The sequence below is a fragment of the Phacochoerus africanus genome, chromosome 2 (genome assembly GCF_016906955.1).
Source record: "Phacochoerus africanus isolate WHEZ1 chromosome 2, ROS_Pafr_v1, whole genome shotgun sequence".
In the NCBI taxonomy this organism is placed as follows: Eukaryota; Metazoa; Chordata; class Mammalia; order Artiodactyla; family Suidae; genus Phacochoerus; species Phacochoerus africanus.
This window is the reverse complement of record NC_062545.1, coordinates 79,342,172-79,414,260: the sequence shown is the minus strand read 5'-3', so window position 1 is coordinate 79,414,260 and position 72,089 is coordinate 79,342,172.

Sequence of the window (72,089 nt, the reverse complement as noted above, 5' to 3'; positions counted from 1 at the left end):
GCCCTTTACATGTGCACATAATGAGACCCAGGAGGGTAAATTGCCTTGTCTTGGCCATGGGTTCCGGTGGCTGCAAAGCCAGAGCATGGGCCCAGGTCCTTAATGCTTTGTCCATTGTTTCAAGGCCCTTAGTTCCCAGTCTGGTTCATGTATACTGACTTCACAAAGAAAAAAAAAACCCCAAAAAACAGAAGTTCAAATGAGATGATCACACCTGAGGAGAGGAGCGAACGTTAGTGACTGATACTTAGTTTCCACCCAGGAACTGATCATTTGCCTTAAAATTCTGCAACTGCTTTGAGATTTAGATGGCTTAACTTTATGCTTCATAGCTTAATTTTTTCTTTTTCTTTTCTTTTTTTTTTTTTTTTATGGTCATACCTGTGGCATTGGGAGTTTTGCAGGCTAGGGGTGAATTGGACCTGCAGCTTCTAGCCTACACCACAGCCACAGCAACACAGGATCTGAGCCATATCTGCAATCTACACCGCAGTTCACAGCAATGCAAGATCCTTAACCCACTGATTGAGGCTAGGGGTTGGACCCACATCCTCATTGATACTAGTTGTGTTCTTAACCTGCAGAGCCACAATAGGAACTCCTATCAGACTTAATTATTGACTAAAATATATTTAGAAATCCTTAGATGAAATGTGCTGCATAAAATGAAAGTACTCTGATTATAGCATAGCTGCTTGGAGCTGTGTATGTGTTTGGTTAGAATGTGTCTCACCAGGTTGGCCAGAGGCCAGGTTATTTGGGGAGATTATGCAGACCTGTTGCAATAGCAGGACCAGAGGGAGGGCAGTTCTGACATTCTTAGAGCAAGCCCCAAGGGAACCCCAACCCAAACCTCTCCTCCTATTACCTGTAAGGTTTTTTTGTTTTTCGTGGGTTTTTTTTTGGCTTTTATTAAATGTCTTTATATTTTAAGGTTATAACAACTTACCTGGTCACAGCATCTTGTAGTTAACAAAATGTTCATATAGGTTATCCCTTTTGAGAGTCTTAAAAGCTTTGAGGTAGGCAGGTGTGTATTGCCATCCTTTTTGCACATATAAGCACAGACAATTATAAGAAACTCACTGTCAGAAGATGACATTCCTTACCTGATCAGGGCTGCTTCCTCAACTGAGTTTTAGCCCTGAGCAGAGGTAATGCTGATGTCATCCCTCCCAATGTGCACCTGGGCCTCACTGCTGAGTGGGAGGTTGGCAGCTCTAAGAGGGATTCAGGTTATCCCGGTCACAAGTGCCAAGAAGAGAAATCGGTCCTTTTGGTTTTATCACCATGTGTCATTAGGTTTTATGGAAGAATTACCTCATTCTTCTGGGCCTCAGGTCCATGGCTTACTTCAGCTAGATGACTCTGTGCACCAGAGCAGAGGCAGATAGGCACTAGGGGCAGCTTCCCAGGGCTGCTGTGGATAGTTGTACAGGCTGTATATTGCACAACTCTAGGGGCCCCATTAAAGTTAACAATGTGTCAGATATTCACATTTATTATGATACTGTTCCTATCGTTTGAAGGAAAGTGTTGAGGAAAATGTGTTTTTATAATTAGTTAATTAATTAATTAATGCTTTTTAGGATCACACCTGCCACACATGGAAGTTCCCAGACTAGTGGTTAAATCAGAGCTGCAGCTGCTGGCCACAGCAATGCAGGATCCTAACCGTGTCTGTGACCTACACCATAGCTCACAGCAATGCTGGGTCTTTCACCCACTGAAAAAGGCCAGGGATCGAACCTTCATCTTCATGGATACTAGTTGCATTTGTTTCCACTGAGCCACAAGAGGAACTCTGGTATTTTTGTAATTTAGACAAAAGTTTAAGGCAAGTAGGGCCTTGAATTATGACAAATTTATTGAAAAAGATGAGAATTAAGCCAAAAAGAAGGGTTATTGGAATTCTCTATTTCATGATCAATTCATTTAGAAGGCAGTGAATGACAATACAGGCCAGTTTATATTTAAGGGCAAAAAGACAATCAGTAAGTTCTGCATATTACATGTATCCCATCAGATAACACTGTGAATACAGAAATTTCAGGCACCAGGCCTAATTTTCAAAGCAATTTAGAAGTAATTGTAAAATAAATCTACATAGCTTCAGGTATCAAGCAATTTAGGAAAAGAGTAATTTTTCCCTACCTGTATTTCACAAGTATCTGAGAGACTGAGTTCTTTTCTAAAAAAAAAAAAAAGCTGTTTTTTCATGTTCTTTTTCCATTATGATTTATTATAGGATACTGAATATAGTTCACACTATACAGAAAGACCTTGATGTTTATCCATTCTATATTTGATAGTTTGTACCTGCTAATGCCAAATTCCCAACCTACCCTTCCCTACTCTGCCTCCCCTTTGGCAACCAGAAGTCTCTACGTCTGTGAATCTGTTTCTGTTTTATAGATAAGTTCATCTGTGTCATATTTTAGATTCCACATATAAGTGATATCATATGGTATTTGTCTTTCTCTTTCTGACTTACTTTACTTAGTATGATAATATCTTACTCCATGTTCCTGCAAATGGCATTATTTTATTCTTTTTAATGGCTGAGTAATATTCCATTATATATAAAATCTTTATATATATTTATCATATCTTCTTAATCAATTCATCCATTTTTTTGGCCTTTTTTTTTTTTTTAGGGCTGCACCCACAGCTTACACAGCTTCCCAGGGTAGGGGGCAAATTGAAGCTGTAGCCAATGGCCTATGCCACAGCCACAGCAACACTGGATCTGGGGTGCATCTATGACCTACACCAAAGCTCACCACAATGCCAGATCCTTAACCAACTGAGTGAGGCCAGGGATTGAACCTGTGTCCTCATGGATCCTAGTCAGATTCATTTCTGCTGAGCCACAACGGGAACTCCTCCATTCATCTGTTGATGGACACTTAGGTTTTTTCCATGTCTTGGCTATTGGAATAGTGCTGCTATAAACATAGGATGCATGTACATTTTTGAATTATTGTTTTCTCTGGATATATACCCAGGAGTGGAATTGCTAGATAATATGGTAATTCTATTTTTAGTTTTTTGAGGAACCTCCATTATGTTCTTTATAGTAGCTGCACAAATTTATGTTCCCTCCAACAGTATAGAAGGGTTCTCTTTTGAGAGGCCTACTTCTAAAGATTCTGGGTCATTGGGAGAACTTCCCCAAAGGATATTTCCATTTTTTCCCAGCTCTATAATCTCATTGAGTGACCACTCTCATATTCAATACTTCTTCAATTTATTCAAAAATGAATCTATTCATAAAGGAGTAATGGTCTAAAATATTTTAGTTAGCTTGGATGGGATTTGATTGAACTGTAGCTTGAATAATAGGAGTTTGAATTCAAAATTGAGTGCAAATTATAAATCAGTAAACCAAGAAGAGCCCAAAGTTACCAAGAATGAGAATATCAAAATAGATAAAACAATGAGTTTTGCATGTTGAATGCAACAATAAATAAATGCAGCAAAGGAGCAGCTATCATGAATTTTCTCCAAAATTCTATAAAATTTTCCAATTATATTTCCAATCAATTCCTTATATCACATGGAAAAGATTGCAGATATTCCTTAAAGAACTGAAATAGCTTTCATTTTTCATAACCACATTAAGAAAAAACTAATTTCTGGCTTTATTTGCTCAATAAAACCTCTTGGTGATGCCCAGCAATGCAAACCTACTATCTTTTATTTTCCTTTTCAGTCTTGACATTGTTCTAATACCACTGACCACCTTCTCATTTTGGCTGCTCTTGACTTCAAAGTTCCTGTGCTTTTTTTTTTTTTTTTGGCCATCCTCACACTTTTCTCCTTGGGTTCATGCTTTCCTAGAATCTTCTAATTCCCCATCTTGTATTCTATCTATATGCATGTATTTTTTTGCATTTACTTCCTAAACATGTTTATCTGTGTTGACATTTCTCCATGTTTCTTTCTTGAACTCTTTTTGCATCCCTATGGTGTTGGTCATATCACTGTATTGTTTTGCTTGACTGGCCAACAATCAGTTTATCATCTGCCATGTATTTTTTCTCCTCAGATGTTTCTGAAGTCTGCTCCTGGTACCTTTTCATTCCACAGTCACAGAGCCTCCAGCTTGCTGCCTCTAGCATCCTCCTTGCCAATTTCCTCGTCTTTCATCCATCCTCATCTGAACGCTGCATTCACACAAAAAATATTATTTTCTTTATTTTATGTGACCTCTTTTATAGTAATTTCCAGTAACATGTCACATCAAATTTAAAGATCATTTGAAGAGAATATGGTCTTTCCATTGCCCTCTTCCTTCTAATGTTGTTGCCCTCTTGCCCTCTGCAATGAATTGAATGTTCTGGTTCACCCAGGATAGTTCTGGGTTATGCCTGCTGCTCCAGAGTAATTATTAATTGTGCCCTCTTATTTTCAAAAGTGTTCTATTTGTGTATTAAATTACAGGGTCATCCTATCTATATGAGACTATGGTCATGACCGTGCCTGCAACACAAATCTACTTTGCAGTTCTCTGTATTTGAGTTGCCATCATGTTTGTCAGTAATGACACACACAATTTTATTTATTTATTTGTTTATTATTCAATGAATTTATCACATCTGTAGTTGCATAATGATGATAACAATCGAATTTCACAGGATTTCCATCCCACAACCCAAGCACATCCCCTCACCTCCCGAAATGTCTCCTTTCGAAACCATAAATTTTTCAAAGTCTGTAAGTCAGTTTCTCTTCTGCAAAGAAGTTCAGTCTGCCCTTTTTTCAGATTCCACATGTCAGTGATAGCATTTGATGTTGGTGTCTCATTATATGGCTGACTTCACTTAGCCTGATAATTTCTAGGTCCATCCATGTTGCTAAAAATGCCGGTATTTCATTCATTTTAATGGCTGAGTAATATTCCATTGTGTACATGTACCACTTCTTCTGGATCCACTCCTCTGTCAATGGGCATTCAGGTTGTTTCCATGTCTTGGCTACTGCAAATAGTGCTTCAATGAACATTGGAGTTCATGTGTCTTTGCGAGTCATGGTTTTCTCTGGATAGATGCCCAGGAGTGGGCTTGCTGGGTCAAATGGTAGTTCTATTTTTAGTTTTCTGAGGAATCTGCATAGTGTTTTCCACAGTGGTTGCACCAATTTACAATCCCACCAACAGTGCAAGAGGGTTCCTTTTTCTCCACACCCTCTCCAGAACTTACTGTTTGTAGACTTTTTGAGGATGGCCATTCTGGCTAGTATAAAGTGGTACCTGATAGTGGTTGATTTGCATTTCTCTAATAATGAGTAATGTTGAGCATCTTTTCATGTGGTTTTTGGCTATCTGTATGTCTTCTTTGGAGAATTGTCTGTTTTGATCTTCTGCCCATTTTTTGATGGGGTTGTTTGTTTTTTGGTATGGAGCTGCAGAAGGTATTTATAAATTTTGGAGATGAATCCCTTGTCCGTCGCTTCATTTGCAAAGATTTTCTCCCATTCTGTGGGTTGTCTTTTCGTTTTGTTTAGGGTTTCCCTTGCTGTGCAGAAATTTTTAATTAAGTCCCTTTTGTTTATTTCTCTTTTTATTGTCATTATTCTAGGAAGTGGACCGGAGAAGATGTTGCTGTCATTTATGTCAGAGAGTGTTTAGCCTATGTTTTCCTCTAAGAGGTTTATAGTGTCTGGTCTTATAGCTAGGTCTTTAATCCATTTAGAGTTTATTTTTGTGTATGGTGTTAGGGACTGTTCTAGGTCCATTCTTCTCCATGTGGCTGTCCAGTTTTCCCAGCACCACTTATTGAACAAGCTGTCCTTTCTTCATTGTATATTCTTGCCTCCTTTGTCATAGATGAGTTGGCTGTAGGTGTGTGGGTTTAATTCTGGGCTTTCTATCCTGATCCACTGATCTATCCTTCTGTCTTTGTGCCAATACCATATGGTTTTGATGACTGTAGCTTTGTAGTATAGTCTAAAATCAGGGAGCCTGATGCCTCCAGCTCCATTTTTCTTTTTCAGGATGTCTTTGGCTATTCTGGGTCTTTTGTGCTTCCAAACAACCTTTAAAATATTTTGTTTGAGTTCTGTGAAAAATGTCCTTGGTAATTTGATAGGGATTGCATTGAATCTGTAGATTGCCTTGGTAATATAGTCATTTTGCTGATACTGATTCTTCCAATCCAAGAGCATGATATGTCTTTCCATCTGTTTGTGTCATCTTTGATTTCTTTCATCAGCATCTTGTAGTTTTCAGAGTACAGGTCTTTTGTCTCTTTAGGTAGGTCTACTCCTAGGTATTTTATTCTTTTGGATGCGATGGTAAATGGGATTGCTTCCCTAATTTCTCTTTCTGATCTTTCATTGTTAGTATATATAAATACCATTGATTTCTGTGTATTAATTTTGTATCCTGTGACTTTGCCAAATTCATGGATGAGCTCTAACAGTTTTCTGATAGAGTCTTTAGGATTCTCTAGGTATAGTATCATGTCATCTGCAAATAGTGATAGTTTTACTTCTTCCTTTCCAATTTGCATTCCTTTTAATTCTTTTACATCTTTGATTGCCATGCCTAGGACTTCCAAATCTATGTTGAAAAGTCATGGTGAGAGTGAACATCCTTGTTCCTGATCTCAACAGGAATTCTTTTAGCTTTTCCCTGTTGAGAATGATGTTAGTTCTGGGTTTGGCAAATACGGCCTCTATTATTTTGAGATAGGTTTTCTCTATGCCCACTTTCTAAAGGGTATTTATCAGAAATCGTTGTTGGATTCTGTCAAAGGCTTTTTCTGCATCTTTTGAGAGGATCATGTGGTTTTTATACTTCAGTTTGTTAATGTGGTGTATCACACTGATGGAGTTGTGGAAATTGAAGAACCCTGGCATCTCTGGGATAAATCCCACTTGATCCTGATGTACAATCTTTGTAATTTATTGTTCGATGTGGTTTGCTAGTATTTTGTTGAGGATTTTTGTATCTATGTTCATCAGTGAAATTGGCGTATAGTTTTCTTTTTTTGTGGTATCTTTGTCTGGTTTTGGTATCAGGGTTATGGTGGCCTCATAGAATGAGTTTGGGAGTATCGCTTCCTCTGCATTTTTTTGAAATAATTTCATAAGGATAGGTGTTATCTCTTATCTAAATATTTGATGGAATTTGCCTGTGAGAGTTCCCATTATGGCTCAGTGGTTAATGAATCCAACTAGGAACTGTGAGGTTGCAGGTTCAATCCCTGCCCTTGCTCAGTGGGTGAAAGATCCGGAGTTGCCGTGAGCTGTTGTGTAGGTCGCAGATGCAGCTTGGATCCCTCATTGCTGTGGCTCTGGCGTTGGCTGTCAGCTACAGCGCCATTTAGACCCCTATCCTGGGAACCTGCATATGCTGCCAGAAGTGGCCCTAGAAAAGGCAAAAAAAAAAAAAGACAAAAAAGACAAAAAAAAAAGATTTCGCCTGTGAAGCCATCTGGTCCTGGACTTTTGTTTGTTGGAGGTTTTTTAATCACAGTTTCAATTTCAGTTCTTGTGATTGGTCCATTCATCTTTTCTATTTCATCTTGTTTCAGTCTTGGAAGATTGTACTTTTCTAAGAATATGTCCATTTCTTCTAGGTTTTCCATTTTATTGGTGTATAGTTGCATATAGTAGTCTCTTATGGTCCTTTGTATTTCTGTGATGTCCGTTGTTACCTCTCCCTTTTCATTTCAAATTTTATTGATTTGAGTTCTCTTTTTTTCTTGATAAGTCTGGCTAGGGGTTTATCAATTTTGTTGATTTTTTTTCAAAGAACCAGCTTTTATTTTCATTGATCTTTTCTATGGTTTTCTTTATGTCTATTTCATTGACTTCTGCTCTGATCTTTATGATTTCTTTCCTTCTACTAACTTTAGGTCTTGTCTGTTCTGCTCTCTCGAGCTGCTTTAGATGTAAAGTTAGCTTGTTTATTTGAGCTTTTTCTTGTTTCCTGAGGTAGGTTTGTATTGTTATAAACTTTCCTGTTAGAAAGGCTTTTGCTGCATCCCATAGGTTTTGGAGTGTCATGTCTTTGTTATCCTTTGCTTCTAGGTATTTTTTAATTTCCTCTTTGATTTTTTCAGTGATCCATTGGTTGTTTAGTAGCATGTTGTTTAGTCTCCACGTGTGTGTGTTTTTTGCAGGTTTTTTCTTGGTGTTGATTTCCAGTTGTATAGTTTGTGGTTAGAAGAGATGCTTGACATGATTTCAATTTTCTTAAAGTTACAAGGTTTGATTTGTAGCCCAGGATGTGATCAATCTTAGAGAATGTTCCATGTGTATTTGAGAAGAATGTGTCTTCTGTTGCTTTGGATGGAATGTGCTATAAGTCTATTAAGTCAGTCTGGATTAATGCTTCATTCAGGGCCTGTGTTTCCTTACTGATTTTCTGTCTGGATAATCTGTCCATTGCTGTAAGTGGGGTGTTAAAGTCCCCCACTATGATTGAGTTATTGTTGATTTGTCCTTTTAAGGTTGTTAGCAGTTGCCTTATATATTGTGGTGAACCTATGTTGGATGTGTAGATATTTAAAATTGTTATATCTTCTTCTTGGATTGATCCTTTGATCATTATGTAGTGCCCTTCTTTGTCCCTTAAAATATTCTTCATTTTAAAGTCTATTTTCTCTGTTATGAGTATTGCTACTCCAGCTTTCTTTTGATCCCCGTTTGGATGGAATATTTTCTTCCATCCTCTCACTTTCAATTTGCATGTGTCCCTAGAAGTAAAGTGGCTCTTTTGCAGACAGCCTGTGTATGCATCTTGTTTTTGTATCCATTCAGCCAGTCTGTGTCTTTTGGTTGGGGCGTTTAGTCCATTAACATTTAAGATAATTATTGATATATATTTCTTTTTTTTTGTCTTTTGTCTTTTTTGTTGTTGTTTTTGTTGTTGCTACTTCTTGGGCCGCTCCGGCGACATATGGAGGTTCCCAGGCTAGGGGTTGAATTAGAGCTGTAGCCACCGGCCTACGCCAGAGCCACAGCAACGTGGGGTCCGAGCCGCGTCTGTAACCTACACCACAGCTCACGGCAACGCCGGATCGTTAACTCACTGAGCAAGGGCAGGGACCGAACCAGCAACCTCATGGTTCCTAGTCGATTCATTAACCACTGCGCCACGACGGGAACTCCCTGATATATATTTCTTATTGCCATTTTATTAATTGCTTTGGATTTGTTTTTGTTGCTCTTTTTTCTTCCCTTCTCTTGTTCTCTCCACTTCTGGTTTGATGACTATCTTTAGTGTTGTATTTGAGTTGATTTTTCTTTGTGTATCAATTGTAGATTTTTGGTTTGCAGTTGTTCTGAAGTTTGATGTAACAGTCTATACGTATATGAGATTGTTTTAAGTTGTTGTTCTCTTAATTGCAAGTTCATCTCCAGTGTCCTGCATTTGTATCCACCTCTTCTCATGATTTCTGATTTTGGTGGCATAATTGCCCATGGATGATTTTGTATCTTTACTGTATTTATACCTTTACCGGTGAGCCTTGTCATTTGTGGAATTTTTGTTTCCTGTTGCTGTCTTTTCTTTTCTGCCTATAGAAGTTCCTTTAGTATTTGTTGTAAGGCTGGTTTAGTGTTGCTGAATTCTCTCAGCTTTTGCTTATCTGTGAAGGTTTTGATTTCTCCTTCAAATCTGAATGAGAGCCTTTCTGGGTAAAGTAATCTTGGTTGAAGTTTTTTTCCTTTCATCACGTTAAGTATATCATGCCACTTCCTTCTGGCCTGCAGAGTTTCCGCTGAAAATCTGTCAATAGCCTTATCAGGGTTACCTTGTATATTATTTGTTTCTTTTCCCTAGCTGCTTTCAGTGTTTTCTCTTTGTCTTTAATTTTGGTCAGTTTGATTCATGTGTGTTTTGGTGTATTCCTCCTTGGGTTTATTTTATATGGTACTCGTTGTGCTTCCTGGATTTGATGAGTGGTTCCTTTCCCATGTTAGGTAAGTTTTCGGCTATTATCTCTTGGAATATTTTTTCTGTCCCCTTCTCTCTCTCTTCTCCTTCTGGCACCCCTATAATATGGATGTTGATGCATTTAATGTTGTCCCAGTGTTCTCTGAGAATGTCTTCATTTCTTTTCAATCTTTTTTGTCTTTTCTGTTCCACATCAGTGATTTCCACTAGTCTGTCCTCCACCTTGCTTATTCATTCTTCTGCCTCCTGTGTTCTGCTGTTAGTGGCTTCTACTGAATTTTTTATTTCAGTTATTTTATTTTGCATCTCTTGTTTATGTTTTATATCTTGTATCTCTTTGCTCAGTGTTTCCTGTAAGTTATCCATCTTTGCCTCCAGTTTATTTCCAATGTCTTGTATCATCTTCAGCATCAACAATCTAAAGTCTTTTTCATGGAGGCTGAGAATCTCCTGATCACTTAGCTGATTTTCTGGGTTTTTTTCTTTCTCCCTCATCTGAGTTATAGTTCTCTGTCTTTTCATTTGTATAGGTTTTTGGTGTGGTGACCTTTTTACAGATAATAGAATTGTAGCCTCTCCTACTTCTGGTGTCTGCCCCCCTTGTGGCTGAAGTTGTTACGGGGGCTTGGTGTAGGCTTCCTGATGGGAGGGACTGATGCCTGCCCACTGGTATGTGGAGTTGATTCTAATCCCTCTGGTGTGTGGGTCTTTGTCTCTGGATGGGATTAGAGGCAGCTGTGTGCCTGAGGGGTCTTTAGGTAGCGTGTTTACTGAGGGGAGGGGGCTGTGATCCCAACTGGATAGTTATTTTCCCTGGGACTTCTCAGTGCTGATGGGTGGGGCCAGATTTTCTGAAAATGGCCACCTCCAGAGAAAAGCTTGTTGCTGAATATTCCCAAGAGCTTTGCTTCCAATGATCTTCCCTCACAACAAGCCACATTCACCCCTGTTTTCCCAGGATGTCCTCCAAGAACTGCAGTCATGTTTGACCCAGATTCCTATGGAGATTTTGCTTTGCCCTTCCCAGTGCATGTGAAAATCTGTGTGCACCTTTTAAGAATGGGGTCCCTGTTTCCCCCAGTCCTCTGGAGCTCCTGTGCACAAGTCCCACCTGCCTTCAATGCCAGATGCTCCAGGGACTCTTTCTCCCAGTGCCAGATCCCCACACATGGGAGTTTGATGTGGGGCTAAGAACTCACACTCCTGTAGGTGAGTCTCTGTGAACCAGTAAGTTTCCAGTCTGTGGGACTTCCCACCTGGGAGTTATGGGCTTGCTTATATCATGTAATTGCCCCTCCTACCTCTTGATGTGGCCTCCTCTTTGTCTTCTGGAGTAGGATATCTTTTTTAAAGTTTCCAGTCCATTTGGTTGTAGATTGCTCAGCCTTTAGTTTTGAATTTTGTTTTTTTTAGGAGAGGAGTTGAGCTCCAGTCCTTCTATTCTGCCATATTAATCCCATCCTGGAACAAAAACCAGTGTCTGGACTCACTAAGGTTCAGGTTCTTCATGCCCCCATGCAGAAGGAATTCAGAGAGAGACAAAGTGATAGGCAAGTGATGTATTTATTAAGATAGGACATCTCTTACAAGAGGTCAGGCAGGGCAAGTGCAGATGCTCTGCCCGGAGGATCTGGTTGGCTCCAGTTTTATCATCCAAGGGGAGTGGGGGTCGGAAAAGACCACCTCTTCCTTTCTGGGAATACTCCCACCATTTTTTTTGTGTGTGAAATTTTTTATCATGTTCTCCTTATCATGACTCATGTCTATCAAACTGTGCTCAAGATCACATGTAAATTTTATTCACTCTTCTAGTCACCAAATTCTCTCAAGAAATCCTAATATATTTCATCTCCTATAGTCAAATTCATTAAGGCTGCACTCCGCAGAATAGTTCTCCATTCTCTTATTAATGTGGTCATATAGAACCAGGATCCTTTTTTTTTGGTACCACCTAATAGTATAAATATTTAGGAGCCATTTTTGATCCAAGTCTTAATTTCTAATGTTACTTGGTATATTTCTGTATGAAAAAGTAAAGATTATCATACCATTTCATTACTATAATATAGAACTGAGCTCTTTTTTTTCCACTTCCTATAGAAAAGAGTTCTGTACCTTTGATAGTTAAATAGTATTCTGGCTATAAAGATTTATTTATTTATTTACTTATTTTGTCTTTTTGCCATTTCTTGGGCTGCTCCCGTGGCATATGGAGGTTCCCAGGCTAGGGGTCTAATTGGATATGTAGCCGCTGGCCTATGCCAGAGCCACAGCAATGCCAGATCTGAGCCTCATCTGCAACCTATACCACAGCTCATGGCAACACTGGATCCTTAACCCACTGAGCAAGGCCAGGGATCGATCCTGCAACCTCATGGTTCCTAGTCAGATTCATTAACCACTGAGCCATGACGGGAACTTCCCAGCTATAAAGATTTAAAAACAATTGTGGAGTTCCCATTGTGGCTCAGTGGGTTAAGAACCTGACTAGTATCCATGAGGATGCAGATTCTAACCCTGGCCTCACTCAGTGGGTTAAGGATCTGGAGTTGCTGCAAGAGGCAGAATAGATGGAGTAGGTCCAAGATGTGGTTGGATCCCACGTTGCTGTGGCTATAGTGTAGGCCAGGGGGCTGCAGCTTTGATTTGACCCCTAGCTTGGGAACTTCCATATGCTGCAGGTGCAGACCTAAAAAGAAAAAAAGATAAAAAACAATTGTATTTTTGCAATTTCTAATAAATAAAGGATGTTTAAGTTTTTCTTTATAAAGTTTGTCTCTGACTTAATGTGATTCTACTTTATGACAATGTGAACATGATTCACATTCAGTAGAAACCATACTTGGAATTGTGAATTCTGATCACTTCCTGGGCTACTTCTATGAAGATAGATACCCTCTTGTAATGCTAGGTCTCAACCATACCCATGTCTCCCATCAGCCACAGATCATGAGGTAAACAATCCACATACTTACTCCCGTTCTGTGCTTCTACAGCCATTTTGTCTTTGATTTTCTGTACAGTATTCAATCCATCACATGAGTTTTCAACGCTTTATTATAAAATAGGCTTAGTGTTAGATGATTTTTGTACAACCATAGGCTAATTAATATAAGTGTTCTGAGCACGTTTACGGTGGCTGAGGCTGAGCTGTGATGTTCAGTGAATTAGATGTATTAAATGCATTTTTGACTTATACTTTCAGTATATGATGGATTTATCAGGATCTAATCCCTTCAAAAGACAAGGAATCTTTGTTCAAAATGTAAGAAATTTTAGCACCTTGAATGTTTGCACCATTGGTTGAAGGTCAAACAAAATCTGAATATGTTTTGCTTCCCTCTGGGGTTCCTGCCTTTAAAAACCAGCAAGGTTGCCAAATATTCAGTGAGGATCATACAGATTTATCATTATCTACAAAGTGTTTCAGTGGTATTCAGGACAAATGTTAGTCAGCTTTAGGGAGGGACAAATGACTGAAATCAACGATTTCTGTCTCTTTTCTTATTTCTAAAGGAATTCTGTTTGGCCTTATCAGAGTTGCTGAAAGAAAACAGCTGAGGATTGAGCACAGTGGACTAATTTCCCCACAACCTCCAATAAGCAGTAGTTGGTGAAAAGGAATGTAAACATTCTTATGCTAAAAGGAGTTCAAAAAGAAGCCCTAAATCCTTGAAATTAATAAACCAGTAAACCAAAACATAAAACTTGCACAACTCTTCGCATGGCTGATAAGAAAGAAAAGAATTTCAGATTTTTTTTTGAAGAAAGGAACAACACAACAGTAGGTTAAAGACAAAAACAATATTACCTACTATCCATTAGAAAAAAACATCGAAGCCACCAAATAAGAGAAAGTAAACATGAGCTTCTATTGACCGAGGGCCTTTAAGAGCCATGATTCAAGCTGTTGACTTCCTTTACTTCCTGATCCCTTGCCCAGTTTTAAACCTTTCACCTTTCTCTATTCACCAGGGCATTTCCGAAAGCTGCATTTCCTGAGTTACTTATTCCTTACATGCTGCAGCTATGATTACATGTTTTTCAGTTGTTAGCACTGCACAGAACTCTTAGCATTCCATCTCTGTTTTTGTTTGTTTTAATAAAGTTATCCTTCATTTTACTAAGATAATACTACTTATTAGCCATCATTATTAGGTGCTTCATGTTGTTTTCTGGAAGTTATGATGGATATACATTGCCCACTCATATTTTTCCATTATGGTTTCCTGGCAACTATGGGCATTAATTTAAGTGAGTGTTTTCCAGGGCTGAGGGGTGCAATTTAAGGTTGTGGAATAGAACAGTGATTCTTATATTGTGCTGTGGATCAAAATCATGTAGATAACTTAAAAAAATCTTAATATCTGGGTCATATCACTTACCAATGAAATCACAAGTTTCTGGGTGAAGGAGCCTGGGATCTGGCTTATTGTTGTTTAATCTATATTCATGAGGGATTTGGGTCTGTAGTTTTATTTTCTTATAATGTCTTTCTTTTTATAAAAAATGCTTTATTGGGTATGATTAACATACAGTAAATTTTGACATATGTATCCACCTGTGAAACCATCACCACAATCAAGATAATAAATATATACATATGATTCTCCATGCCCCTTTGTAAACTCTTCCTCCACCTTTCTCATCATTCCAGGAAACCACCAGTCTGTTTTCTGTCACTATAGATTAGTCTGCATTTTCTGTAATTCCACAGAAATAGAATCATACAGTACATACTCTCTTTGGTTTGGCTTGTTTTACAGAGAGAGGTTTGCATGCTTCTATGACTCATTTTCTTTCTTTCTTTTATATTGCTAAGTCATATTCCATTGTTTGAGAAAACCATACATTTGCTTATCAGCTTATTTATTGACTGACATCTGAACTGTAGCTATCACAAATAAAATTGCTGTGACTCTTCATGTACAAGTCTTTGCATAGGTGTAGACTTTCATTTTTTTCCTGCATAAATATTTAAGAGTAAAATTGTTGGATCATGTGATAAGTGGATGTTTAAGTTTTAAGAATCTGAAAAACTGTTATCCAAAGTGGCTATATCATTTTACATTTTTATCAGCAGTATAAGATTTCTAGTTGTCAACTTGATATAGTCACTCTTAAAATTTTTAGTCATTTCTAATAGATCTGTGGTGATGTCCCATTGTGGTTTTAATTTGTACTTACCTAAAGACCAATGATGTTGAATATATTTTCAAGTACTTATCTGCTAATCATATATATTCTTTGGTGGAATGTCTGTTCAACTTTTAAAAACTGGATCATTTTTCCTTTTGTTATTGAGTAGTAAGCATTTTAAGATATTACAGATAAAAAATCACTCTGAGAACTTGACTTTTCATTTTCTTATCAGTATCGTTTGAAGAGCAAAATTTTTAATTTTTATGAAGTCCAATTTGTTAACTTTCTATTTTGTGGTTTATCCCTTTGCCAAATTCAAGATCATTAAGATTTTCCTTGCTATTTTCTAGAAGTTGTACAGTTTTAGTGCTTCTATTTAGGTCTATAATTCATTTTGAAATAATTGTGAGAAAAGGATCAAGATTTGTTTATTTTTTTCCATACAGATGTTTAGTGTCCTAGAGCCATTTTTTGGAAAAGATTATCCTTTCCCCAGATGAATTATCTTGGCAACTTTATTGAAAATAAATTGATTATATATGTATATGTCTATTTCTGTATACTATTCTGTTACATTTATCTATTTGACTATTTTTATGTCAGTGCCACACTGTATTGATTACTATAGCTTTACAATATGTCTTTAACTCTGGTAGTGTAATTCCTCTGTCTTTTTGTTTCTTTTTTTCAAAAAATTTTGACTGTTCTATATTCTTTGAATTTTCAAATAAATTCTAGAGTCAGCTTGTCAAATTCTACCAGGATAAAAAAAAGCCTATTTGATGCCATTATGTTGACCATATAAATCAAAGTGGGAGCTATATTAGGTCTAGTAGTTTTTTTTTAAAGATTCGGTAGGATTTTCTACATAGAAATTGTGTTGTCTTCAAATAAAAACAGCTTTACTTCTTTCCCTATTCTCCCAAAATCGATGCCTTTGTCTCTTTTTTCTTGTCTTATTACACTGACAAGAATCTTCAAGACAATGTTGAATGGAATTAGTGAAAGTGGACATCCTTGTCTTGATCTCAGGGAAAAAGCTTTCTGTCTTTTACTGTTTAAATATTAATAATAACTGTAAATTTTTTGTAGATGGCTTATCTGCAAAAAAGGGAAATTTTCATTTCAAAATATTTGCCATTTGATGTCTCCTTTGTCTCATGGATTATTTAGATGTGTATTTGATTTAGAAATATTTGGGGATTTTCTAAATATTTTGTCTCTTAGTGGTTTCTCATTTAATTACACTGTGGGCATAGAACAAATTTTGTATGATTTGAATTCCTTTAAATCTATTGAGACTTGTTTTATGGCTCAGAATGTGATCTGTTTTAGTAAGTGGTCCATGGACACACAAAAAATGAACATATTTTGTGTTCTCTTTAAGAATCTATGAGGGCACCAGTGGAGTTTTTTTGTTGTTTGTTTTTGTTTGTTTGTTTGCTTTTGTATTTTAATGCTCTCTGGATGATTTTAAAGTGTAATCAACTTGGAGAACTAATGGACTAGACTGGTGGTTCTCAAATTTAGCATGTGTCAGAATCACCAAAGGGACTTGTTAAAACACAGATGCTGTGTAATACAGAATTTCTGATCCAGCAGCTCTTATATTGAGCCCAAGGATTTGCATTTCTAAAAATTTCTCAGGTGATACTGATAATACTATTTTATAGCAATATTTTAAGAATGACTGGACTAGATTCTTGATATTCAAAGAATGGACCAGAAACCAGCGGCATAAGCATTACCTGCAAGCTTATTAGCAAGGCTGATTCTCTGGCCCCACTTCATATATACTAATCAAAATCTGCATTTTTGTGAAATGCTCTGGTAATTCATACACACCTTAAATTTATGACTCACTGGTCTAAAGCACTGATTCCCATTCTGATTCAGGTGGTTTGAAGTGGGGTCTGAGATTCTGGATTGCTAACAACCTCCCAGAAAATGTTTATGTCCTCCATCTGTTATTCACACTTTGAGTAGGGTTAAATAACAAAAAATTCAACTTAGTGAATTCTAAAGGTCTAATTGGCATTATTAAACAATTCATGAATTGGGCAGCATTCCATCTAGCAAGTAGAAAGGAGATCTGCCAAGCTATAGAGAAGGAAAGGTTTTTAAAAGAAGAAAGAAAGGGGGTGGGGGTTCCTATTGTGGTTCAGTGGATCAAAGACCTAACAGTAGTGTCTGAGAGGAGTTCAGTCCTTGGCCTTGTTCAGTGGGTTAAGGATCTGGTGTTGCTGCAAGCTACAGCATAGGTTGCAGATATGGCTTGGATCCAGTGTCAGTGTGGCTGTGGTGCAGGTCGGCAGCTGCAGCTCTGAGAACTTCCATATGTCACAAATGTGGACCAAATAAACAAACAAACAAATACATAAAAGTGGAAATGAGGTAGAAAAAGGATATTTTTAGCAAAGAATGCATTGTTTCAGGCAAAACCACTTTCCTAAGGGGAAGAGAATGGCCTATTGGGTGGATAACCTGACTAGTGCTGACCAGCACATTTCAAGGTGACTGGCAAAAGGTTACATTCTTGGGGGTGAAGGGGAAGATTGAGACCATAATTAGGTATTAAATCTTGGTTTGCAGATGAGTTTAACCCAAGTGATTCCATTCTGGGCCTGCTGTCTCCTTTTTAAGAGTAGCAGGGGACAAGAATGTAAGGAAGATATCAAGTACAATGATACAAAATCCCTCCTTATAGGATTTTAAAATTTCATATAATCTTGAGATGCCAGGGAAGGTAGCATGAAAGTGATGAACAAATACATATACTTAGGTAGGAGGCTAATGAATACCAAAGGAAAGTGATGTGGTCAGTGTGAGGTAGGGATATTATAGGTTTGAGGTCACACTAAGAGCAACTATTTTAGGACATATGAAGGAGTAGGCTATGTAAATAGTGAAGAGTTTAGGGAGTTCCCATCGTGGCTCAGTGGAAACGCATCTGACTAGTATCCATGAGGAATGCAGTTTCCATCCCTTCCCTCAATCAGTGGGTTATGAATCCAGCATTGCCGTGAGCTGTGGTGTAGGTCTCAGACATGGCTCAGATCTGGGTTGCTATGGCTGTGGCATAGGCCAGTGGCTACAGCTCTGATTTGACCCCTAGTCTGGGAACCTCCATAGGCTATGGATAAGCCCTGAAAAGACAAAATACATAAATAAATAAATAAATAGTGAAGAGTATAGGATTAGGCTCAGAAATTTTTTTTTTGCATTTCTTTTTTTTTTTTAATTTTTTTATTTTCCCACTGTACAGCAAGGGGGTCAGGTTATCCTTACATGTATACATTACAATTACATTTTTTTCCCCCACCCTTTGTTCTGTTGCAACATGAGTATCTAGACAAAGTTCTCAATGCTATTCAGCAGGATCTCCTTGTATATCTATTCTAAGTTGTGTCTGATAAGCCCAAGCTCCCGATCCCTCCCACTCCCTCCCCCTCCCATCAGGCAGCCACAAGTCTCTTCTCCAAGTCCATGATTTTCTTTTCTGAGGAGATGTTCATTTGTGCTGGATATTAGATTCCAGTTATAAGTGATATCATATGGTATTTGCCTTTGTCTTTCTGGCTCATTTCACTCAGTATGAGATTCTCTAGTTCCATCCATGTTGCTGCAAATGGCATTATGTCATTCTTTTTTATGGCTGAGTAGTGTTCCATTGTGTATATATACCACCTCTTCCGAATCCAATCATCTGTCGATGGACATTTGGGTTGTTTCCACGTCCTGGCTATTGTGAATAGTGCTGCAATGAACATGCGGGTGCATGTGTCTCTTTTAAGTAGAGTTTTGTCCGGATAGATGCCCAAGAGTGGGATTGTGGGGTCATATGGAAGTTCTATATATAGATTTCTAAGGTATCTCCAAACTGTTCTCCATAGTGGCTGTACCAGTTTACATTCCCACCAACAGTGCAGGAGGGTTCCCTTTTCTCCACAGCCCCTCCAGCACTTGTTATTTGTGGATTTATTAATGATGGCCATTCTGACTGGTGTGAGGTGATATCTCATGGTAGTTTTGATTTGCATTTCTCTTATAATCAGCGATGTTGAGCATTTCTTCATGTGTTTGTTGGCCATCTGTATATCTTCTTTGGAGAACAGTCTATTCAGGTCTTTTGCCCATTTTTCCATTGATTGATTGGCTTTTTTGCTGTTGGGTTGTATAAGTTGTTTATATATTCTAGAGATTAAGCCCTTGTCGGTTGCATCGTTTGAAACTATTTTCTCCCATTCTGTAAGTTGTCTTTTTGTTTTCTTTTGGGTTTCCTTTGCTGTGCAAAAGCTTTTCAGTTTGATGAGGTCCCATGGGTTTATTTTTGCTCTAATTTCTATTGCTTTGGGAGACTGACCTGAGAACATATTCATGATGTTGATGTCAGAGAGTGTTTTGCCTCTGTTTTCTTCTAGGAGTTTGATGGTGTCCTGTCGTATATTTAAGTCTTTCATAGGCTCAGAAATTTTGAAGTAGGAGAGTTCTGAGCTATGGCATTTCAAGGTGTGGCCAAGCTCATTCAGGGCAGAGGAGAGATGCCCTCAGTTGGAACTGAGATGTTTGTAGAAGTATGGGAACAGGTCATATCAGTAACACATATACTGAAAGCATGAAGGTTCTTGTGTGAGCTAATAGGCATGAGCTAAGTTCATAGATCAGTTTGCAGTGATTTTCAATCCTGAGTACAAAGTAAAATCACCTGTGTACTTAAGAAAATTTGGTTTACATATCCATAACAACATAAATACATGACTAATTAAACAAAAGAGGGAAGAAAGGACAGTATGTTCTTACAAAATAGTTGAATTAATAACTGTAGGAGGCATGAGGGAAATAGGAAATAACCAGGTGAACACTGCAGTAAAGATTCTTGCAGCCAAGATTCACAGATACCCACTAAAGCCAGTTTCAGTGTTTGCAGAGAAAGAGGAAATTTGCATAGACTCAAAAGTATTTTCTCTAAGAAATGTATTAATTACAAAGGTGCGATTGGTAGCATTGCAGTGGAGACACGCAGGAGGTACCACCTCTACCAAGAGATTAACACCAGAAATAAGGCATATTTACATAACGTACCTACTAATATTATGTACTGATAAGGGCAATTCTGTGGTATTCTGGCAGAAGTGAAAAACTTTAATAATCATAAAATGCTCCCAACTGAGGAACCTTCTACAAATCAATTACTAGTACTCTTGAAAAGTATTTAGGTCGTGAAAGACAAGGAAAGGATGGGAATTGTCACAGACTGGAGGAGGCTGATGGGACATTACAGTTAAATGCAATGTGGGATCCTGGAATGGATCCTGGAGAAAAAAAAAAAAAAAGGACATTCCTGCAAAATTGGTAAATCTGAGTCATATCCGTAGTTTGGTTAAAAGTTTCATACCAATATTCATTTCCTAGTTTTGATAATTATACTACTGTTTTGTTAAAATGCTAACATTAGGAGAAGCAGTTCTACTTTTGCAACTTTTATGTAAGTCTAGATTTATTTCAAAATTAAAAGTTTAAAAACTGTTTTAAAAGATATAGATGCCTGAGTCCCATCACTGACCAATTAAATTAGGATTTCAGGGGTTAGGATTTAGCAATTTTTAAAATCTCAGAATTGTTAACCACTGATTTAGATTATCCAAACAGTCATCCTTGGAAGATTTAAAAATCTCTGGTATTCAACTTTGTTTTAAATAAGTGGTATGTACTTATACATTTTTTTAAAACTTCAGGAAAAAAAAACTTTACATGAAAAAGAATAAAATCATCAAATGTTTGTTATCCATCTTCTGTGTTCTAGCTGTGGGTGATTAAAAGATAACTAAAGCACCATTCTTGCTATTGAGAGAGTTTATGCTTTAGTAGAAGAGAGACAAGTATAAACAAAGGTGTTTACCACCTGTTGTATGTGAATGACCTACAGGGCAAGTGGGACAGAACAGATGGGATATGTAATTCCTTCCAGGTGGAAACTGAGTTTTAGAAATGTTCCAATCCTTAGATTAGAGGTTCCACTGGGGAGATCATAAATTCATTTTACTAAGGGTTACTCAAGTGTTTCTGGTCTGCCCGGGAAAAATGATCATGCAAAGCAAGAAAACTTCAGAGCAGTGGAAATACAATAACAACTAAGTACTTTATGCATTGCAAAAGGGGAAGAGATGCTCTTAACTAACTTTGGCATTGTCAGGGGCCTAGTGATTCATTATTTCATAGTCAATAGAATGAAGCTCTTTGAATGGATGTGTCAAGGGCTAATCAAGTCATGTCTTAGGACAAATTAATAAAATTATTATTAGAACCAAATAATAAAATTCATTAGTTGAATTATCCATAGAGTTGGCTCAGTCTCAGTGAAACAGTGTCAAACCCATTAAAAAATGTTTAAATACCATCCAGGTGAAAATAGCCAAAATACCTGTGGACCTCCGCCCCCTCCTCCACCCCAAACAAAACTAAAATCCAAATGTTAAACTAAATAATTAAATCTTGTCTTTTCAAATCCTTTATGTTTACATTTTACAGCCAGGAGTATTAAAGGGTAATATAATTCCAGAAGTCTTCTTTTGCATAAAGGGCAGTTAGTATACAAAGAGGTAGAAAGATGATTTCATCATAATAGATGAAACGTGGCAGTTTAAGACTCATCCTCGGAGTCTTCACCATTCCTCCTTGGGGAAGTGGGATCTATGTCCTGTCCTGTGAAATTTGGGCTAATATCCATAGTAACTGGCTTGTAAGCACAGATTATAGTAGAAACAACACAGGGCCACTTTGGAAGATTTTTTCCACAAAAGCCCTGCAACTTCCTCCAGTTTTTCTTGGGAAGCTCACTCTGGGGTAAGTAGCTGTGATATAGTCCAATCCTGAGACTGCCAGTTGGGAGAGGCTGAGTGCTGGCTCTCTGGTGGCCAGGCTCAACACTCAGCAGCAGTCAGCTTCACCTGCCAGCCCTGCTGGGGGGATATTTTGGGTGGCCAGGCCAGTAGAACCGTCAGCTGACTCCAGCTCCAGCCTGCATCTCACTGCTACCTCCTAAGAGACCCCAGTTGAGAACTGCCCCGCCAAGACCTTCCTACCTCCCAAATCTACAAAATACTTCCCTAAGTAAAACAGTTGCTTTAAGGCATGAAGTTTTATAATAATTTGTGAGGCAGCAAATGTAATTCGAAGAGTCTCAGAAAATATATAAGAAATCGTCTAGTATTTATTTATTCATATATTTTCAGAACAATTTGTACATAAGAAGGTTTTCACCAGTTAGGATCACACATGGTCCACACAAACTGATTTACTGGAGTGTCCAGTTTCTAATTTTAATTGTATATTCTTGATTGTACATGCATTTATCTAAAAGCAGTCACTGATTAATAGTATTATTCGTGGGGAGGATTCATGGTTTATGCTCAGAAGGGCAACTGCTGCCAGGGAGGAAACAGATTTCAATGGGCTGGAGACATAGCCCCAGTTTTCCTGGCTCCAGCCACCTGCTTCAACTGAGCTAAAATAGCCTGTATGCAGAGATTTTGGAAATAGTCATTAGAAAAGAAAATAAACTATACTCATTTTGAAAACTCAGTTTATGGAGAGAAAAATAATTGTAAGACCCAGAGGGTATACTTATGAAAGCAATTTTCAAATGATTTAGGATTTCTTAGTGAAGAATTTTATATCCAAATGGTAAACATTTGGCACTGCTGATCGCAGCCCGCCTATGAAGCGGCACTGAGCAAAGAACTTGGTGAGGGCTGGTTTCATGAAGCTGCAATGTTGAAAGTGATGTAGCCTAAGTCACTATGCATTTATGGCTTATAAACCTTCTGTTTTCAGGGCCCAAGTCCCCCAATCAAGATGCAGGTTTGTACCGCCTACAAACGCCAATGAATTCACAGGTGTATGAAAATTCCCCCATAACCTAGTTACTCTAACCACTCTACCCTATGAACTTAGAAATTATACTAATTTTCTGCAGCAAATTCCTGCCTTTATTATTTGTCTTTTTTTCCCCTTGCTTTAATTAAAGTAATCAGAAAAAGTAAATTAAAAATGGAGGAATTTATCTGGGAGAGAAGGAAGCTCAGCCATTTATTTGAGCAAGAGAAAAAATAAGGTATGAGAAAATATTATCAATTTAACTGTTAATAATAAGTGTTCTGAGGAGATTGTAGGTCCTTTGTATTAGTAGATTTCCCAGTCCCTTTTTTTTTTGGCTATGTGTCAAGTTTTGTCTTTTGAATTAGAGTTAGAATTCTCAAAGTTATGTAAGTGATTTATTGAATGGGATAGACCTGAAAGGGTATAAATCAGGATTTTTTTTTTTCTACTACTATCTTTTCTAGTTCCCTTCTTAGGAACTAGTGATCCCATTGCTTTTGTAGTTGCTTTTAGGAATTGAACAGTCTTTTTGTTTTTTTTTCCTAGCTGTGAAAAAGTTTAATTAAAAAAAAATTAAACTGAAGTTCCTCTTGATGCAAAGCAGAAACAAACCCAACTAATGTTTGTGAGGACACCGGTTCAATCCCTGGCCTTGATCAGTGGGTTAAGGATCCAGCACTGCGGTGAGCTGTGGTGTAGGTGGCAGACACAGCTTGGATGTCGCACTGCTATGGCTGAGGGCTACAGCTTTAATTCAACCCATAGCCTGGGAACCTCCATATGCTGCAGGTGTGGCTTTAAAAAGAAAAAAGAAAAAAAAAATCTGGCACTCAGTTCAGAGTTGTATCTCTTTTCCCTAACTAAGGCCTAACCCAGGCACCAGAGGAACGGTGCAAAGGCCCCTTCCCTGATTGTCATGCTCTAATCCAGCTGTCAGCCCGCTCCCTGGCAGATGCCCAAAGGGTGCTTTACTGATGTGTTGGTGTGTTGGTGGGTTCTTTGGGGAGACCCTTCTGGGGATGTCCACACTGCAGTTCTCTCACAGGGAAGGCTTCCTCTGGTTCAGTTCTCTGTGCCTTCCTCCACCCCACTGGGATCCTTTCAAGATGCTTGGAGCCTTGCTACCTTCTGCAACTTTCTCTTGGCCTGAAGGAAAACTCTGGAAGTGCAGATTACCGGCCCTGCTGCCCTCTCTCCTCACCCTCTGTTCTAGTTTCCTCCAGCCAGCCTCCTTTCCTCAGACTTCTCTAGGAGAGGCAGCCATCAGTATATCTCTTCACATACAGACCCAAACGCCTCTTGATACTTGTCAATGTGTCAGGTTTGCCCCAGTCTTCTCTGAAGGCCAACACCCAAATATCCCTCTGGAGGCTCTGGAGAAACCAGGCACTTCTTGGGAAGATAATTCCAATCTCCAAGAAAGCTTTTCTCAGGGCTCTGTTCTCTTGGCTTGAGGAGAATGTGTGTATATGTGTGTGTGTGTGTGTGTGTGTGTGTGTGTGTGTGTGTGTGTGTGTGTGAGAGAGAGAGAGAGAGAGAGTGTATGTGTGTGAGAAAGAGAGAGAGAAAGTGTATGTGTGTGAGAAAGAGAGTGAGAAAGAGTGAGGAAGCACCCCAGGAGGAGGCAAGAGAAAACATCAGTTGCTCCCCTCCCTACTAAGACCTTTTGAGAAAAATCTCTTTTGCATCGTCAGCCCCTCCAGGCTGGTGTTGGCTGATGGACTTGGTAGTGGAAGAAACCAATCTGACCACCTCTTAGTAAGGCCTGTGGGAATGTGTCCAGAAATCTTTTTTTTTTTAAATGGGAAAAGGGATAATAATCAACTTTAGTTCTTAGATTTGAAGCTTTTGGATTCGAAGCCAAACTCTGAGACAAGAGGAAAAGCTCCATCCCATATCTTGTTACCTTTGAACTTGGACAAAATTAAATAGCAGTAGATAGTGAACAATACAGTTGGGAGGGTGGTTCTCAAATTTTTGCTTTGGAATTATTTTTATGTAATTCAAGCCCATAGTAATCTACACTCTACTTCCTTTTCTATGACCCTTTCCCTCTTTGAATTCTCTGAGACTTTTATTTTAGTTTTCTTGCCAAAGGAATATTACCCCTCCTCTTACATGTTTTCTTTCTTAAACTCCTTCCTTCTTCCCTCCCTTTTTCACCTTCTTTCCTCTTCCCCCATCTACTCTTGTCTTTAGCCCATTCCTTTTTTCCCCATTCTCTTTTTCTGATATTTTTCTTCCAATAGCAACTGAAATATTTTACAAAGAGATGTAAACTATAAGTACTTCAGAAAAGAGAAAAGCAAACTAGAGAGATAATACAGAGCTAAGAACAAACCCAATATAAAAACACATTCCATAAAAGCCTACATAGGACATACAAAAGACCATGAATCTGATACTAATTGGCCTCCTAGCAGCCAAGAAGAAAGAGAACACTGCTTGATCACTTATACAACTTAACAGAGTCCGTGACATAAAAAGTGACTAATTGGGCAGAAGAAAAAAAAAAAAACCTTAGCTATTGCTTGTAGTAAAGGCAGACAGGAATTTCTTCTGAGAGTGTAAAGTTATGAACAAAAACCCCAACAGACTACCTCTTGGTAGACACAAGAATGAGTTTTGTGGGGCTATTTCACCCAGCAACACTTGGTGTAAGCAGATGGCGTCTTGCCAGAGCTCTATTTAGTAACAACATTTGATGAGCCCTAGTCACTGCCCTGCTTCTTTCTATCTGCTCTGTAGAGAAGAGTATGACTTACAGGGCTTGGAAGAGGAAGGGAAGGCAAACGGTATAGCACCCTAGTTGGATCAGAGGCAAACACTAGATTCCCATCTACATGGAATAGAAACTGAGAGCCACATTCCTCCCAGAGGGGAAGAAAATTCTGTCTAGAAAATTGAGCTCCAGAGAAATAAGTTGTGTCAGTATGTTTTCATGCCCATTTTTTAAAAAACGTGTCCATGGCACATGGCAGTTCCCAGGCTAGTGATCGAACCTGCACCACCGGGGTGACAACACCAGATCCCTAGCCCACTGACCCACCAGGGAACTTCTTTGTGGGCAATTTTTAATCAGCACCAACCCACTAGGGCACTAAAACTTCCCTGAGTCTCATTGGCTTTCTTGAACATGGAAATGTCAGGTCCTGCCTAGAGCATACCACTTGCTAAAATCTAATTCCAGAGCTGAAAATGGTAGGACTATAAAACTACTGTTGCCCTAAATTTGAGTCCAAAGAATATACTTTAATAACATCGAGAAGACTTTCCAAGAAACAAAGTATGTTTTCTATGGCAGCTGTTAGACAAGAGTCAGTTTTTGAAATATTTTAGGTATTTTGTTTGTTTTATAAATCTCCATAGGATGTTCCAGAGTCCCAAATTTCTAAGGGCAGCATCCTTTTTAACTTGCCAATTCATTGGTGGTCTCTTTCTTAGTCTTGGTTGGAAAAGAGATTCAGACTGTTGGGCAGGCAGTGCTTTTCAAAAACATCTGTGGCAAAGACCAGTGTATCCTCCCCCTCCATCTGTCATAGACTCACATTTTTATAAAATCCAATAAGAATAATGACTAGAAAAATGGTCATGTCTTTGGATGTGATGATAGTGCCAAATTTTTTAAAACCACTTCTGAATGCTTACTCTTGGTGTCTGTATTTGTCTCTCTGAGGACTGGAAACCATCCTCAAAGACAGGCTTACAGCATATGGGCTCTTGTTGAAGGAGCCTGGCTCCAAGGTACCTGATGCCATTCAAAGTCAAATTCGAGTTGGTGTGTGATCAAGCTGAGATGCTGTTTGGCTTGATATCTTCTGGCAGTGTTAACTCACTTTCCTGTCCATTTAGAAGTTAGTGTGCTGACTTAGCAGATAAGAAGATGCAGGGCAGCCGCCAGTAATAGAATGTCCAGGGCTCAGTGCAAAATGAAAATGCAGGGCTCCTTATTCAGAAATTATTCAGAATTTCAAGATAGTGATGGTGGGGAATTAAATCAACTTACAAGGCCCTTTTAAGGCTAAGGCTCTGTATAATTGCAAAGGTCATATGCCTGTGGAGGTGTCCCAAACTGGGATCCTCAAACTGATCCTACTGAACTTAATACCTTAGCAAGACTCCATGTACCTGTACGACAGGTGATCTGGGAGGCATCCCGGTGAAGCTCATTCTGTGGTCTATTCAGGCCCAGGTGGTATCAGTGTTCAAAAATGCCACCGCTGCCACTGACAGAGTTGTCCCTTGACATGTGTGCATGACCTTAAAAAAACCCCCATGAACAACAGCCTTTTTCGCATTGCATTCGGGTGAAGCCAGGTGTGTGTTAGAGACCCCTGTTAATGTAATTCCAGCTTCTTAGCCCTTTAGAGGGCATTTTCTTAAAATTGGCTTTTGGCTTTCCCTGGTTTCTGAATGCCAGGGCAACAAAGATAAATACAAATAATAACCTTGATGGCAAGCTCCAGGATTATTCTTAGGGAACAAACTGTTTTTGTGTTGTGTTTTTTTCCCTCCTTTCTTTATAAACAAGTTTAAGTAGACCCATAGTGAAAAAAAAGAGGCTCTAGATTCTTTTGGAAGATTCAGTTTGGAAGGTGAGGACAGGGGAAAAAAAAAAAAAGGCAGGCCTTTTTGGTACACTGGTGTTCACAATTCAATTGTAACCTGTTTTAAAAGCTGTAAGGCAGACTTGTTCCATCCACTTCCCTAAACCTTTAATAAAGTGTGCTACACACATACATGCTTTGTGTGATTATTTTTTTTCTTTCCTCTCTCTCTCTCTCCTTTGTTTTTGGTAAATCAAATAAAGAGGTTATTCCATGTAGGGTCAGTGAGGGACAAAGTAGAAATAGCACCTGCAGGACAGGACAATATTGGGTCAGCAAAACTCAATGGACAAGAACTTGGGATCTAGAGCCAATCTGCCTGGGCATGGATCTTAGCACTCACACTTACCGTTAATTTCGGGACATTATTGTCTTCCTTGTGCTTCAGTTTCCTCTGATAAGAGTGATAGTCCCCTTTTAGACTGTTGTGAATATTAAACAAGCTATTGTCCGTAACGCTTATAAAGCTCAGAGAACAGGGCCCAGCCCAGTTAGTGGATTAGCTATAATTATGAATCCATCAGCTATATTAATTGGGGAGTTCTCATCATGGCTCAGTGGAAACGAATCTGACAAGGATCCATGAGGATGCAGGTTTGATTCCCGTGGGTTAAGGATCCATTGTTGCTGTGAGCTGTGGTGTAGGTCGCAGATGCTGCTTGGATCTGGCATTGTTGTGGCTGTGGTGTAGGCCAGCTGCTGCAGCTCCGATTTGAACCCTAGCCTAGGAACCTCCTCGGGTGCAGTCCTAAAAAGACAAAAGACAAAAAAAAAAAAAGTGAGAACCATAAGAGTATAAGTCCATTGAAAAGGCACTGAAATCTCAGGAGGGCATTAATCTGGATCTTGAGTTCAGGTGACAACAGTGGCCACTGTGATTGTTCTTGCTTGGACTCTTCCTCACTCTTTCCTTCTTGGGTCCATAATGCTTTAGACTGGCCTTTGGATGAGGCCCTGGGCCCATCTTTGATCCCTGCCATTCATCCTGTCATTCCTGACTCTCCCTCCTTCATTTCATCATGACTCCTTCAGCTGTGGAAAATAACCTGTTTGGGTCTCTGCAGCTAGGCTACATGGCTTAATTTTACTTCCCTATGTATTTTATTTCTTTAACGTGTCTTTATACCATTTCCCTTAGCTGTTTGGCATCCACCTTACCCTTTTCCAATAATTGAGTGCCTGCTTAAGAGCTCTGATAGTATTTACCTGCTCTCAACACCACATCTAGGAAGGCTGGTTCATCTTCACTCTCACACCGCACCCCTGCCGAGGAGCAGATATCAACAGGGGCCTCATATGCTAGACAGTGAGAATCCTATGTGAAGCCTCCTTCAGGGTCCACAGTTTACTATCAATGCAATGAGTACAAACACTTTCCTTCAATAAAGAATCTAAGAGCAGGAGTTCCCACTGTGGCTCAGTAGCTTAAGAACCCAATCCAATATCCATCAGGATGCAGGTTTGATTAAGGTGAATTAAGGATCCAGTGTTGCTGTGGCTGTGGTGTAGACCAGCAGCTGCAGCTCTGATTTGACCCCTAGCCTGGGAACTTCCTTATGCTGGGGGTGCGGACATAAAAAGAAAAAAAAAAAAAACAAAAACCTAAGAGCAGTTAGCAGAATTGAAGTTCAGTTGTCCCAACATAGTTTTTGAATTATGTTCATGAACCATTTCAAAAAGCTCTAGAATTATGTTCACAGAACCATTCATGGTAGCAGGATAATGATAATAAGCTAGTATTTATTGGGCGTCTATACACCAGACTTGGTTCTAAGTATTTTATATTTACTCACTCATCAGTTATCATAGGAATTTTGTGAAGTAGGCATTGTTTTCCCAATTTTTACAGATAATTGAACTCTTGAGCCCTGAAATTGGGTTCCTGTTTGTGAAATGAAAGTGCTGGATCTCTGTGGTTCCTTTCAACTCTGAGGGTAAGAAGAACCTGATTAGGAAATACAGCCAATTTGTACTCTAAACCAGGTGTGTGTCAGAAGTACCTGGAGGACTTGTGACAAAACAGACTGCCAGAGTTTCTGATTCAGTGGGTCTGAGTAGTGCCTGTGAATCTGCATTTCTTTTAACTTCCCAGGTGATGCTGATGCTCTGTTGGGCTGAGCCCCATCATGTGAGGTTGGATGTCATTCAGGACTGGGGACAACAAAGGCAGAATTCTATGGCTATGGGATCAGCTTCCATATAAATAAGCTGCAATGCCAGTTATATATGTACAGATATACATACTTATATGTTTCTATTTATCCCACTGGAATGAGAAAAACATCTTTTCTTTTAAAGTCTAGAGAGTACATTTATTTGTGTCATGCCAACCTGCTAAAAAAATAAAATAAAAAAGGAGTTCCCATTGTGGCTCAGCAGGTTAAGAATTCAACATAGTATCCACAAGGGTGCAGGTTCCATCCCTAGCCTTGCTCATTGTGTTAAGGATCTGGTGTTGCCACAAGCTGAGACATAGATTGAAGATGCAGCTTGGATGTGGTGTTGATGAGGCTGTAGTACAGGCCAACCGCTGCAGCTCCAATTGGACCCCTGGCCTGGGAACTTTCATATGCTGCAGGTGTGGCCTTAAAAGGAAAAAAAAAAAAAAAAGATTTTTTTAGAGCAATTTTAGGTTTACAGCAAAACTGAGTGGAAAGTAGAGGGGCCAGGAAACCCCTGCTCCCAACATGCATACCCTCCCCCACCGTCAGGTCCACACCAGAGTGGGGTCTTGTTACTGTCAATGAACTTTCTACCCTGATGCATCACGATCACCCACAGCCCATAATTGACATTAGGGTTCACTCTTGGTGTGTGTGCATTCTATAGGTTTTGACAAATGTATAATGACACATATCCCAAATTCTGCATTTTTTTAAAAAAAAGAGAATTATTTTTAGCATTTCTAAATAAACAAATGTTCACATTTTTCTTTGTTTTTTATAGAATATGGTGTAGCTTTCCTCAGAGGTAAAATAATATTCATTTCGCTGAAAGGATCCATCTGTTCCTTGCCTCCCCACCCCTCACCCCCACGCTCACAACCACACACAGGCTCACGTATTTTTTTTTTGAAAGTTAAGGAAGGAGCCACAAAAAGATCTTATTGGTTAATTTAAATTTTTTTCAAAGTTAGAAAAGTCCTAGGAAAAGAAGCTCTGCTTCAGATTTCAATGGCAAATCAGCCATGGGATTAAGTGGATTAATGTAAAAAGCTTTCTCAAAAAGAAAGAGAAAATCCAGTCATTTTCTCCTGAATGAATATGTCTGTGATTTCAGTGACCCCGACAGTGCAGTGTGAAGCAGCCACCACACAAATGGGTGGTAACAGCTGTACTGTAACACCAGGGAAGACAGTGATTTTACCTCAGGGCACAGCTCTGGGAAGCTCGTCTTTATGTGACTCCCTTTGTTGTAGGTGGTAGGGATGTCCTTTCAACCAAGCTTCACATTAACAATATTTAAAAGGCACTGAGTTATGGTGGTAATCTATATAGCCTTGGGATTCTGTCAGATTTGGGTCTGAACCTTGGCTCTAAAACTTGGGCATGTTCTTTATTCTCTCAGAGACTATTGAAATGGTGGAGATGGAGGACAAAACCTATATTCTCAGGTTACTGGGAAGCTTAGCAATGTGCTATAAAAGTAACAGCAAGTGAGGACTCACCATTTCCACCAAAAGCACTACCTTAAAACAACCATTAAACTTTCCATAGAGATAATTATTCATAAATCATTCATTCATTTTTTTTTCTTTTTATGGCTGCACTTGGGGCATGTGGAAGTTCCTGGGCCAGGGGTCAAGTCAGAGCTGCAGCTGCAGGCCTATGCCCACAGATCATGGCAGCGTTGGATCCTTAACCCACTGAGTGAGGCCAGGGATCAAACCCGCATCCTCATGGACACTATGTTGGTTTTTAACCTGCTGAGCCACAAGGGGAACTCCTCGCTCATTCATTTTTATCGAGTGCTTGTGTAAGGGCTCCATGTGAGCCATCAGAAAGTATAAATAGCTCTTTTTTATTTTTGCTTCCTTCTTCATAATGCTCTCACTAGACAGGATATCAACAAGAAATATTTTACATGGTTAGAAAGATATAGGTACAGTGTATTTTATTTTACATTTTTAAGTTAGCGAGATAGAAATGAGAACGATCTCTAAATGTTAAAGTGATTTTATGTATCACTTTACATAAAAAAGGCAGTGAAATTACATTATGCCCTATGTTTTCTTCTAATGTTTATTTACATTTTCTAAAATTTTTTACAAGCTTACAGAGTTCCCATCATGGCTCAGTGGTTAATGAATCCAACTAGGAACCCTGAGGTTGTGGGTTCGATCCCTGGCCTTGCTCAATGGGTTAAGGTTCTAGCGTTGTTCTGAGCTGTGGTGTAGGTCGCAGATGCGGCTCAGATCCAGTGTTGCTTTGGCTCTGGTATAGGCTGGCAGCTACAGCTCCAATTAGACCCCTAGCTTGGAACCTCCATATGCTGTGGGTGCAGCCCTGGAAAAGACAAAAAATAAAATAACATAAAATTTTTTTTTACAAGTTTAAATCATTTGGGTTTAAAAATAGGACGTTTATTAAAAATTTTCAAAAGTGTTTGGATAATTTTGATAGTCATCATCAGAGTAATTTTTATTTGATTCCCACTGTGCACTATAAATTGTGGGACAGAGGGATGAATGAGAAACAAAGTCTTTTAACAAAGTCTTTTCACAAGGGAGATGCTTCTTTTATGCTTTTAACATAGTTACAGAACCTGAAGTTACATCCTGAATCAGTTGTTTTGTTATTATTTTTGTTGCATTTAATTTGATCAATGATAGCTGCTATCCATTCAATTTTCAAAAGGATAATGATTAAGTTTATAAATAAGGAACTACCAAAAAATAAGAACTAATAATACATATCTTGCCTAGGAAAAAAAATTCTCTTAAAAAAAAAAAAGGAGAGGAGTTACTGTTGTGGCTCACTGGCATAGGAACCCATGTGGAAGTCCATGAGGATGCAGATTTGATCTATGAAATCACTCAGTAGGTTAAGGATCTGGCATTGCCGTGAGCTGTGGTGTAGGTTACAGACATGGCTAAGATCTAACATTGCTGTGGCTGTGGTACAGGCTGGCAGCTGCAGCTCTAATTTGACCCCCAGCCTAGGCACATACATATGCTTCAGGTGCGGCCATAAAAAGGGAAAAAAAAAAAGATCTTAGAAAACTTCCTCAGGCTTCAAAGATTTCTCTTTGGATAAAAAATTTTTAAACCTTTGGATAAAGAGTGTTTGTTCTCCTTGGATACAGAATTTTATTTTATTTATTTAATTTTTATTTTTTAATTATTCAATGAATTTTATTACATTTATAGTTGTACAACAATCATCACAAGAAAATTTTACAGCATTTCAATCCCAAAGCCTCAGTGTATCTCCCCACATCCCAACCTGTCTCATTTGGAAACCGTAAGTTTTTCAAAGTCTGTGAGTCAGTATCTCTTCTGCAAAGAAGTTCATTGTGTGCTTTTTTTAGCTTCCACATGTAAGCGATAGCATTTGATGTTGGTGTCTCATTGTATGGCTGACTTCACTTAGCATGATAATTTCTAGGTCCATCCATGCCGTGATTTCATCCCTTGGAATGGCTGAGTAATATTCCGTTGTGTATGTGTACCATATCTTCTTTATCTACTCCTCTGTCAATGGACATTTATGTTGTTTCCATGTCTTCACTGTTGTATATGGGGCTGCAATGAACATTGGAGACCATGTATCCTTTTGAGTCATGGTTTTCTCTGGATAGATGCCCAGGAGTGGGATTGCTCGATCAAATGGTAGTTCTATTTTTAGTTTTCTGAGGCATCTCCATACTGTTTTCCACAGTGGTTGCACAACAATGTAAGAGGGTTCCTTTTTCTCCACACCCTCTCCAGCACCTACTGTTTGTAGACTTTTTGATGATGGCCATTCTGGCCAATGTAAGGTGGTACCTCATAGTGGATTTGATTTGCATTTATCTAATAATGAGTAATGTTGAACATCTTTTCATGTGGTTTTTGGACATCTGTACATCTTCTTTGGAGAACTGTCTGTTTAGATCTTCTGCCCATTTTCAGAGGGGATTGTTTGTTTTTTTTGGTATGGAGCTGCAGAAGGTGTTTATAAATGTGGGAGATGAATCCCTTGTCGGTTGATTCACTGGCAAAGATTTTCTCCCATTCTGTGGGTCGTCTTTTTGTTTTTTTTTAGGGTTTCCCTTGCTGTGCAGAAATTTTTAAGTTTGATTAAGTCCAATTTGTTTATTTCTGTTTTTATTGATATTACTCTAGGAGGTGGATCTGAGATGATGTTGCCATGATTTATGTCAGAGCTTGTTTGACCTATGATTTCCTCTAAGAGGTTTATAGTGTCTGGTCTTATATCTAGGTCTTTAATCCATTTGGAGTTTATTTTTGTGTATGGTGTTAGGGAGTGTTCTAAGTTCATTCTTTTCCATGTGGCTGTCCAGTTTTCCCAGCACCACTTATTGAAGGGACTGTCTTTTCTCCATTGTATATTCTTGCCTCCTTTGTTATAGATGAGTTGACTGTAGGTGTGTGGGTTTAATTCTGGGCTTTCTATCCTGATCTACTGATCTATCCTTCTGTCTTTGTGCCAATACCATATGGTTTTGATGACTGTAGCTTTGTAGTATAGTCTGATGTCAGGGAGCCTGATGCCTCCAGCTCCATTTTTCTTTTTCAGGATGGCTTTGGCTATTCTGGGTCTTTTGTGCTTCCAGGCAGACTTTTAAATATTTTGTTTGAGTTCTGTGAAAAATATCCTTGGTAATTTGATAGGGATTGCAGTGAATCTGTAGATTGCCTTGGTGTAGTATAGTCATATTGACTCTTCCAATCCAAGATCATGGTGTGTCTTTCTATCTGTTTGTGTCATCTTTGATTTCTTTCATCAGTGTCTTATAGTTTTCAGAGTAAAGGTCTTTTGTCTCTTTAGGAAGGTTTACTCCTAGGTATTTTATTCTTTTTGATGCAATGGTAAATGGGATTGCTTCCCTAATTTCTCTTTCTGATCTTTCATTGTTAGTGTACAGAAATGCTATCAATTTCTGTGTATTAGTTTTGTATCCTGCAACTTTGCCAAATTCATTGATGAGCTCTAACAGTTTTCTGGTAACATCGTTAGGATTCTCTAGGTATGGTGTCATGTCATCTGCAAATAGTAATAGTTTTACTTCTTCCTTTCCAATTTGGATTCCTTTTATTTCTTTTACTTCTGTGATTGCCTGTCTAGGACTTCCAAAACTGAGGTGAATAATCATGGCAAGAGCAGATATCCTTGTCTTGTTCCTGTTCTCAGCGGGAATTCTTTTAGCTTTTCACCACTGAGAATACTGTTAGCTGTGGGTTTGTCACATTTGGCCTTTATCATTGTTGAGGTAGGTTCCCTCTATGCCCACTTTCTAAAGGGTTTTTATCAGAAATGGGTGTTTGATTTTGTCAAAGGCTTTTTCTGCATCTGTTGAAAGGATCATGTGGTTTTTATTCTTTAGATTGTTAATGTGGTGTATCACACTGATTGATTTGTGAATATTGAAGAATCTTGTATCCCTGGGATAAATCTCACTTGATCATGATGTACAACACTTTTAATGTATTTTTGGTTTTGGTTTGCTAGTATTTTGTTGAGGATTTTTGCATCTATGTTCATCAGTGAAACTGGCTTGTAATTTTCTTTCTTTTTTTTTGTGGTATCTTTGTCTCATTTTGGTATCAGGGTGATGGTGGCCTCATAGAATGAGTCTGGGAGTGTCCCTTCCTTTGCAGTTTTTTTGGAATAGTTTCAGAAGAAGAGGTGTTAGCTCTTCTCTAAATGTTTGATAGAATTCACCTGTGAAGCCATCTGGTCCTGGAGTTTTGTTTGTTGGAAGTTTTTTTTTTTTTGTCTTTTTCTAGTGCCCCACCCATAGCATATGGAGTTTCCTAGGATAGGGATCTAGCTGTAGCTGTAGCTGCTGGCCTACACCAGAGCCACAGCAACACCAGATCTGAGTTGCGTCTGTGATCTACAGCACAGGTCATGGCAATGCAGGATCCTTAACCCACTGAGCAAGGCCAGGAATCAAACCCACAACCTCATGGTTCCTCATAGTCAGATTCATTAACCACTGAGCCATGATGGGAACCTCTGTTGGAAGTTTTTATTTTATTTTATTTTATTTTATTTTATTTTATTTTATTTTATTTTATTTTATTTTATTTTATTTTGTCTTTTTGCCATTTCTTGGGCTGCTCCTGCGGCATATGGAGATTCCCAGGCTAGGGGTCGAATCGGAGCTGTAGCCACCAGCCTATGCCAGAGCCACAGCAACGTGGGAGCCGAGCCGCATCTGCAACCTACACCACAGCCCACGGCAATGCTGGATCGTTAACTCACTGAGCAAGGGCAGGGACCGAACCCGCAACCTCATGGTTCCTAGTCGGATTCGTTAACCACTGCGCCATGACGGGAACTCCTGTTGGAAGTTTTTTAATCACAGTTTCAATTTCAGTACTTGTGATTGGTACTTTCGTCTTTTCTATTTCATCTTGGTTTAGTCTTGGAAGATTGTACTTTTCTCAGAATTTGTCCATTTCTTCTGGGTTTTCCATTTTATTGACATATAGTTGCATATAGTAGTCTCTTATGATCTTTGTATTTCTGTGATGTCCATTGTAACTCCTTTTTCATTTCTAATTTTGTTGTTTTGAGTCCTCTCTCTCTCTCTTTTTTTTTTTTTTGATGTCTGGCTATAGTTTATCAATTTTTTGATCTTTTCAAGGAAGCACCTTTTAGTTTCATTGAACTTTTCTATGTTTTTCTTCATTTCTATTTCATTGACTTCTGCTCTGATCTTTATGATTTCTTTCCTTCTACTAGCTTTAGGTCTTGTCTGTTCTTCTCTCTCGAGCTGCTTTAGCTGTAAAGTTAGGTTGTTTGAGCTTTTTCCTGGTTTCCTGAGGTAGGCTTGTATTGCTATAAACTTTCCTCTTAGAATGGCTTTTGCTGCATCCTATAGGTTTTGGAGTGTTTTATCTTTGTTGTCCTTTGCTTCTAGGTATTTTTTAATTTCCTCTATGATTTTTTTCAGTGATCCATTGGTTGTGTAGTAAGTAGCATGTTTAGTCTCCATGTGTGTATGTTTTTTTGCAGTTTTTGTCTTGTTGTTGATTTCCAGTCGTATAACGTTGTGTCAGAAAAGATGCTTGACATGATTTCAATTTTCTTAAAGTTGCTGAGGTTGGACTTGTAGCCCAGGATGTGATAAATCTTAGAGAATGTTCCACGTGCCCTTGAGAAGAATGCATATTCTGTTGCTTTTGGATGGAATGTCCTATAAATATCTATTAAGTTCAACTGGTCTAATGCTACATTCAGGGCCTGTGTTTCTTTATTGATTTTCTGTGTGGATAATCTGTACATTGCTGTAAGTGGGGTGTTAAAGTCCCCCACTGTTTTTGTGTTATTGTGTATTTGTCCTTTTAAGGTTATTACCAGTTGCCTTATATATTGTGATGATCCTATGTTGGATGCATAGATAATTAAAATTGTTATATCTTCTTCTTGGACTGATCCTTTGATCATCATGTAATGTCCTTTACTTCTCTTAAAATATTCTTCATTTTAAGATCTAGTTTATCTGATTGAGTATTGCTACTCCAGCTTTCTTTTGATCCCTGTTTGCATGGAATATTTTCTTCCATCCTCTCACTTTCAATTTGTGTGTGTCCCTAGAAGTGAAGTCAGTCTTTTGAAGACAGCCTATGTATGCATCTTGTTTTTGTATCCATTCAGCCAGTCTATGTCTTTTGGTTGGGGCATTTAGTCCATTAACATTTAAGATAATTATTGATATGTTTGTTCTTATTGCTGTTTTATTAATTGTTTTGGATTTGTTTTTGTTGCTCTTTTTTCTTCCCTTCTCTTGTTCTCTCCTCTTATGGTTTGATGGCTATCTTTAGTGTTGTATTTGAGTTGATTTTTCTTATTGTGTGTGTATCAATTGTAGATTTTTGGTTTGCAGTTGCCCTGAAGTTTGCTTTAAGCTCTTTGTCTCTTAACAGCAAGTGCATCTCTGGTGTCTTGCATTTGTACTCTCCTCTTCTCAAATGATTTCTGATTGTGGTGGCATAATTGTGTGTGGATGATTTCCTATCTGTACTGTATATATGCCTTTTGGTGTGAGCTTTTTCATTTGTGGTATTTTTGTTTCTGGTTGTGGACTTTCTTTTCTGCCTAGAGAAGTTCCTTTAGTATTTGTTGTAAAGCTGGTTTAGTGGTGTTGAATCTTCTTAGCTTTTGCTTTTCTGTAAAGCTTTTAATTTCTCCTTCAAATATGAATGAGAGCCTTGCTGGGTAAAGTAATCTTGGTTGGAGGTGTTTTCCTTTCATCATGTTAAGTATATCATGCCACTCCCTTCTGGCCTGCAGAGTTTCTACTGAAAAATCTGCCAATAACCTTATCGGGGTTCCCTTGTATATTATTTGTTTCTTTTCCCTAGTTGCTTTCAATATTTTCTCTTTGTCTTTAATTTTGGTCAGTTTGATTCATATGTGTCTCAGTGTATTCCTCCTTGGGTTTATTTTATATGGTACTCCTTGCACTTCCTGGATTTGAGTGAGTGGTTCCTTTCCCATGTTAGGGAAGTTTTTGGCTATTATCTCTTCGAATACTTCTTTCTGTCCCTTTCTCTCTCTCTTCTTCTTCTTCTCGCACCCCTATAATACAGACGTTTTTGGATTTAATGTTGTCCCAGAGTTCTCTGAGACTGTCTTCATTTCTTTTCAATCTTTTTTGTCTTTTCTGTTCCACATCAGTGATTTCCACTAGTCTGTCCTCCACCTTGCTTATTCATTCTTCTGCCTCCTGTATTCTGCTGTTGGTTGCTTCTAATGTGTTTTTAATTTCAGTCATTGTACTTTGCATCTCTGCTTGCTTAAGTTTTAAATCTGGTGTTGCTTTGTGCTCATAACACCAAAGGTTGTGAGTTCGATCCCTGTATGGGCCGCTAAAAACCCAGAAAACAAAACAAACCAAAAAATAAATCTTGTATTTTTTGCTCAACATTTCCTGTAAATTATAGTCTTTCCCTGCAGTTCATTTCCAATGTCTTGCATCTTCTTTAGTATCAACAGTCTAAAGTCTCTTTCCTGGAGGCTGATGATCTCCAGGTCACTTAGCTGTTTTTTTTCTTTCTCCCTTATCTGAGTTATAGTTCCATGTCTTTTCATTTTTATAGGTTTTTGTTGTAGTGTCCTTTTTGCAGACAATAGAGTTGTAGCCTCTCTTACTTCTGGTGTTTGCCCCCCTTGTGGCTGAAGCTGGTATGGTGCCTTGCTGTATACTTCCTGATGGGTGGGACTGGTGCCTGCCCACTGGTCGCAGGGCTGATTCCTATCTCTTTGGTGGGTTGGGCTTTGTCTCTGGGTGAGATTAGAGGAGGCTGTGTGCCTGCGGGGTCTTTAGTCAGCCTTTTTACTGATAGGTGGAGCTGTGATCCCACCTGGATTTTTGTTTGTCCTGGGGCTTCTCAGCACTGATGGGTGGGCCAGATTTTCCAAGATGGCCACCTCCAGAGAAAAGCACGCTGATGAACATTCCCAAGAGCTTTGCCTCCAATGCCACAATGAGCCACCATCACCCTCTGTTTTCCCAGAGATCCTTGAAGAACGACAGTCAGGTCCAACTCAGATTCCTATGGAGCCTGTGCATTTCCCTGAGACTCAGTGCACATGAAAGTCTGTGTGTGCCTTTTAAGAATGGGGTTTCTGCTTCCCACAGTTCCACTTTGCACAAGCCCCACTGGCCTTCAATGCCAGGTGCTCTGGGGGCTCTTTTTCCCAATACCAGATCACCAGGCATGGGTATTTGATTTGGGCTTCAGAACTCTCACTCCTGTAGGTGAGTTTCTCTGATATGGCTACTTTCCAGTCTATGGGCTTCCCTCCCGGGAGGTATGGGTTTGCTTATATTGCATAATCTCCCCTCTTACCTCTTGATGTGGCCTTCTCTTTGTCTTCTGGAGTAAGATATCTTTTTGAAAGTTTCCAGTCAATTTGATTGAAGGTTGTTTAGCATTTGGGTTGTAATTTTGTTGTTTTTATAAGAGAATTTGAGCTCCAGTCTTTCTATTCTGCCATCTTAATCCTGTCTGGATACAGAATTTTAAAACCTTAGTTTCATTTCAGTTTTTTTCTGATTCTGGTCTAACTCTACCTCATATTGGCACTAATTACTCAGGATAATGTGAACACTTATAGGCTTATCTTTTCTAAGTATATTTACCACATCACAGATCAGGTCAATTACCATGTCTCAGCAATTATGAGAAGAAATCCAACATACAAGATGAAACTGTGTTAGAGATCACATTAGTATCAAATCTGTGACAAATGGGACATTGCCCTTTGCATAAAGTGTGTTTTCTCTTTTCTACAGGATGTCAAATGGCAGTTTCTCTGAGATAATAAACATAACAACAGCTCTAATTTAACAAAAAACATTTTCTTAGATACAAACCAGTTCAGCAGCCAGACTCACAGGATATATCAGAATGTTGTGGTACGTCCAGGGGCTAGAAAACCTTGGTAGATTCAGGAGACAAAATGTTATAATTGTGGTATGTAGCCATAGCTGTGATATTCCTACCTATTCATGATATTAGACACCTGAATCCCCTAACTTGTCAGTTCTGCAAAGACCTCACAATTTATATTTGTAGTTTGAGATCTGAGGGGGCTTGATAACAACCCATGCTTTTTTTTTCCCAGCATGAAACCAAATTATACTTCAAGGGCTTATACCAGCAAAAATAATTACTTCTTGTTCAAAATTGCTTCAAATCATTATCAGAGCTGTCAGGCCTGAAGTGAAAAAAAAATTACACAAGATGTTATTATTTTTCTGAAAGGGAAACAAAATGGTCATGAATACTATTTTCTCCCTAATCCCCTATCTGTAAAGGAAGATTTTATAGAAAAGTAGTGATTCTTATCAAATTAAATCAGTTTAGTCACGGATTTTATTGGTCAATTAAAAAAAGAGGAGAATATGTTGCATTTAATGCATATATGCTTACAATCGGGATTGGTAAAATGCAGCTTTGTGTAAAATGGTTGGCAGGTGGTCAGTTAAGTTGTTCATGCTGGTCAATGTGGTGTTCTGTGGACATCCATGCCTTTGAGCTTAGGGGTACCGTTGACAAGGGAACAATGATTATTCTAATACTGAGTGCTGGAAAAGCTCAAGGCCCACCTGTTATGATGCAATTTATTCCACAAACATTTTTGAGATTCTCTGGGCCACGCTGCCCACTTTACTGGGATGAAGCATCACTGAGGTAAATCTTTACACTTGAGGGGTTCACAGCACAGTAAGGATGGCCAGCTAGATATTAGCAGCGTACTAATGAAGGCTACCACGGGAGCTTTAGTAAGGTCTTCCTAGAGTCCCTTGGGTAGTGGGCAAGGGGTTTTGTATTTTTTTGTTTATTGTTTTTATTAGTTTTTTATTAAATTTTTTTCCCTTTTTATAGCCACACCTGAGGCATATGGAAGTTCCTGGTCCAGGGGTCGAATCAGAGCTGCAGCTGCCAGCCTATACCACAGCTATGGCAAGATGGGATCAGAGCCATATCTGTGATCCACACCACACCCTTGTGGCAAGGTCAGATCCTTAACCCACTGAGTGAGGCCAAGGATTGAACTTGCATCCTCATGGATGCTATGTGGGGATATTAACCTACTGAGCCACATCAGGAACTCCTGTTTATTGTTTTTAATAGAGAGGATACTTAGGCTTAGAGAAGTCATATCAACAAGCAGTGACAAAGTTGGGATTTGGAGTCCATGTCCCTGGCCCATACTGTGTCAGCTCCTCTGTGGGTAGGAAGGTCTTGCTGAAGCATTAAATGGAAGAAATGAGACAGAGATAGATTGAAAAGATTTTACAAGCTAAGATAGAGGGGCCCAGTGAATGCTGAATGTGACTTAAAGATTAAATCGAGATGAATCTTGGGTGAAACTCAGGCTTAGGCAAGAAGGAAGTTAGTGCCATCAGTAACCAAGAAAGGGAAAGACAGAGTAAGAAATGGAGCAGGAAAGGGAGTGTTCTTGGTTTTTGATATGTTGAGTTCCTACTGCTTATGAGTCTAGCTGATATTTAAAGCCTACGGGAGAGGAGTGTGAACAGGCCAGTGGATTTTGGAAGCATTTGGCATACAGTTGGTGCTTAAAACTGTGTGTGAAGATAGCACTTCCCAGGAGGAATGTGTAGGAAAAAAAAAGTGGTTTGAAGCAAGGAACCTGAGGAACACAGGGATGGGAAGAAGAATGACAGGCAAAATTGAATTAAAGAAGATAGGCAACTGAAAGTACAGTGGCAAAGAAGTGAGGGATGTTGGCTTCAAGAATAGTGACAAATGGGAGTTTCTTGATGACACAGTGAGTTAAAGATCCCGTGTTGTCACTGCAGTGGCTCAGGTCATTGCTGTGGTGTGGGTTCAATCCCTGGCTCAGGAACTTCCATATGTGTGGGTCCTGCAAAAAAAAATGGTGAGGTAATAAAAGTTCATGGTTGCCTGTTGTATGCCCAGCACTGTTCTAGATCCTATACATATAACTTCTCTTACCCTTACAACAACTCCATGAAGGTAGGTGTTATTATTATCCTCAACTGATAGCTCTAACTTGGCCAGGGTGATGCAATTAGAAGAGGGTAAGGTTGGGATTTAAACCCAGGCAGTCTGGCTCCAGAGCCCATGTGTTACATGACATTATACTGAGAATCTGACCTTTTATGTTTCCAGAGAAGCTACAAAATGTGGTGATCTCTTTATTTTACTTTTGGTTTTTTGTACTTACTTTTCCCTTCCCAGGTTAAACTTTAAATTCTTTTAAATTCAATTTTTCCTATGTAAACTCTGGGGGGAATGTCTTGTTAGAGTTCCTATCGTCTTGGGGATCGTCCTGCTTTCATTATTCTCTTAGTATAAACTGAAACAAGAGTGCTTAGCATGATATCTGGTGCCTGACAGATGCTTGTTGAATGAAAACATGAAAGGGCCTAACTGGACACTTATCTGTGGTGTTTTCATCACATCCCTTTAGTATCCATACCATACTGTGGGAGCTGATCCAAGATGGCATGGCTATCCTGGCATCCATGCCTTTTTATAATCTCCTCTTCTCCAACATGAGCTGGACTTATTGTCTTGCTTCTGATGAATAAAGTAAGGTTGTGTTGACTTGGAGATGAGGCCAGAAAAGGCAGCATGGCCATCACTTTCACTGGAAGAAGGTTTGTTGTCAGTTTGTCCCCTGGAGAGGTACACACAGCAAAGAACTGAGGCCTCCTGCCCAACAGCTACGCGAGTGAACTCCGATGTGGATCCTCCAGCCACAGCCCAGTCTTCAGAGATGGTAGCCCCAAATGATGCTTAATTTGGGGCAGGTAACTGTTCAGGTTTCCTAGGGACTTTCCTAGTTTCAGCACTGAAATTCTTCTTCTAGGGAAACTCCTCCGTCCCCTGCAAACTGGGTTGGTTGGTCACCCTAGCTTGATTGTGACCTCCTGAGATCCCCTGAGCCAAAACCAGTTAGCTAAGCTGTTGTCAGATCCCTGACTTTCCAATATCCTCAAGATGCTAAATGTTTTGGGTGGTAAAATTGGGGGTAATTTGTAGCGTGCAATGGTTAAATAATACACGTGCCATGCCATATTGCACCAAGAAGCCACATTCTGTCCTGACCGAAAGGATATAGGGAAATGCAGAGGAGTAGGCTATCATTTTTTACACTTCTGCCTGGGAGATTTATTCAGATCCGATGTTCTTGTGTGACAGAGAAGATTTTCTTTTTCCTGACATCTTAATTTTTATTTCAACTGCTGTGGAGAAATGCTAACAGAAAGTATTTCCACTGGAGTGGCAGAAATGCCCTATATGAACATTAATGGAATCCCTATCTGTGAACAACCCAAAACAACCAAGAAATGCTGAAACCAAATAAAAGATAAAGTGCTGATGTCTCTTCTTCTTTTACTTTGACTACAGCCAAAGGAGAACAGCATGGAATAATGGTTTCTTGTTTGATTTAGCTTTAGACATCAATATGATGTTATATTTATAACTTTCACAAGTGTGTTTATACTTGAGAAGTGAAAAAAAATTACTCAATTTTTGCTTCATAAGTAGAGGAATTTAAGATTCTACAATGTAGTGATAAATTTGACTTCTCAATACATGCCAATTTTTTTCTGCTAGGTCTAAAACATTGTGGATTATGCATTGGTTTTGTGTGTGTGTGTGGGGGGTGTGGGTGTGTGTGTATCTTGGTATTCAGGTGTATAAAATGACTTGATTATCCCAAACTTTAAAGATTTGTCTAAATATTCTGAAGCTACAGCTTTTGTATTGGCGGTAACTATGTGTTGTGTAAAATACTAATCAATAACATATAACTGATTTTTCAAGCTCAGCCTGAAATGCTTTTATTTAACCTAAAATAATATGTCCATGTGAATTTCTATTACTTCATTTTTACCAGAGGGACAAAGGTAAATTCTCTCATATGAGCTTTATTCCATATGAAATCTTGAGTCATTAGAAACTGTTGCCTAAGAAATTGTTACGGTGCTCTTGGTGCTGAAGTTTTAGAGACAGGACCTGGGAGATAAAGAGCTTGAGTCCTTTTGGTAGTTAAAGGAACACAGGAGCCTGGAGAGTTTCATGAAGGTACTTTGCACCCAATCTTAGGCAAAGGCCAAAAAGTATCATAAGGTTATTTTGAATGGAACTGCCAACTGTGTAAGTGTAGAATATAAATATCCAAATGCTCATATGGCAAATTAGAAAATAAACCAGGATAAGCAGAACAATCTAGTGAGTTTTATCTTATCTAGAATAAAATATTTCTGGCAATTAAATTGTTTTTAAAGCTTACATGAAAATTTGTGATATTTAACATAAGATTTAACAAAACAAGCATTCAGCAGGTAAAGAATTAAATAGGTTTTTTTTGTCTGTAAAGCTGGAAAATTTCCTGATTAAAAAAAAAAAATCTTCTTCTTTTCAGTATTGCTTGTTCCCCATCACTTCCCAGGCAAAGGAAGTTAGATTTGGTCAGCTACAGAGGCTGCTGCATTTATTTCTTTTGTTCCCCCATCCCCTTTTTTGAAGTTAAAAACCTCACTTTCTCAGTTTTTCCCTGTCATTTTTACACAATAGGTAGTAATTATCTGGCCTATTTTGTTTTTACCTCTGGAAGCCTCTTATTTTTTTTGTTTGTTTGTTTGGTTTTGTTTTTTGATCTCTTCAGATAGTTCTCTTGTGGTCTAAGATTCTTAGCTCTTGTCTTAAAAAGTGTTCACATCCTATTCCCTGAAACTTCCAGTTTCCGTACACTTAATCACTCCCTGTGAAACCTGCCCATTGTAACCTCTGACCTGCAGCACCCAGATGCTTCCTGTGAGACAAAGCACAGGCACTGACTTAGGAGTTACAGGAAGTGCTGTTCTTTTTTTCTGGTTGAAAATGCTAAAATAGTGTAAAAAAAATGCACTATGTTATCTCTTGATTATTAAAAGTGTGGTTCCCATGCTTATAGATTACCCTCCTCTTCGTTGACTGACTTTCTAAACATTTCCATGAATTACTACCCCTGTACCCAGGTCTGAAACTAGATACACGGTGAACTTGGTCTTACATGTTGGTGTCCCAGTGAAAAATTTGGAATAGAAGGACATGAAAACTCTAGGCAACCTTTGATCATGTCCTCTCTTGGAGGGAACATTATCTATTGTCCTTACTGGGGGCTATTTAAAAATTATTATTTTTGAAATGTAATTTGATGGCCACTTTTAGATCTGGTTGTGTTTGATCTTCTTCAAGGCTTTAATGCTTCAAGCAAAATCATGAGGTTGAACTGTTAAAAGGAAATGGTGATACAATCATTTGTCACTCTTCCCTGCTCAGACTCCTCCCCATTGGAAAGAAATGACATCACATCTTAGGCCGATACAATGTGGAAAGCACAGTCAGCAGGAAGCCAACTTGTTCTTCAACACTCACTCATTCCATAAATATTCATTAGTGCCAACTCAGATGCTATAGTAAAGACTGAGTGGGAGCGTGCAGGAGAGCAATGCAGGACATCATGAAGTCCTGGGGGAGAGACAGTCACCTCAGCCTGGGGTGCGGAAGGGGGTTGCTGTCTTAAGGCTTTAGGACATTATATTTAGCTCATTCTCAAAGGGTGAGTAGAAGCTAGGTAGGGAGGTGGGGTTGGTGGAGGTGGGTGGTTGTTGGTGGAGATGAGGGGAAGATAAGAAGATTTAGGAATGGATATAGCCTGAGCAAAGAATGAAGGCAGAACACTGTAGGCTCCATGGGAAATGACAGGAATTTCAAGCTTCCTGAAATATGAAGTACGAGATTGAGTGGTACAGAATTGAAGGTGTGAGGTTGTGTGGCAAGAAATGAGGGCACAGACGTGGGCAATGGGCTGTGTGTTCCATGTTGGGGAACTTGGGCTTCCTTCTGAGGAGCCAGAGCTCCATTAAAAAGACATTTTAGAAGTTCCCATCATGGCTCAGCAGTTAACGAACCCAACTAGTATTCATGAGGATGCGGTTTCAATCCCTGGCCTTGCTCAGTGGGCTAAGGATCTGGCATTGCTGTGAGCTGTGATGTAGGTCGCAGATGTGGCTTGGATCCTGTGTTGCTGTGTCTGTGGTGTAGGCTGGCGGCTATAGCTCTGATTTGACCCATTGACTGGCAACCTCCATATGCCATGGGTTTGGCCCTAAAAAAAAAAAAAAAAGACATTTTACACATTACTTGGGCTAAGGGAAAATAAAAAGAATGTAAATGAGGTGTTAGAGGAGTTTGCCACAGTTTTTAAAAGGAGACAAAAGTCGAGTTATTATAGTAGTAGTTGGGGAAATAAGAAAGATAGATTAAAAAGTACTTGCGGGAGTTCCCGTTGTGGCGCAGTGGTTAATGAATCCGACTAGGAACCATGAGGTTGCGGGTTCGGTCCCTGCCCTTGCTCAATGGGTTAAAGATCCGGTGTTGCCGTGAGCTGTGGTGTAGGTTGCAGACGCGGCTCGGATCCTGCGTTGCTGTGGCTGTGGCGTAGGCCGGTGGCTACAGCTCCGATTCAACCCCTAGCCTGGGAATCTCCATATGCTGCGGGAGCGACCCAAGAAATAGCAACAACAACAACAACAACAGACAAAAAGACAAAAAAGACAAAAGACAAAAAGTACTTGCGGAGTTCCTGTTTTGATGCAGCGGAAATAATCCAACTAGGGACCATGAGGTTGTGGGTTCGATCCCTGGCATCACTCAGTGGCTTAAGGATCCAGCATTGCCAAGAATTGTGGTGTAGGTCACAGACATGGCTCGTATCTGGCTTTTGCTGTGGCTCTGGCGTAGGCCCACAGCAACAGCTCCTATTAGACCCCTAGCCTGGGAACCTCCATATGCCACAGGTGCAGCCCTAAAAAGACAAAAGATAAAAAAAAAAGTATTTGGGAGGTAAAATCATTAGGATTTTTTTTATTTCACTGAAGGATATGGCAAAGAATGACACCCAGGTTTCTATTTTAAATATTTGTTTGAATGGCAGTATCATAAACTCAACAGGGGATATAGGATAGGAACAAATTTAAGATAAAAATGGATGATTTCACCTTTGGACCTATTGAATTAGATGTTTTGTGGTTTATTCTGGTGGAGTTATCCAGCCTGTGGTTCAGCATGTGAATCCGAATCTCCACTGGCAGATCTGAACCAAGGATTTAAGCTCGCAGGTTGTTAGTAAGCATGCAATTCTTAAACCACAGGTGGAGGTGAAACCACAGGAGGAGAGACTGGTGAAATTAAGCCCTGGGCCTGAGCAATATTGAATGTTTGTGCAGAAAATAATGACCCAAAAGGAAGACTCAAAGAAATCTAAGGAAAATCAGAAAGATGTGGTGGCATGGGGACCAAGGGAGTAGAGTTTTAAGAAGTAGGACATGATCCACAGTATTCGAACTCAGTTGCCTTCCACAGGGAAAGACTGAAAAATAGCCCTTGGATGTGAGAACTTAGAAGTTGCTTGTGACCTTAGGAGGAGCAATGAGAACACTTGCTGTCAAGTAATGGAGATGTTAGATTTAACTGAGTTCTCAAGCAGATGGGAGTATAAGCTGTGATTCTGAGAGATTTGGCAAAACATTTGAGTGGTATACCGGAAGATAGAATGGGGCCAAAGGAGATTAGAAGAAATGATTATGGAAGAGCGTTGTACATGCTCAGAGAATATTGGCAGAAGAAGAAGCCGGAAACTAACCCAAGCCTTCAGGGCCTCTGCTTATACCACCCAACCCTACAGTGCTTCAGTGACAACAGAAATTCAGGGACCAGGACATCGATAGAGCAGAATCTAGTTGATCCAGTTTTGCCAACCACAGATACTCATTGATGAAATATGTTGTCTTTCTGGTTAGCGCATTGCTTGGGGGTGAGCTGGGTAATTAAATGAATGAGTTGAAGAGGTGTGCTCTAACTACTTTATGTCTACAGAATGCTGCTGGGGTCTCAGGAAACAAAAATTAGATGGAGATTTGGGAAGGAGGGAAGGAAAAGGTATTAATAAAAAATAAAAGCAATGCTTATTGTGAATGAACAAATTTTACAAGATTGTGTGGTGTAAAATAACAGATTTTGGGTTAAGTAAACGAAGTTTGCTCCCTATTAACATAGATAATTGAGGGCAACTGCTTCTATTGTATTTTCTCCTTATTTTCAAAATAAGGTTAAGCCTTATGGCTCCCTCTAGGAGTCTACTTTCTTTCCTTTCTTTTACTTATAAGAAAGGATGTTGATCCTTAAAAAAAATAATGATTCTAGATATATCTAGGTATCAAGCCCACACAATTAGAATGCAAAGGACATTTGGTAATGGGTGACCCATGTTTGGACTGAACCTTAACAGGACTTGGGAAAAAAATGAGGCCATTTTCTTCTTTGTGAACAAGACTAATGATATTCATCATTTTTATTATGTCTGCTGTCTGGGCAGACCTAGAGGCTTTTACAGATATTTCTCTTGTGCTCTCCTTATGCAGAAATATTACACTTGACCTGTGATAGATATACTCTTGAAAACTGATAAACAAAATCTTATTTCAGTGTAGTCAAAGAGGTATTTAAAGAAATCTTCTGGCAAATCTTTTCTTAAATCCAAGAGGCATCTTTAAATGGAACTATTGAGGGGGTAGGCATTTTTGTAAATAAGGCTTTGTCAGATGGGAGGCAGAAAGACACTGACAGTAGACAAAGTCTACCGTATACAGAAATCAGAACTTTACTCAGAGTCACCTCTAAGTTTGCTTCAATGGGTCAAGCTCTGATTAGCAGTCATATGCCCTGAAGATGGGGGCAGAGCTCTCCTTCATCCAAGCATAATTCCACTGAGCTATTGGAGCATAAAAAAAGCAGGGTGTCCCCCAGAATGTTTGTAAGGTGAGCTGAACTGGGGCAAATATAGTCTGGAGCACACAGGAGCCTCAGCCTGGATGTAGACTATAAACACTTGTAGCATAGAACAATTCAAAGCACAATCACTGAACAGATCTTGTGTCAAATGTTCAAGGTGATCCCATAGCAAAAGGGGCTGAGTGGTAAATACGGACAGGCTCTGAGAACATCAGGTATATCTGAAATAAGAATTGACATTGTTCTTTGATTTTATGATCTCTAAATATCCCTTTAATATGTATCTCAGTAGAGTTAGGTATCATATACCCTAACAACTTCATTGATAAGTTTTATGAGCACAATTATATTTCACTTGCCTGTGTTATCACCTCTGCACCAACTCCTATTTTTCAGTGTTTCCAGTTGAACTTCATTTCCTTTTATTCTGTGTTCACATTAGTACCATCATTTTGATATACCTTCTGTCAGCACTCTCTCTTCTGCCCATGATTTATCTTAACTTTTCCTCCTTGACATGACATAGAAAACACTGAGAAAAATACTATACATTTTGTTCCTACCCACAGATGCAGATGTTTAGTGATACCCTGTTCTAGGCATGCATTTGGGGTTTTCTGTTTTTAAAGAACAGCAGGTAATAATTTGCCATGCTTGAAATTAATAAAGCACTTTCACTTTCACTACCCTATTTGTTTTTCACAACTATCCCAAGAGGAAGCACTATGAGTTTTGCCTTACTGAAATAGAAAATCGATGCTCTAGAAGGTCAGGCAGCATTGCATGGGGGGACCAAGGACCAGAATGTCAAATGAATATTCTCTTAGGAAAATATATGGCTTATTCCCTCAAGTAGACTTGGTGAATTTCCATAGTTTGAGGCAATCCAAAGGAGGGTTGGAAAGGGAGTGACTTAAGGAAGAAGAATTAAAAGCAGCAGCAGCAGAGTTCCCATCATAGCTCAGTGTGTTACAAACCGGACTAAGATCCATGAGGATGTGTGTTTGATCCCTGGCCCCGCTCAGTGGGTTAAGGATCTGGCATTGCTGTGAGCTGTGGTGGATCTGGCGTTGCTGTGAGCTGTGGTGTAGGTCATAGTCGCATCCTGGGATCCAGTGAGGCTGTGGCTGTGGTGTAGGCTGGCAGCTGTAGCTCCAATTCAACCCCTAGCCTGGAAACTTATGAATGTGCAGGTGCAGCCCTCACTTGTGATGGAACATGATGGGGGATAATGTGAGAAAAAGAATGTGTGTGCGTGTATGTGTGTGTATATATATATATATATATATATATATATATATATACACACACATATATATATGTATAACTGGGTTGCTTTGCTGTATGCTGGGTGCGTGTATGTGTGTATATACATATATATATATATATATATACACACACACACATATATATATGTATAACTGGGTTGCTTTGTTGTAGAGCAGAAATTGATAGAACATTGTAAATCAACTATAACAAGAACAATTTTAAAAAAAGGACTGGAAGGAAAAAAAAGGAGCAGCAGAAGTTGCAGCTACATCTTAGGCCATCAACAGCTCCCTAGGCAAGCTTGCCTGTTGACTGCAAGATCCTTTACAGGCCCCAGGCCCCATACAATTCTTGGGTTTTAGCTGAAGTTCTTTTTAAAGAGTCTAAGATGACGAAGAGGAGAGTGGCTATCCTGTGTCCATCAGATTGTTCAGGACAGAGATGGTTTGGCAGACTTTGGACTCCTTACTGAATTAATTATGAGGCTTGCACATGAGCACAAACAGACACATGTGTCCACAGGCATGTAAATCAAGTTAGTAAAAAGAAAAATTTGAGGTGATGTTGGTTAATTTTAATCCAATATAAAGTTAACTAATAATTAACTGATGTATACCTCATCCTCTTCTTCCAAATAATTTTTTTTTGGTCTTTTTGTTTTTTGCCTTTTCTAGGGCCGCTCCTGTGGCATATGGAGGTTCCCAGGCTAGGAGTTGAATCAGAGCCGTAGCCACCGGCCTACACCAGAGCCACGGCAACTCGGGATCTGAGCTGCGTCTGCAACCTACACCACAGCTCATGGCAATGCTGGATCCTTAATCCACTGAGCAAGGCCAGGGACCCAACCCGCAACCTCATGGTTCCTAGTCGGATTTGTTAACCACTGCGCCATGACGGGAACTCCCACAAATAATTTATTTAAAAATACATTGCCATTACAGTGGAATATATCCAGGGAGATAATACAGGGCAAATATTGGGCCAATCATACATATCATACATTAATTAACCTTGAATACAATGAAGATAAAAAGATCAGAAAAGAAACCTAAGATGTACTTCCCTTTGTATAAAGAATTTCACTAAGGAGGTGTTTGTTTAATTAATTATGAAACACATTCTCAAGAAATTATTACCTCCTTCAATTCCTTCCCCTTGGAACTGTTGATGTGGGCCTCAGGTGAGCTCGTTATGAAATACCTTGCCCAGAAGTAAATAGCACATGGTAGCTGTGGACCCATTAGTCAACACTGTTGCATCTTTGAGATGTGTCGAGGGGCACAGGAGCTCAAGTGACTACAGCTCCAGGTGTGAAGTTGCTTTAGCTGTAATTCTAGTGCTGATCTGGAACATGGTTCAGGCAAAAGAGAGGGTTTCACGTCTAGGCACGTCTTCTGGGAAATCTCATTATTGTGCTTGCTATTTTTGCTCGGCTCCAACCATGGAGTTGCAGGCAGGATAATAACACTTTCATCTCCATAACTTCTAAAGGCTGCCATGAGAGTGCCAATGAATTTGTGAAATCACAAACTACCCTTCCTGGGTGAGGAATTCTGTAAATGAGCAGTCAGGTAATAAGTACCTCAAGACAAAATTAATAACTTCCAGAAGCATGCCCAACTGTAGCAGCCTATATAGAGAAATTTGATTTAGATGAAAGAGTCCAGGCTTTTACTGTGATTCTTTTTTTTTTCCCCTGACTTCAGAAAAGGAAAATCTATATTGAGCTTCTAGTGTTTAGAAATCTATTAGCATACAGGAATCATCATTGTTGAACTTGAACACAGAAGCTATGTTATATCTGCTATAGGACTAGATTAGATTTGCTCACAGACTTTCAGGAACTCACAGAAAAGACAATGAACTACCATTACACATCCTTCTGCATATGGAGCAACTGAAATTCTCGTCACTCCTAGTGAGAAGATTAAATGATATACCACTCTGCAAAACTGGCAGTTTCTATTAAAGAGACACTTACCCTATGACTAATCCATTCCACTTTAGATATGCACCCCTAAAAAGACTTTCAAAAGCATACCGATTGTGGCTTTGTTCGTAATAGCCCCCAAATGAAAATAACCCAAATGTCTATCGATAGTGGATGAATGAGCTGTGGCACACACACACACACACACAGACACACATGTACATATGACTTCTATTCAGCAATAAAAGCATAAACTAGTAAATTATTTGAGCAAAAGAATCCTGACATAAAATGTAAACGTGATTCTATTTACATGCGGTACAAGAATAGATCAAACTCATTCATGGTGAGAGAATTCAGAATAGTGATTATCTGCAGATGTGGGATGTTACTGATCATGAAGAGACTAAATAAACTTTCTGGAGTTGTGACAATAATCTCTCTTTTGACCAGGAAGAATATATGTACCATTTCATCAAGCTGTACAATTAAGGTTTTTTATTATACTGTATGTAAGTTATACTTCCTTAAGTACTATAAATACAAATTTAGAAAAAAACTCATATTGTAAAGGAAGAAGAGATTACAAGGGAAACTTTTGCTGGATCCTCACTGAGGACAACCTGAAGAAGCGGTAAGGAGACAGTTTAGTCTACATTATGGCTTTGCTATTTTGGCTGGGGGAGAAGGGAGTTGTGTGCCACTGCTGGGATGAGAAGGAGGATAGAAATAAAGATATTTGAGGGAGGCATATTAGTTGCATTCCCTACCTTAGACAGAATGTGAGCACATGTGTTCCAGTACCTTAAGGGCCATATAATTCCAATGCATCAGAAGTACCTTTAGCAAGAGGGTGTCCTCTCAAAGTAGTAGAAATTATGGAGGACACAGGGAAAGCTCATAGGCATGGTGGTTGTGCATTATGAGCCCAGGACAAATTATACTATACAAGTTAGGCTTGTTCCAGAATACACTTCTGGGGTAGGGATGTTATTGTTAAAGAGGACTAAAATTCTATATGAAAAAGTGAGATATGAGTCAGAGACCTTGAGTATTTAAATTACTGTGATTGGAGTTCCCTGGTGGGGCAGTGGGTTAAAGGTCTGGTGTTGTCACTGCTGTGGCTTGGGTTACTGCTATGCTATGGGTTTGATCACTGGCCTGGGAACTTCACATTGCTGCAGGTGTGGCCAAAAGAAAAAAAAATTACTGTGACTTTAGCTGTCTTCCAGACTGGTGAGTTCAGGGTCTTTGAGGTACATTGAAAAGAAGATGGTATGTGTATTTGTATCCATGTGAGTGCTGTTGGGCTCCAACATCAAAGCTTAATGAGTTTGACTGGGTTTGATCATCAATTTTATTGCTATAATCTGTTAGCAGTTAAAAACTGATTTTCAGTTTCCAGACTTTCAAAATAGTGCAGGTGAGCTTGCCAGGAATTTTGCAAAGTCCTATGGCCAGTTCAGCAGTAGCTGTGAAAAGACTTAATCTCCATGGCAGCAAATGGCTATGCCCATGAGGAGCTCATCACAAGTAGGAGAAGCCATTTCTTTTGGAAAGCCTTCCTCATAGGCCCTGAGCCACATACAACATGAGGTCTGAGAGACTTCCACCCAAACAGTGGCCTGAAAGCATCTGACCAAGATAAAAGCAGAAGCCTTAAGAAGGCCTATTTCCTCATCTGCAGGACTGGTTTGCTCATAAGACATGACGTACACCCATGAACTTCCCAAAGCCAAAGGGCAGGGGATTTGCCTGAATATGTGTTTTCTGTCTGAACACTCAGGTGAAAAACCAGCCCAACAGGAGTTCCCCAGTGGCCTAGCAGTTAAAATTCGTCATTGTCACTGCTGTGGCATGGGTTTGATCTCTGGCCAAGAATGACAATTTCCTGGCTGTTAGATTAAATCTTTAAAACTACTTCGGTTATAATAGAAGACATGAGAGTCCGGGAGAAGCAAAGTACTATTTATGTCAGTTTTATATTTGGAAAACACCTCTGCTTCACCAAAGCTATTGTATTACTGTACTTTTTTCTTTTTTTTTTCAGCATAGACATGCATTTCATCCAAATAATTGAAAACTTAAGAGATAGTGTGATGTAGCGGAAAGAGCATGGACTTTGAATTTTATCCTCTCCAGTTACTAGTAACTCTTCAGTGGCATAGGTTCGGTTCAGAGGTTCCCCTGCCAGATCTTGCCAGTAGCTTAGGACAGCAAGCTGCTATTGCTCACTCACATTGCATGTTTTATTGGGATTGGCCATGCCTCTGCTCCGTGTTTTCTTTTTTTTCAGAACCCCAGATGAAGAAACTGCTCATATCTTGTGGTTGAGGGCATTGCTGGCCTCACGGGAGAGGGGGAAAAGAGAAACCCTAGTAGACAATTGATATGTCTGCTCACTGGCCCAAATGAGGCACTCGGCCCAGCCTGAATCAGTGGGGTGGGATTGTATGATAGGTTCATGGGAAGTGGCAGAAAATGGTCTACATTTAGTCTACCTCAGTGATCTAAGTGAGGTTACTTCTCTAAACCCCAGACTCCTCAAATTGTAAAACAAGGCTAATGATGCCTGTCTCTACAACTGTTCTCAGTAAACAGATGTAAATTAAAGGCTCTGAACAAATCTAGATTTTTTTCCCCCATTCTTTTATGATATCTGTAGATGAGCACCGATTTGCATTACTGTGAATTTCAGAGAGCTTAGAAATTATAGTATTTAATCTTCATAAGTTACAATTTCCTAACTATTTGTTGGCCACATCTTACTATATGCCCCGAAGGTCATTAATCCAAAAGAAATATAGACATTGCCAGTTTTCTTTAAAATTTTACTAAACTATGTAGAAAACCAATATTAGCAATTTGAATGCAAAGTATAATTGCCTTTCTGTTGTGCTTCATATATGAAAATATGGGAGGGAGAATAGTATTATTAGTCTCATTTTATAAAGAAGTTAGTACCATATTTTTTTTTTATTTTTTATTTTTTTTATGGCCACACCTGCCACATGTGGAAGTTTCTGAGCCATAGCTGCGACCTATACCACAGCTGTGGCAATGCCAGATCCTTAACCCAATGCACCAGGCCATGGATTGAAGCTGTGCCTCTGCGTCAACCCAAACCACTGCAGTCAGGTTCTAAACCCCCTGTACCACAGTGGGAACTCTAATATGATAATTTTTTAAATTCATCAGTTCATTAGCAACATTTTAAGACTTTTTTCTTGTGATTATTATTAGTAGTACACATACATTACAGAAAGCTGAAAAGACAGAAAAGAATTTAGAAGAAAAATAATCATGTGTAATCTCATTACAAGAATATACTTGGTTAACATTTTATTAAACTTCCATTGTTTTTTTTCCTTTGTGTGTTTTGTGTGTATGTTTATAACATTGCACAACCAGAATTATAAAGGATAGATTTTTTTAAGAATACCTGATTTCTTAATTGTATGTTTTACTTTCCTGACCACTAAAACATTGTTTTTCTTTTTTCTTTTTTTTTTTTTGTCTTTTTGCCATTTCTTGGGCCACACCCTCGGCATATGGAGGTTTCCAGGCTAGGGGTTGAATCAGAGCTGTAGCCACCGGGCTACGCCAGAGCCACAGCAATGCAGGATCTAAGCCACGTCTGCAACTTACACCACAGCTCACGGCAACGCTGGATCCTTAGCCCACTGAGCAAGGCCAGGTATGGAACCTGCAACCTCATGGTTCCTAGTCGGATTCGTTAACCACTGAGCCACAATGGGAACTCCATAAAACATTGTTTTTCAAGGATGTTTAATATCCTTTTGTCACTTATTGTATCATACATGTGAAACTTCTACTACTGGATATTCCATTAACTACTCAGCCTTCTTTTCTTGATGATTGTTTACGTTGTTTCATTGTTTTTCATTTTTCTGTTTTGTATTGCAATCAGGGCAGCACTGGATTAAACATCTTTGCATAAATATTCTTGTTTACATTTGGAATTGCTTGTTAAGTCTAGGATTCTGTAGGAAAATTATGTCAAGAATGTATAAACTACTTGATACCTATTACTACTTTGTTTTTCAGAAAATGATGACAATATTTTAACAAAAATTTTTGATTATTTTTAACCATATGCATAATACAGGTGGGGTGAGTTGGGATGAGGGATTGAGTGGGAAGATGAGCAGTAGACCTGAACCAGGTTTAAAGAAGATCTGGACTAGCAATTAAAATAAGGTTGTAAAAAATAAAAAGGGTCATTGTAGAAAGAACTGAGTGTGGGTAAAAACTAAGAGTGGCTGAGGTCATGTTAGTAAATGGGAACAATAGCATTTTAAAATCCTAGCCCAAAGGAATGATGCAAGTTTTTGTGTCCTAACTGGTTTGGAAGGTAGGGAATAGACTAGCTGGTGGGATTGAGCATGTGTGGGTCTTCCCCAAAGTCACAGAGCTTGTTAATGACCTAGGACCTGAGCCTTCTGACCCCTAGGTCAGGGCTGTTTGCACCACACAACCCTGCCTCTCAAGACAAGGCACATTAAAGAGTCAGATTACCACACTAGGCATGGTGTAATTAAGTGACGAAATGCATGACATAGACACATGCTTCCTGAGTCAGTGCCTCTCTTCCCAGGGACTCTGAGTTGAGTCAGGTAAGTTTCAAAACAGTTACTGAAAATGTGCTCTTTCATTTTCCCCATGACCTTCTGTAAATTAGCTGTTTTCCTCTAACCCCATTTCTGATCCAGATCTTGCATGAGAAGATTCTAGCAGGCTCTTCCATTCTCAAAATTGCTATTTCTCTTGGTATTCTCTTCTCCCTGCCCTCCAGCATGTGTTTAGGATGTACCTCTTCATGTTGAGTGGAAGGCTCAGCATTTATTAGTTAATTTAAAATAAAAAAAAAAAAAGCTTGAGGAGTTCCCATTGTGGCTCGGTGGGTTAAGGACCCGCATAGTGTCCTTGAGGACGTGGGTTTGATCTGTGGCCTTGCTTGGTGGGTTAAGGATCTGGCATGGCCACAAGCTGTGGTGTAGGTCACAGATGTGGCTCAGATCCAGTGTTGTTATGGCGTAGGCCTCAGCTGCAGCTCTGATTCAACCCCTAGCCCGGGAACTTCCATATGCCACAAGTGCAACTGTTAAAAAATAATAATTAAAAAAAAAAAAAATTGAAGTCTTCCTCTGCACCAGCACTTTTCCACCTCCTGGAGTTAGACCTGTGAATGAGGAAGGCCTGGCTGCTCTTCAGAGGGGGCTGGCACTTTAGTGAGGAGAGACAAAAACCGAGCAAATCAACAGACACCATAACTTTAGAGAGTGATGAATGTTCTAAAGAGAGTGAAATATGATGATGTGATAGTTGTGAGGCTTGGGCCCTATTAAGGTTCATGGCCAGGCAGGACTCTGAGGCGATCTCGTTTAGCTAAGCCTGGAATGGCAAGAAGGAACCAGCCTTGTGAAGACTGGGGAACAGTATTGTGTATGGAAGGGATGCCAACTGCAAAGTTTCCAAAGCAGGAACAAGCTCAGCGTGTTCAAGAAGTAGCAGCAAAGCCTGTGTGGCTAGAGAGTAAAGGAGAGAAAAGGAAAAGATCTTCCAAACTTAGAGGCCGGATCCTGTGGGATCTGGAACCCTGCCTGTCAAACATGATTAAGGATTTAATAATAAGGATTCCTCCCTCCTTAGCATCCGCCACCTGCGATTGGTCACCTCAAATCTCTAACCCATCCCCCTCCACGCCTATTGGCCATCCCTTTTGTGGGTCTTACCCTGTCTCTCTAAGATATAGCTAGTTTTCTAACCTTTTCCTTGGCTTCAGATTTATCATCTTCATCACTTTCACTTTAATACAGGAGGGTTGTTTCTAAAAGCTGTCCCACTGGACCACTCTAGCTTTCAACTGGCAAGTGAAAAAGCCTTCCTCAAGCAAATGAAACCCTTCCTTAGCTGGCCTAGCCTTGTTTCTTACCATGCGCTTCTCTCTAATGTTCTGCTTCACCCCCTTTACCCCTTTCCTCATATTCATTTTCTCTTAAGCCATGGGAGCCACTCCACCAACCTGGCCATGCTGGGGGTTGCACCAGCTTCAACACCTCCCTCTGCTTGCGCTCTTTCTTCCCTCCTCTTCCCATCCCTTTTAGTGCCCCTGATGCCTTGAGGGATGGAGCTGGCTACCCTCCTTGGTGCCTTCACACACTTCACTTACAATTATTGTTGCCTTTGCCACAAGCTTAGGATTTCTTACACATCTCTCTACTTCACTATGGATGAGTTCTTGGAGTTGGGGTCTGAGTCTTATGTGCCTTTCCATGAATAGGGAATGAGGGCAGGATGGGCCATAGAGGGGGTGCCCTGTGAATGCAGGTAGGAGATGTATATCTTCTCTGGGTCCTGATAAGTTTGATGGTCTGAGGCCTTCTTTAATGTGGAGGACTGTGGTAGCTTCATGGTCTCAGGAAAGCTACTCAAAAACTGGGGTAGTGTCAATCTTAGTTTATGTGGAAGATACTAAAAATCTCCCTGGCATCCTGTCTAGACAGAGAAGGGGCTTAATAAATATTTCATACACTGATGAATGAACAATTTGATGACTTGAGATATCAATTCTTTCCATTTTAAAAAATAGCCCTGGCAGGAGCTCCTGTTGTGGCTTAGTGGTTTAAGAACCCAACTAGTATCCACGAGGATGCAGGTTTCTCCTTGGCCTTGCTCAGTGAGTTAAGGATATGGTGTTGCTGTGAGCTGTGGTGTAGGTCGCAGATGCAGCTTGGATCCCGCATTGCTATGGGTGTGACGTAGGCTGGCAGCTGTAGCTCTGATTCAGCCCCTAGCCTGGGAACTTCCATATGCCACAGGTGCCACCCTAAAAAGCAAAAGAAAAAACAATTCCCTGGCAAGGAGAGCACCCTATTAAAGAGTTCTTTATTCTTCAGCGTAAAGGGAGAATATATTTCTTCAAGCTTTGTTCCTATAGAAAAGTTGGAATGTATTGATGTTTGCATTGTTCCCATTGTACCTGAGCCATTTGCTTGGACTCCTCTCAGGATGTGTCACATATGGATCCTAAATGCACTTTGTGTGTGTATGTGTATACGTGTGTGTGTGTGTGCCTGCTTATTTTATGTTAGTGGGAAGGAAGTATTGTATTTACATGTCACTTCAGCTTTCTCAGAACTCCCTTCCTACAGTCCAGGAACATGCATCACGCCGAAGTTAACTGTTTGCTGACAAACTCAGAGTGCATTCTGTCATTCCGGCTTCTTGCTCTGTGTGAACCACCTATTCAAGGCAAACATATCTGCACTGAGATGTCATTTCCTTGGGAGTCAGGCTTTTTGTGTGGCTGGTTTGATCACATCTGAATGGATAATCTTTTAAAAACCAAAATATTGGCTCAATGAATCAAAAATATTTTGAGAAAAATTAAGACGAGCTGATTGATTGATGCAAAAACTTAAGAACTTGATCGAATCCAATGTAGTCAAAAATTCATCACAAAAGGAGTAGATGTACTAGATATGATTGATGTAGAGTTACTTAACATCATCACTTTTTAAAAAAAATTCTGGAGATGAGTTGAAAAAAATCAATGACTAAAGAATGTGAAGGTTGCTTTCATTCTTATTGTGACTTGGACATTATGTGAAAATTGCAAAGTTATGACTAGTTCTCTAAAACTGGCAGAATAAAAAGCCTATGTCTTGTATATATTATGAAAACCACAATTCCTGTCAAAAGAGAAGCATCTCCTCTGCATAAAACGCTCAAATGGATTAGTGAACTTGGTGTTTCCTTTTCCTCCCATTTTATTGTCAAGCATTACAGACTGTTTTTTTGGGTACATGTTCCCAAAACAAGATCTGTCTTTGTGTGCAGATACATAAGATTATTTTTTAGCATTAAGTAATAGTGACCTCAAGCACACTGCCACATCCAAGGCTGGAGAGTAGGAGGAAGTCAAAACAAGGGAAATTCCAAAAATGCAAATTTAGGAGTCCAATTCAGTACCGTAAGGGTGGGCCCAGGCATCGACATTTTTTATGAGCTCTTCAGGTAATGCTGACTCATAGTCAGGTTTGGGAAGCCCTGGCAAAACCCAGTTCTCTCTGCCTGGATTTAAATTTGACATCTGTCAGAATGCCCCTGTCCTTGGTATGAGTTCGAAAGTGTGTCCCTAGCCTGTGGTGGGAGAGAAGGGAGCAGGTACTTCCCTCTTCCTTCCCTCATGTGATGCTAGGTAGGTCTGTGGTACATAGACCTTAGCTGGCTGCAATGTCTAGTTTGTCCCATTGGAACTGTCAGCGGACAGAGTTGATGGGAAAGATGGAGATTATTTTAGCGTAATTTATCATTCCACAGTTGAGGGCACATGTATATAGATATTAAGTTACATAGCAAGGTCACATAGATAGTTCTGGAAAGATTTGAGAATATAACTCAGGTCTCCTGAGACCTCATTCAGTACTTTTCTCATTAGGAATTAAAAAAAACTCTCTCCATGCTGAGACTTCAACCTAATTTTCCAGCCTCATTTCCTATCACTTTACTTAGACTTGCTGTTAACCTTCCTCTGAACCCCGGGTATTTCATAACATGGTAGAAGGCCAGCCCCGTGACCCTTCTTCCTTCTTTTGGTCAAAGCCCTTGGCTCGTCCTTGCAAAAGCTCTCACTTCACTCTCTTCTGGTTGGAATGGGCTCACCCCAGTCCCTGGCCTTAGGACCAGGGAAGCACCCAAGCTGGGACAATTGAAGATGAGTGTCTGGTTTGAGGAGGGCAGGGGCTCAGCCAGGCCAGGGAGAATCAATCAGGGAACTCTGTTGGAACCACTGGGAAAGAACTACTTTCCCTTCCAGGATCCTCATGGGCAGGGTGTCAGCTGCTGCTGCTGGCAGCCAGATTCGCCAGCTGTTGGGGACATCCTGCCTCAGAATGAAGCTGACATAGAAGAAAAAGTCATGTGGAGAAGTGTGACTGATCCCTGGTGGCTCAGCTAGAGTACCTGGATCCAGTCACGCTGTTTCCACATCTGCTCCTGAAGTTTTCACTTATACAGTTGATAAATGGACTTTTGGCTGAAGCTGATTCAATTGGGTTTTTGTTTACTTGCAGATCAGAGAGATTCTACTGAAATACTGGGTTCTGTCACTTTGTAGCTGCTCTACCATTTCATTGTAACACTCATTTCTATTTTACCTTCTGAAAAGCTATTTATTAGAAAAGGCATAAAGAGTTACCCCCGGTTGTTATGTTTATCCTTCACCCAAACCAATTGCTCAGTTATCAGTAGCCCTGCCCTGATATCCATTACATTAAGCACGGAGAAAAGTATTTTTCATAACTGTTAAAACATTGGTCTAAGCCCCCGGAATATCAAAGATTCTTGTTTTTGTGGAGTTTAACTTTTTGTGCAAAGAAAGATTTTTTTTTTTTTTTTTTTTTGCTTTTTAGGGCCACACTCTCAGCATATGAAGAGTCCCAGGCTAGGGGTCTAACTGGAGCTACAGCTGCCAGCCTATACCACAGCCACAGCAACATCAGATCTGAGCCACATCTGTGACCCACACAACAGCTCACAGCATGCTGGATCCTTAACCCACTGAATGAGGGCAGGGATCGAAGCTGCAGCCTCATGGTTCCTAGTTGGATTCATTTCCACTGCACCACAACAGGAACTCCAGAGAAATAATTTTTTTTTAAAAAAAGAAAAACAAATGAACATGAGGATTTCCCACTGTGGTGCAGTGGGTTAATAAATCCAACATCAATAGCATGGGTTGCTGCAGCAATTTGGGTTTGATACCCAGCACAGTGCAATGGCTAAAAGGACCTAGCGTTGCCATAGCTGCAGCTCAGGTCACAGCTGTGGTCTGGATTCAGTCCCTGGCACAGGAACTCCATATGCCATGGGTGTGGCCATTAAAAAAAAATGAAAAACTACACATGTAAATTATTCTGTGGATTAGAAGGTGATAAGGGTTATGTTAAAAACACCACACCACCACCATCACCAACAACAAAAAATCAGAGTAGGGGGTACTAGAGATGCCATGGGTAGGAGGATTGCAATTTAAAACAAAACTCACTAAGGAAGTAACAACTGAGCAAAGAATTAGTAGTGAGTGAGTTAGGCAGGTGGCCTGGGGACACCTGGAGATAGGGTGTTTTAGGCTTTCAGAATAACAAATGCCGAGGGCAAAAGTGGAGTGTACCAATATTCCAGGAACAGCAAGGAGGCCAGCATAGCTACCACAGAGCTAACAATGGAAAAATCAAGTCTGAAGGATCACAGGGGTTTGATCACATTCCATTTGCCACCTGTGAGCACTTTTATGTTCTATTCTGTGAAATGGAGAGCAGGTGAGGTTTATTTTATTTCTAATATACTATTTATTTTATTATTCTATTCCATTCCACTCTAGTAGAGGAGTGACATGGGCTGATTTGCATTTAAAAAAAAATGCCTTTGGGTGCAGTATTGAGTATAGGTGGGAGTTAGCATGGAAGCAGGGGCCAGTTAGGAGGCTGTGGCAATAAATGTCCACAGATGCTCAGCTCCGCACTCAGTCTTCTAAACATTCCTTGGTACTGTGTCTGGAAACTTGCAAACTGTTTTCCTAGACTCCCTTCCACCTGTTGTCCACATAGGATGTGCCACTGGAAAGCACGGTGAGAGAATGAACCTAGGAGGAAGGGAGAGACTATTTTTTTCTGCTTCTGGTGGCACCTCCAGTAGAGGTAGCAGTAGAATAGTGGGTAAGTGAGCATCTGGAGGATGGAAAGACCATCTTTTATATGTAGATGAATGCAAATGGAGCCTGACTGGGGCAGAAGTGATGGGTGAATAGAAGTTCCAGTTTGGATAGGTGACATTAGAGATTCTATCCCAGTGGAGTATTCAATACAGGTCTGGATATGAGGTCTAGGATGTAGATATAAATTTGGAAGTTGGTGATATTATTAAAAACCATGAGACGGGGTGAACTCATTGAAGAAGAGAGAAAAAGAACACGTCAGAAATTCCTGTTGTGGCTCAGTGGTTAACAATCCCAACTAGGATCCATGAGAATGTGTGTTTGATCCCTGCCCTCACTCAGTGGGTTAAGGATCCAGTGTTGCTGTGCCTGTGGTGTAGGCCAGCAGCTATAGCTCTGATTCAGCTCCTAGCCTGGGAACTTCCATATGCCGTGGATGCGGCCCTAAAAAGAAAAACAAATAAAAATAAATAAATAAAAAATAAAAATAAAATAAAAGAAAAAAAGAAAAAGAACACCTCCACTTGGATCCTGAAGCTCTCAGACATTTAGAACTCAGGGATAAGAAGAGAAACCAGAAGAAGAGATTGAAAAAGACTGACAAATGATGAAGGATGAAGACCTCAGAGAAGAGGCGGTGAGCAACCTTGTTGAAAAGATTGATGAGTCAAAAAGGTGAGGACTGAGAATGGACACCTGGATTTAGCAATGTAAGATGGGTGATTGGTGACCCTGACAAAAGCCATTTTTATAGTGTGGGCACTGGATTTATTCAATCATGAATTTATTCCAAAGTTCATTCATTGAATATCTGTTTTGAGCCAATCACTGAGAATTTGAGGTAAACAAGAAAGACATTGCCCTGATCTCTCCAAGTTTAGAGTACTCCGCTTCATGGCACGCTATGACTTCATGCATGGGTCAATGTCAGAACAGATTTTTACTCCACATATGCGTGGACACATGCATGCACCCTTGAAGACTGAAGAAAGCGAAACAGACACAGGCCAAGGAAGTTTCCTGTGAGCCCATGTGGTGTACTAGAGCTGGCCCTGCCTCTGTGGGCTAGGACTTGTTAAATACTATTTATCTTAGGAATTGAAGCATCTGGCATCTTTAAAAAGGGATTATTAACTCTCTTTTCGTTTCTATTTGGGGAAGTATTTGACCAGGTGCCATAATTTGATTTTAATCTGATTTTATCTCTGTAGGACTTAGTTTAATTGCTGGTTTGATCAGGCACCTAGAATATGAATTGTTGGGAAAATAACATGTTGCATTCTTACAGACAGAATTGTCTCCTTGGATTCCCTCCTAAATACAAGCAGTTATTCATGACTCTCCAGGGACTAGAACTTGCAAAACAGCATTTTGTTCACCTAAATATTATTTGATAAAAATCATGTAAAGCAATATCTGAAACCCTAATATTTTCTTGGATAAGTTTTGGCATGAGGTCCTATGCAAATTAAAATAATTGAAACTGAATCAAAACTTATATGGTGGATACTCTAATATGAATTTCATTACATATGGCTCTTAAATATTAGTCTCCTGTTATTCTCAATAGCAAAGTAATCACTCAGAGATAGTAAAAACATTAGAATAGCTTCAAAGTTATTTCTTTATAAACAAGGCCTCTTGTAAAGCGCAGAGACTTTACTCTTGCACATATAAAGTGCATCAGTATTTTCAGTTTTCTATTTAAATTCTCTAGACATTATGAATAACCTATAGACAAATGCTATTGGACCATGACAAAGTCACACTGTGATAAAGTATATGTTTTGTTAAGTCAGGCAATAAAATTGTTCTGTAAAGAACTCTTAATAAGCGTCTGTATGACTCATTTGAACTTGTCCTAGGAGTATTGCTAACCAGTAGCTGAATACAACATTCAGAAATCAGAAACACAAATGATTTGTACCTTCAACATGGACATTTCAAGAAAGGGATTATCTCACTGGGGGGAGTTTTTAACAGGAAATGGGTGACTAAATGAGAAGCTATGGCACTATTGTTAAAAAAAATAAAGTTGCCTATTTTGAAAACTGTTTATAATAAAATGATTTATTTCATTTCCTAAAATATCTAAAATAAACTATAAAATCCAAGTGACCATAGCACAAAAATTATAAATAAGAAATCCTTTTTTTTTTTTTTTTTTGTCTTTTCTAGGGCCGCACTGGTGGTATATGGAGGGTCCTAGGCTAGGGGTTGAATCAGAGCTGAAGCAGCCAGACTACACCACAGCCACAGCAACGTGGGATCCAAGCCAGCATCTGGGACCTACACCACAGCACATGGCAACTCCAGTTCCTTAACCCACTGAGCAAGGCCAGGGATTGAACTCGCAACCTCATAGTTCCTAGTCAGATTCATTAACCACTGAGCCACGACGAGAACTCCAAAATAAGAAATCCTAATGAACTTCATGGCCTGGTGTTGGTGCAGAGGACTTGAAATAGGTAGCCACACCTCTACACAGTCAAGGTGTTTGTCATGTTTTCTTAGATGTCAGTAATGCAGCCCATAGAGTTAGTGGCTAGGATGAAAACATCTCTCTCTCCTTGTGTTTCAGTTCTCTTGACTTTTCTATTGGGGTTTATTTGATTTTTTCCTCTCTTCTACTCTGAAAATTAAGATGAAATGTTGTTTCCAGGAATATCAGGCATAATTTGAACTCACGTCTTTCCTTACATGCAATTTCAATCTAGACAGTTGGTTAGCTAATGAGACATAATATTATTTCATTTGTCTAGATTAGCTGTGTGGGGAGGAATCATAGAAATGGCTTTGTATCAACATGATTAATAATTCATGCCTGGCAGTGTGTTCAGCAAGGTAAGAAGTGCTCTCAGGACAGACTGGGAAGTGGCCTAGTGCAAGTCCCTGGGTGTTCACTCAGCCGACCAGATGAATGCAAAGAGGACTTTTCATTATTTAACTGGGAGAGAGTGATTTTCATTGGTTGTGCTTAACTGCTTAGGAGGCATAACCTTCTTTTTGATGATAAACACTGTGAGAGCAGTTCCCAAGTTTTACTGCTTAGAATGAAAGGTCTCCCATGAAGTGAGTGGGGGTGGGGATTAGAGGAGACCCAGATGCTCATTCTGGCCCCTCTCTTCCTAATTACAACCAAAGGAGCTCTCCCTTCAACTCCTTTAAATAGCAGTATGTTCCATTTGCAAACAACATGACAAAGTGGATTGACTGCTTTAAAAATTAGTTTGACATCTGGAGCGGAAGGTCTTAGTAAATGCAAAGAACAGCATAGCGAGGAGTGAGGATCGGCACCCAGGTGTGGCAGAGCTTGCTAATTGTTTCCACAAATCCATCCTCCCTCTTTTCTTTTTAGCAATAGAACCCAGAGCCTCCTGAGCTCCTCTTATCATAAAGAGTTGGTGCAAGGCCACCCAACTAGAAGCCATATTTTCCAGCCTCCTTTAAACCAGCCCTGAGACGTATGACTAGGTCCAGAGAAACAAGGTGTGGGGAGAAGTAATGTGTGCACATTCTGTGTCAACTCTTAAAAGGAAGCCCAGTGCCCTGCATTCCTTCCTTTTCCCTTTCCAATGACCATCACAGCCACCTTGGTCTCTTAGGTGGATGACGTGCTGAGGATGCAGGAACCACCCAAGCCGACTGTAACTGCTCCTTTTGAACTATGACATAAGTGAAAACTAAAATTCCATGTTGTTGAGCCCCTATATTTTGAGAGATTTTTTTGTTGTAGTTTGCTTTTTTTTAGCTAGTGGCTCAGCCTTTACCCAAAGTAATGTAACAGAGGTCATGCACAGAGAGTTGTGAGGTCTTTTTAATTAGAAAGGCTGACTTTACAGAATTTAATCTTCAATGTAATTGAGGTTAATCTCATGTTTCCCATGAAATAACATGGTATAGAGCTGTATCACACCAATCTGTGCTGTATAGGCCAAAATGGACTGATTCCAGCCATTATTGTCTTTAGTGTTTGACATAGGACAAAGGTAGGGCAGGATTAAAGGCATAGACGCAGCTAAACAAACAAACATGGGCAGGAATTAAGAAGTAGAGGCAGTATTATGACACACATGCCTAGCAGTTAGTGGGCACTGAGAGGAAATCATGGGATGAAAAATTTAGGCAAAGTGGCAACTGGGAGAAATTTCTTATTATTTATTATTTTGTACTTATGTTGCATCTTTCCTTTAAGAAGCTTCTGAGTCTTGACAAGACAACAAATTATCTTACTGACACTCTGGTACTTCATAGGCTCTATCTTACTCTGGTCTCTTATCCAAGGGTTTCTCAATGTTTATGATAAACCTGCCCTCAGATGTCCTGTCTCTGCTCCACACTCAACACATGAAAACCAGAATTCCCCCTCTTCTCATAGAGATTGATTTCCCTTTCTATTGTCTGTTTGTCCATGTTTTATTTTATTTTACTTTTTGCCATTTCTCTCTGAGATTTTTTGGACTTTTCTTTCTCCCTCATGAGTCTAGCCAGTGTCAGCACATTCTCCTTTTCTTCCTTAAACTGGTTTTTAGATTCACTTATGGCTCTCTGTTCTCACAGCCATCCACTTGGCCCAAGACCAGAACACATCAAATTCCGGATATAGCCCACAATCTTCTCTTTTGTCATAACCAAATTTTTTTTTTTCTGTGTGTTCTGATTGGAGAAATTACTCTAAAAACTTCTCTTGGCATTTTACTTCCTTCCTCAAGAACCCATAATGATTGGCTCCCATTTGCCTATTGCCCGTGATTCATATTTGCCTTCTTTCAGGTCTTCCATAGATGACCCTAATGGAATGTGTTCTGGGTAGCTATTAAGAGCACAGGTTTTAATGTCCTCCTGACCTGGCTTTGAATGCCAAAGTCACCACTTAATTACAGGCTTTAGGGTATGGCCATTTAAGCCTCAATTTACTATCTGAAAAATGATGGTACTGCCCCCTTGATAAGGCTTTTAGAAGTCTCTAAAATGGGATGGCATCTGTAAGGTGTGTAGAATAGTTCATGACACACACTGGGCACTCGATTTGCGTAGTTAATGTAACCTTCCACCTGCGCTCTCTCACTGCTGTCCTGTGTTAGATTCCTCACTCTCCCTCCTGGACACTTCCAGTGCCCTTTACCCTTAATTCCCTGTTGAAGTCCCACTTTCCTCACACAGTCTTGCCTGAATTATCACTGTTCTCTAATTGCTTGACATGTTTTCATTTATTTTCTTCAGCTACAGCTCAAGGGCACCCCTTGAAGGGCAGGAATCATACTTATTTTCTACTCTTTCCAGCATCTCACTAACATTGGTCACAGATCATCCACTCAACACTTATACAGGAGGTATTAAAATAGATTCAGAAATGACATAAAACAACAAACTTTTCCAACCTACTATTTTATGAAAAAGTTTGGAACACATGTCCTCAAGTAGTCTTGAAGTTTTATGGCCTCATCTACCCCCTTCTTTACCCTGCTTCCCATGTGACTTGACTAAACTTGAGAATAGCTCCTAATACAGTAAAGCAGTGATGGGAAGGCCATTGGATGATATGGGGCAGAGAGAGGAGGTTGCATCTGAGTTTTGAAGGGAGAAGGGGGCAAAGGGAGGAAGAAAAGATGAGAAATTGAGAGACAGAAATGGAAGTAAGGGGAAGGTCCATATCTCAGCTTTATGCTAAATCCTCGATATCCACAGTCTCACCAACGTCCAATCCATAAGCCTAAAAGACTGATGTTCTTATTTTATGAACAAACCTTTGTATGTGAAATAAAACACACATATGAAAGGTACATAAAGTATAAAAGTTCACACTATGAATGAGCATGAATTGAGCCAGACACGTTGTGCTCCCAGGAGCCGTCAAGAACCTCTCCATTCTAGTCCAATGCCGGAGTTTCTCTGGGATCACCAGAGCATGGCAGGTCTCGGTGAGGGCTGGGTGACTTCTGGGCCCCCCACCCTGAGGTGTGGAGTTCCAGGTTAGACTTGGAGGGGTTATCAAGTCCCCAGCTTCAGTACCCTTTGGCTTTGCTTTTTGCCCTCCAATCTCTAAGGTGCCTGAAAGCTCAACTCAATTTTGCTATTTTATTTTTTTCTACATCAGTGGATGACTTCAGGGCAAAAGTGGCTTTGAGTTTTGACCTTACCTCTCTAGAATCTTGTTTTTAGAGTTTGGTCCAGTAATTGGGTCCTTGGTATCTTGTTATCTCTTTTATTATTATTATAAATATTTTGTTCTGCTGTTTTGCTGTTCTTAATAGGAGTGTGGGTCTGAATTACTTACATTGTAATTACTAAAAGAAAGCTTGCCATTGCATTTTTTGGATGCAGAAATTAAAGTTTAAAGAGACCTATCTATTCAGTAGAATAAGAACTTGACTCCAGTTTGGTCTTATCCTAAACTTTTTGCTCATTCTGCCCTGTCATACAGTCTAGGAGATGAATTTGGTGACATTTGGCTAGGTAACGTTAATGTATGGGGTAAAAACTCTAGGAATGCATTTCTTATTTGCCTTAGTTATCTGCCTTTGCTTTACTTTTAGCCTTGGTTCACAATACTCTCTCCTCTAATAATATTAGTTACTAAAGAGATGAAAGGAAAAAAAAATAATAAAGGCAACGGTGTGTTGCTGACTCTATACATTGTGCATCAAAGAAAACTGGATTTTTTTTTGTTTTAATTATGCACATAGGAGGTAAAATGATGAACTCTATCTCCAAAGGATTTAGAGCACTTAACCAGTGTGTTCCCATTAATCCTCACAACACTACCCTGATGTTTCTGTTTCAGAATGGGTGCAATTTACCAGTAGGCAGTAAATAACTTGACCTGAACCTTGATTTTAAAACTCTTCTTTTCTGGATCCCCTGACTGTTAGGCACAGGTATGAGCTACCTTTCCATATTGCCAACTTTATGGTTTATCTAGTATGTTATTCAGAAGTCAGACTTAATAAGACCCAAGGTAAATGATATTAAAGGTATGAAGTTAAAAGATGTGTTGAAGGGATGGAATGCAGGTGGTCATTACAGGATTGGTATGGAAATTCCGCTTAGTCTGATACTAAGGGAATATAGAATTTATGCAAAGGAATATTACTCAGCCATATAAGGAGTGAAATAATGCCATTTGCAGCAACATGAATGGACCTGGAGATTATCATACCAAATGAAGTGAGTCAAATAGATAAATATATGATATCATTTATATGTGGAATTTAAAAAAATGATACAAATGAATTTATTTACAAAACAAAAATAGATTTATAGATATAAAAAAGCAAATGATTACCAAAGGTGGAGGACAGGAAGAGAAATGTTAGGAGTTTGGGATTGACATTTACACATGACTGCATATAAAATAGATAAACAGTAAGGACCTGTATAGCACAGGGAACAACATTCACTATCTTGTAATAACTTACAATGGAAAAGAATCTGGAAAAACAGTATATGTATATATTATGTTTTTATAGACACACATACATATATGCGTGAATTAGATTGCTATGCACCTGAACCTAACACAACATTGTAAATCAACTACATTTTAGTTAAAAAAAAAAAAACCCAAAAGAAAAAAAGAAGTCAAAGTGAATATAGAACTGGAAGCAACTCACCTGTAGAATCAGGCCAGGGTTCTTTTGATAAATGTAGGAAATTGTGATTAAGGCTCTCCTGCTTCTATTATAGGGAAAATTGCCCCAATTCTACGCTATCACCATTTGGTAATAAACAAATTGAAAATTGCGATGTACTTGTGTACTATGCTTTGAAACTGAAGAATTAGAAAAATTAGTAGTTTCTCATAACTACGTGAGAAGAAGGGATACTCAATCAAAGATGGACAGAGTTTACCTGATGCCAGCAAGTTTTCCACACTCCTAAAAAAGGTCACTAAGAATATTTTTCTTAAAGCTTAAAAATCACACACCTTCTTGTTCAAATCTTGCCTACATGTCTGGTTTCTACACACTGGAAATGATTCGTACTATAGTCAGAACTTTAACCCTAACTACTCCCCACCGCCCCAGATTTTGACAGGAAAGTTCACACATCCAAGCCAAAAAGAAGCAGGAAGCTCAAATTGCCTTTTTTGCCACAGCCTGGTAGTTGCAGAGTGAATTTTTTGTGAGGAAAGCTGGAAGATCACAATGGGGCAACACAATGGCTTCATCATGCTTAAGCTGCAAGAAAAAAAAAAAAAACCTGAGTTAAATACGAGGACTACAATTAGGACAGCATGGAACATCTGAGCCAAACATTTTCTACCTCCAGCATCCAACAGTCATGCTCAAGCATTCGTGGGTGTGATAGACTATACCAGAGCAAAATCTTTTGGGGAGATGTGAGTTGAAATAGCAGATGATGGGGATTTATGCTTGCATTGTCATTTTACCAGGGAATTATTCCTTTTGTTTTTGTTGTCAGGGCTGTGAAACATTTCTATTTCTCAGAATTTCCAGGTTGCCATGGGACATTTTAAAGCTCAGATGCTGGGCACTCTGAGAAGTGCACTGAGAGAAAAGATGTCTTCCTGTCAAGACAAGACTTTGGGAGTGAACTGAAGCCACTGCCTGTTTGCACGCTAATGAGAGGGAGCAGGTGAACGTTAACAAATGGAAACACAGAAGGTGGCGGGTGAGATGGCTTCGGGGCTGTGCTGGCCCAGATGATTTGCCATTAAGTACAAGCTAATGGAGTGAGGCTTCACATTCTTCCAGGCACAAGGGATCCATAGGAAGTCAAGGGCCAGAAATGCTCAGTTCCTCTCCTCTTTATAATATTTCATCTGCTGTTATAATAGTAATCAGTGAAGGACTCAAATGGAAATGTTGTTCATTTCTGCATAAAGCAGGATAACAGGGAGAAGTTACTACGGAATATTTTGCTTTTATTCAGGGTCAGAATAACATCACCAAGAGTACAGGGGTAGAAAGGACCTACTGTATTGCACAGGGAACTATATTCAGTATTTTGTAATAACCTATAAAGGAAAAGGATCTAAAAAAGAGTGGATGTATGTGTATGGACAGATGAATCAATTTGGCATACATCTGAAACTAGTACAACATTGTCCATCACATATACTTCAGTAT